At 51.9% G+C, this 60,948-nt stretch overlaps 5 protein-coding genes across 11 annotated transcripts in view; all 5 read left to right on the top strand.

Moving 5' to 3' along the window:
• Positions 1–9,245: 9,245 nt before the first annotated feature.
• Positions 9,246–22,442, top strand: CCDC9 (coiled-coil domain containing 9). 4 transcript variants are annotated; one of them, XM_081118100.1, is made up of 15 exons: positions 9,246–9,336; positions 10,964–11,037; positions 11,183–11,287; positions 12,877–12,978; positions 13,130–13,402; positions 14,819–14,902; positions 14,984–15,157; positions 15,730–15,911; positions 18,419–18,465; positions 18,570–18,702; positions 19,128–19,218; positions 19,306–19,717; positions 20,097–20,189; positions 20,957–21,006; positions 21,538–22,442. In XM_081118100.1, the coding sequence occupies exons 2-15, from the start codon at positions 11,035–11,037 to the stop codon at positions 21,553–21,555; spliced, it is 1,767 nt and encodes a 588-aa protein (XP_080974226.1). In that variant the 5' UTR covers positions 9,246–9,336; positions 10,964–11,034; the 3' UTR covers positions 21,556–22,442. The 4 variants fall into 4 exon arrangements, with proteins under 4 accessions (XP_080974226.1, XP_080974225.1, XP_080974227.1 ...); XM_081118101.1 differs by lacking the exon at positions 9,246–9,336 and adding an exon at positions 9,678–9,720; XM_081118099.1 differs by lacking the exon at positions 21,538–22,442 and having other exon boundaries at positions 9,265–9,336; positions 20,957–21,401.
• A 302-nt stretch (positions 22,443–22,744) lies between these two features.
• Positions 22,745–23,531, top strand: INAFM1 (InaF motif containing 1). The gene has a single exon (XM_081118103.1). It carries the CDS (start codon positions 22,786–22,788, stop codon positions 23,212–23,214), a length of 429 nt encoding a protein of 142 aa, XP_080974229.1. The 5' UTR covers positions 22,745–22,785; the 3' UTR covers positions 23,215–23,531.
• Positions 23,532–32,707: 9,176 nt separating this feature from the next.
• On the top strand, positions 32,708–38,835 carry C5AR1 (complement C5a receptor 1). Its single transcript, XM_081117532.1, has 2 exons — positions 32,708–32,781; positions 36,489–38,835. Exons 1-2 carry the CDS (start codon positions 32,779–32,781, stop codon positions 37,542–37,544), a joined length of 1,059 nt encoding a protein of 352 aa, XP_080973658.1. The 5' UTR covers positions 32,708–32,778; the 3' UTR covers positions 37,545–38,835.
• Positions 38,836–45,834: 6,999 nt separating this feature from the next.
• Positions 45,835–54,346, top strand: C5AR2 (complement C5a receptor 2). 3 transcript variants are annotated; one of them, XM_081117533.1, is made up of 2 exons: positions 45,835–46,287; positions 51,012–54,346. In XM_081117533.1, the coding sequence occupies exon 2, from the start codon at positions 51,027–51,029 to the stop codon at positions 52,038–52,040; it is 1,014 nt and encodes a 337-aa protein (XP_080973659.1). In that variant the 5' UTR covers positions 45,835–46,287; positions 51,012–51,026; the 3' UTR covers positions 52,041–54,346. The 3 variants fall into 3 exon arrangements, with proteins under 3 accessions (XP_080973659.1, XP_080973660.1, XP_080973661.1); XM_081117534.1 differs by lacking the exon at positions 45,835–46,287 and adding an exon at positions 48,520–48,649; XM_081117535.1 differs by lacking the exon at positions 45,835–46,287 and adding an exon at positions 48,703–48,867.
• A 1,620-nt stretch (positions 54,347–55,966) lies between these two features.
• The window catches only part of DHX34 (DExH-box helicase 34), a 21,419-nt gene continuing 16,437 nt past the window's right edge, over positions 55,967–60,948 (top strand). For both annotated transcript variants that reach the window (XM_081117530.1, XM_081117531.1), the window contains exons 1-3: positions 55,967–56,064; positions 58,504–59,492; positions 60,041–60,352. In XM_081117530.1, coding sequence (XP_080973656.1) covers positions 58,791–59,492; positions 60,041–60,352 — 1,014 coding nt within the window. In that variant the 5' untranslated portion in view covers positions 55,967–56,064; positions 58,504–58,790. The remainder of the gene's footprint in view (positions 56,065–58,503; positions 59,493–60,040; positions 60,353–60,948) is intronic.

Below are 60,948 nucleotides of genomic sequence, written 5' to 3'. Positions count from 1 at the left end.
ACCCCCCAGGCACCTGGCCGGGTGACCCAGCCTCTCACAGTGGTCCAGAGGGTGTCCGGGGGTTCCCAGGACCCTAGGTCTGGAAGATCCACTCCCCCAGAACCTTTACTTGGCCAACAGGGATCCCAGCTTCAGAGGACCCTGACGTGAGCCCCCAGCCACTCCAGAGAGGCTCAGATTCCTCAGTCTCCGTCCCAGAGAGACCCAAGGCAGCCAAGTTCCCCCAGCTCCAGACCCCAGCGAGCCCAGGTGCAGCCCGCCCCTTCCCTGGTACCTGGGGGGGGGCGGAGTCGAGGATTACTCAGCCTCCAGAATGAGGCGATGACATCATCCTGGGGGGGGTTGACTAATGGCCTCGCTGGGGGGGCGGGGGCGGGGAAGTTTACCCGGTAACAGCGGCTGCCGTTAGGCCCCGCCCCTGGGGAAGGGCCGAGAGGGGGAGGCATAAGCACACACACGCGCGCGCGCGCGCGCGCGCGCACACACACACACACACACACACACACACACACAAAGTCCACTCAGCATCCCCTCCCCCAGTATCCCACATCAAACACATCTTACTGGGACAAGGGCAGGGATGGGGGGTGTTTGTGTGACTGTTTGTGTGCTGGAGAGTCCTCTGTAAGTTTGTGGAGTCAGTGTGCTGTGTGTTAGGGTGTTGGCATATGAGGGTGGTGGTTGTGTCAGGGTTCTGTGTGTGTGACTGTGTCATTGTGCTATTGTGTATCGGTTGTGTGTGCCAGTGGGATGGTATTGTGTGTCATGGGGCAGCTGTGACTATGTGATTGTGTGTCAGTGTGCTATTGAATGATGTTCTAGTGTCTTATGTGTGAGTGTGATGGTGTATCGATGTGTTGTTTGTGTCAGCATGCTGTTTTGTGCAATGTGCCGGTGTGCATGGGTGAGACAGTGTGTCCATGTGATTGTGTTTGTGTGACATTGGGATTGTGTAAGTGTGGGAATGATGTGTTAGCAAGAAGGTCTGTGAACATGGCGTATCACTGTATTGTGTTAGTGTGGTTGTATCACTGTAATGCTACATTGATGTGGTTGGGTCACTATGATTGTGTCTGTGCAATGCTGTGTGTCAGTGGGACTGGGTGTGTATGCCATGGTGGATGTGCGTGTGTGTGTACAATGCTGCATGTCCATGGGATTGTATGTCCACTGTGTCAGTGGAATTGTGTTATGTTGTGTGTGGTGAGTATGTTGTGTGTCACTATGATAGTGTATGCTAATGTGCTTTGCCATGTATGGGGGAGTCATGCATGTGTGCCACTGCTGTTGTGTGTGTGTGTACAATACTCCGTATAGTGGGATTGTGTGTGTAACTGTCATTGTAGCTGAAATATTGTGTGTCCATGTGACTATGTGTTATAGACAGTATATGCACCTTGCAATGTTGTGTGTCATTGTGATTATGTGTGTCATTGTAAGTGTATCACTGTGTTTCTGTTTGTCAGGGTGATGTTGTGTGTCCACGGGACTGTATACACAGCTATATTAATGAGGTTGTGTGTCTGTGCAATGTTGTGAGTCACCGTGATTGTGTGTGTCACTATGGTAGTGTGTGTGTCGGGGCCAATTGGCTGTGGACTGTGAGGGTGTCACTGTGATCACGTTTGTCACTGATATTGTGTTCTAGGGACTAAAGTCATCAAGACTGCATGTGTCTGGGTGATGCTGGATGTCAGTGTGGTTGTGGGTCTGGGCAATGCTGTGTGTCCTGGGACTGTATTTGTGTCCCAGAGATTTTGGTTGTCAGTGTGATGCTGTGTGTTTCTGCGTTTCTGGGACCGTGTATTTGTCACTGTGTGTCACTGTGATTGCGTGGGGAGGCTCTGCTGCGTGTCTGGGACAGCGTGTGTGTGTGTGTGCGTGTGTGTGTGTGCGCGCACTGCGATTGTGTGTCGGCGTGCTGAGCCGGTGTCGGGGGAAGGTGCGCGCGTCTCCAGGCCTCCTGCCCGAGAACAGCGGCGCTGCGCTCTGATTGGCTGCGGCCTCGCCAGTGAGAAGCGAGCGAATCCTGCGGTAACTTGGTAACTCCGGACTCGGCGGCCGCGGGGCTGGGGCTGGGCTGGGCCGGGGCCGCGAGGGCGTGGGCGCGCCCCGCCCCATCTCCCGCAGGGCCCACCTCTGCGGGCGACCCCAACCCGGGCGCCCCTCCCTGGCTCACCCTCTTCCCACTGGCTCCCCAACCTACCGATCTGTCCCCTTGACTCCATCTCTGCCACTCGGCTAGGTCTCTCTGTCTCTCCATGTATGTCTCTCCCTATCTCTGTGTCCCTGTACCTCTAGCTTTGTTTCTGTCATCCACCGCTCATCTTTGTCTCTCCTTGGTCTCTGTCTCCACCATCTCTGTTTCTCCTTGTCTCCCCCAACTCTTCCTGTCTCCCTCTCTCCATTTCTGTCCCTCCATCTACTTTCCTGGGCTGTCTCTTCTCTGTGTCTGTCACTCCCTCCTCTGCCTCAGTCTCCCCATCTTTATCTCTCCTTTCCTTTGTCTCTCCCACTTCTTGTCTCTGTCTTTACACCCCTCTCTTCCCCCATCGCCTCTCGGCTTCACTCCCACAGCCATGCTTAGAATTCACTTTTCATTCTGCGGAGGCGGCCAGGAGACCCCTCTCTGCTTCATCCTCGCCCCTTCCCGCAGGCCCCGGCTTCTGGCAGCAGGCCACACGCAGGGCAGACTTCAGGAAGGACTTCCCGCCTTGGTTCAGCACCCGGGCTTTATCACTCGGGCCAGGCGGAGGCCGGGCGGCCCCGTGGCTTCCGGAGGCGCCCGGGCGGGATGAGCTCACTGCGAGTTGGCTAGGATTTCATCAGCTTCCTCTGCTGGAGTTACCCCCGCTCCTCAGCCCGCGCGGCTGCTGGGCGCATCCACCGGGCGCCTGCTTCCCTCTAGTGGCGGAAGGCGAGAGCGCAGGCGCCACGGAAAAAGCCCACTTTTGCTAGGGCGTCACAGGCTCAGGAATGCTGCAAATCTGAACCCACGTAATCCTCACAGCAATCCCATGAGATAGAGACTATTTTAAATCCTGTTTACAATGGGGCAACTGAGGTCAGAGAATTGAGGTCGGCCTCCTAAGGTCACACAGCAGGGGAATGGAGCCTCTGGGCTTCCGTAGGGAGAGAAGGGGCTGCTTGAAACCAACAAGACAGATGCCAGTGGTCATTCATTCAGCAAAGACTTACCAGGGCATCCTCTGTGCCAGGCACTGTTGTGGGCACTGGGGATACAGCAGTGAACAAAACAGACGAAATCCCTGCCCTCATGGGGCAGATACTCTGGACTGGGGGAGACAGACAATGGAAAACACAAGCAACAATACAAAGTGAGTCTTGAAGTAGAAACGGGGAGCAGGGAAGGGGCTGGAGAGTGTTGACGGGGGTCTTCTTCACTAGGATGTCCAGGGAAGGTCTTCCTGAGAAAGTGATAGTTGAGTAAGGGTCCAGAGGAGGTGAGGGAGCAGACAGTGCCCCAAGGGAAGGGCAGGTGCAAAGGTCGTGAGGCCAGAGCGGGCGTGTCCAGGAAGGTGCGGAGCTATTGGGCACCCAGAAGAGTTGGGAGTGAGTGAGGAAAGGGAGGAAGCGCGGGAGAGGAGGTCCTGGGGGGGTGGGGGGGTAGATCATGGCGAGGACTTTAACTTTCGCTCTGAGCGAGATGGGAGCCGCAGGGAGGTTCTGAGCAGAGAAGGGAGGGGATCTAATTTAGTTCTTACAGGCGCCCTCTGGCGGCCAAGTGGGAAACAGGCTGTGAGCAGAGAGCAGGGAGCCCAATTAGGGAGAAGAGCTCAGACTGGGGTGGTGGCCACTGCTCCAAAGTGAAAGCTGTGGGGTCAGACTGAAGGTGGAGTCCATGGGATTAGCTGAGGCACTGGGTGTGGATGTGGGGGGAAAGGAGATTGTGAGGAGCTCCAGAGTTTAGCCGGAGCAGCTGGAAGGATGACGGGGCCGAAGTAATAATAATAACGGCAGCTCTCACATTCTGCGCACCTGCTGTGTGCCTGACTTCGTTAAATCCTCTTGACTATCCTGAGAGGCAGGAGGTGGAGGTGGGAGATGTGGTATGGTTCTGGATTTATTTAGGTTTATGTATTTTGAAAGGAAAATCGACATGATTTAATCAGTAGCTATTTGTGGAGTTGATGGATAATAGCAAACCATCCATTGGGGTGTGTGTGTCTGGCACCGTGCTCAGCATCTTACCTACTTATCACTCAGCACTTTACTTGATGCTTGTGCTGCCTCCTCCAGGCAAGACCCCCTGATTGCCTCCCTGTCTCCCCCTGGGCTCACAGGAGGTTATCTTGTTTGTACCTCGGACTTTGCAGATTGTGTCAGAGAATGTGCTGCTCTTTGCCTCCTATCAGGCCTGGCTAGGCCTGCCTCAGTCTCCCTTTCCATCTTACAGCTGGTGAATGGAGCCACCATATTCCCCCCCCAGAACACCCCTATAATCACCTAGCTTGCCCCCGCATTTCACTCTGGTCTCTGCTCAAATGCACCTCCTCGGAGAAGCCTTCGTGGACCATCTCTGTCCTCTTACCCTGCCTTATTTTGCTCCACAGCACTCTTATTACACATTAACTTGTTTAGCTATTCATTGTTTGCCTCCTCTTGGAGATAGTGAGTTCCATGGTGGCAGGGACATGCCTCCAGCACAGCTGTATATGCGAATCCCCATTTTACAGATCTAAAAACTAGAACACGGCCAGGCCTAAGTAGGTTTTATGTTTCAAGAACCATAGGGTGTCCCAAAAAATGTATAAACACTTTGAATAATTATAAAGGCAGTGTTTATTAAAATACATTTTATTTTCAAAATTGAGCTATCAGCTGTTAAAGTGTGTATATATATTTTTGGGACACCCCGTGTTTATTAAATAAATGTCCGGCGGCTAAAGCGGCAGGAGGTGCGCCATGCCGCCCTCTGGTGGTGAATAGAAAACTTGCACCGTGGACGTCAGCCTGCTTGGCTATCAAATTTCTACCAGATCTTTATGTAGCCTGGTAATTCTGGAATAATGCTAGATTTTAACTCCGTTTCACATATACACACAAAAGTATTTTTAGATTTATTTTCTGAGCTTTCAAATTTCATTTTTGTCCCTGGCTGGGTAGCTCAGTTGGTTAGAACTTTGTCCCAATAGGCCAAGGCTGCGGGTTTGATCTCCTGTGAGGGCACATACAAGAAGCAACCAATGAATGCATGAATAAGTGGAACAACAAATCAATGTCTCTCTCTAAAATCAATTTAAAAAAGTTAAAATTGCCCAGCTGGCCGTGGCTCAGCTGTTGAGCATCCACCTAGGATCCAGGAGGTTGAGGTTCGATTCCCGGTCAGGGCACATGCCCGGGTCTCGGGCTCGATCCCCAGCAGGGGGCGTGCAGGAGGCAGCTGATCAATGACTCTCATCATTGATGTTTCTCTCTCTCTCTCCCTCTCCCTCCCTTTCCCTGAAATCAATAAAGATATATTAAAAAAATAAAAATAAAAAGTTAAAATTTTCAAAATTCTTGAAAACGTTGTTTGTAAAACTCGTAAATCCCAAGGGAAAAACTCCATGTACTCAGCACTCTGGGGAGGAAACGGAAGCTTACAAGCGCCAGGACCTCCCCTCGGGCCCCTTGGGCGCCGCCCCTGGACGCGGCCCTGCCCGCCGTGGACCTCCTGCTACCCGCAGCCACGCGGCGCGCCCCTCCGTCAGCGGCTCTGCCACTCGGCCGTCTGTGCGGTTTGTCCCCGCCGCGCAGGCAGGGTGGCTGTTTCTTGGCTGTATAGTGCTCCCTGGCCAGGGCGCCGCCCGGGGTGGGACTCTCTAGTCCACTGTCGGTGGCATTCCAGTTGCTTCCAACCTGGGGCTGTGTTGGTTTGGCTGGGCTGCCATCACAAAGCAGCCCAGAATGGGGGGTTCAACGACAGAAATTCCCTTTCTCCTAATTCCGGAGGCTAAGATGTCTGAAATCAATGTGTTGGCAGCAAGGCTTTCTCCTGAGGCTTCTCTCCTGGGCTTGTAGATGGCTGCCTTTTTCTTCCTGTGTCCTTACAGGGTCCCCGCTCTGTGTGGGTCTGTGTTCAGATCTCCTCTCAGAAGGACATCAGTCATGGTGGATTAGTGCCCACCCTAATAACCTCATTTTCACTTAATTTCTTCTGTAAAAAGGTTGTGTCCAAATAAGGCCGCATTCGGAGGTATGGGGCTTAGGACTTCAACATATAAATTGGTGGGGGGACACCAATCAGCTCATAAGAGGGGCTACTGTGTTCAAGATGCTATGGACATTCTGGCACATGACATGGCTTGCGGTGAACACGTGCGTGTGTTTCTGTTGGGCATAACCCACAACCTTGGTGTATTGGGACGATGCTCTAACCAACTAAGCTACCCAGCCAGGGCTGCAACTACTTCTTTCTAGGAAAAATTGCACTATGTTTTATCCAGAAATCAACGGTTTGTGATAATCGTGCCCCACTGCAACCCCACTTCTGGTATCAAAGTCACATCAGAGAGTTTCACTAGAGCACCTTGTGTTGATCTGCTGTCCCAGCTGCTGCGTTGGCGAGCATGTGCGTGCACGCACGCACGCACGCACGCACACACACCCCTTTCTCAAAATCTCAAAGATAACAGAAGGCATTGACAATATTCCATTGGTGACTTTTCAAATTGTTTTATACGCAAACATATTCATTATAAGTAGGTGAAAGCGTTTGACCATTTCTTTGTTTTCCAGTGTAGCTGCACGAATGCATTTTTACATGTTTTGCTTTATTACAAATTACTTTCATTTCTTCTTTATGTTAGTTTATTATATTGATTTTTTTAAATGTAGGCAGGCAGGATGTACTATCTATGCATCTCATTTCAAGATAGTAAAAGTGGTGTTATGAAAATAGTTTCTGTCATAAAGGGCGTTTGGGAAACTGTGGGGTTGGGACCTGCTGGTCTAATGGGTTAGGGAGACTGTGAAGGCTCCACGAGAACTGGGCTACTTTAGTTGTTCAATATGTATTGAGAGCTACTGTGTGCATGGCCCTGTGCTGGACAGTGCTAGGGACACAGTGGTGACAGAGACAACCCCAGCCCTTCCCCTACAGGGCTCAGAGTCTGGGGAGATACAGACCTGTTCCTGGACAGTGAGGACCCTTAGTGGGCTGGGCTGGGCTGCGCTGGGCTGAAAGAATCTAGGGGGAGTAGGACAGCCCAGAGGGTGACCTGCCCTAGCCTGGGTCAGGGAGGGCTTCCTGGAAGAGGTGATATCTGAGCTGAGCCTGGAGGATGGTGGGACTTAACTAGAGGAAAAGGCTGGGAAGGGTGTTCCGAGCAGGAGGAACGGTCTATATCAAGGCCCAGGCAAGAGGGGAAATGTGTTGTGTTCAAGGAACCAAATATTTGTTCAGTGTAGCTAGAGAAGAGTTTCTCACCTCAGCTCCATTGTGCCTGGGCAGCCTCTTTCTATCTGCAGTGATGACTTTACAGTGAAGGATAAGCTCCTGGCCCCTCACTTCCATGTTCCACAGCCTGGGAGGTGCCCTTGAAGTCTTGCATTTTTTTGTTTGTTTTCATCAAGAGGTCTTCCAACTTGTGTAAACTTCACGTCCTACACAACCTGGGTCCACCTCTGTTCATTTTTACTTTATAGTAAATTAACTTTGATCCAGCAATTTGTCTTTTTAGAAGTCATAAATAGTCTCCATTTATTGAGAACTTACACCATTTCAGGCCTTGTGCCAAGCACTTTATATGTATTAATTCATTGATCCATTGAATTCGATACAACAAACCTAAGAGGGAGGTGTCACAATCTCTATTTTACAGATGAAAAAGCTTAAATCCAGAGAAGTTTCCTACATTTCCCAAGGTGACACAGTCAGTAAATGACAGAGCCAGGATTCAAACCCATGCCTCTGGCTTCAGAGTTGAGTCTTAATCAAGTATGAATTCTTTTTGAGCAAAGTTATAGATCATGTGCCCATAAGACATGTGCTTCTAGAAGTTCAATGCAGCATTGGGGGCAATCTCCCCAAATTGGAAACTACTCAGACGTCCACGAGACCAAGTGGGGCAAATATGGACCATCTACAGGATGGAATATTACCCAGCAGTTTAAAAGGTTGTGAACCATCCCTTGTTAAGTTAAAGGTATAGAATTTTAGTGCAGTATATCTACTTTTTGTTTTATTAAAAAGGCAAGAAAATGCTAGTACTAAAGATTTACTCATTCAACAAATATTTTTTGTTGGAGGCACTGAGGACGCAGCATGGTATAAAACAGATGATGTAGTACGGAAGACAGACTGTTGACAAGATAAGTAAGAGATATGGTGGTTTAGAAGGTGAACAATAAATAGAGAAATAAAGTTGGAAAAGGAAAAGGGATGGGAGGTTTTGCAATTTTTAAATGTGCGGTTTCAGCGAACACCCCTCTGAGGAGGTGATATTTGGATAAAGAGCTGAAACAGTAGCTGTATAAAGGGCAAGGGACTACCAGGTACTTCCACTTTCCATGTTTTAAATCACAAAATAAAATTACTGGCAACTTCAGGGAATCTGGTCTGTGCACTTATAACTGTCATCACCTCCAGTAAGGGTATTACATAGCATTTATCATCGCTTAATATAATTGGTTTATTATGTCTAAGTTTTGGTTAATGCATAATGCCCTGGACTCAGCCAAATCCAGCTGATCCTTTTCTGAGCTTCTTCCAGTTTCTGGAATACACCAGGCTCACTCACCACAGGGCCTTTGCGCAGACTGTGTGTGCTCTGCCTGGACAGCTTCCCCCTCTCACCCTCAGGCCTCTCCTCCTGCCCCTCTTACAAGACCTCTGTCACATTTCTGTTTCTGTTTTCGGTTATTTCACATTTACTTGTGCCTTCGCTCTTGAGGGTCGGGACGGGATGTACCTCGTTCATCACTCTGACGCCTCCTCATTCCCTGAAGCACAAGCTTGGCAGGTCAGGCTTCCAGGAGTCACTGACCAGTGCCTGGCAAGCACCTATTTCTTGGAACCAGGAAATAAAAGGAGCATGCAGAGGCCAGAGACAGGGGATGGTGTCTCCTTTCCTTAGAAGAAGGTAATCCAGGCAGAAGGAAGTTGAAGAAACTTGCAGAACACCCTTGAGGACCAGCTCGACCCACTCGCGTCCATCCGTGGGGGCGCGGCGCCTTTAAGGATCCCGGAAATGGGCCGCAGGACCGGAAGTGACCCTCTTTATTTCCCCTTTTCACGTGGTGCTGGCGGGAAGTGACGCGCGCGGCCCGGGAGCTGCGGACGCGGAGGCCGACGGAGCGGGAGTCGTGGACGCCGCGGGGTCTCCGGGACAGGTGACCGGGAGAGGGGGCCAGGAGCGCGCCCGGAGAGGGCGGAGCCTGGCGCCCCACGTGGGTAGAGCGAGCGCGGGCAGGGGAGCGAGCAGCCCGCGGAGGCGGGGTCAGAGTACTCTGCGGGGGGCGGGGACAGGACGCCCACATGGGCAGCTGAGAGGGGCGCTGGCGGGGCGGGACGTTAGCGAGTGGGCAGGGCCCCAGCGGGCCCGGAGCATAGACGGGCACCTGGGGTTGAGGCCGAAAAGTTGTGCCCGCGCTAGGGGGCGGGGCCAAAATGTTGCTCCGAGAGTTAGGGGGCGGGGCCGGGACGTTGTCTGAAAACGCTGGGGGCGGGGCCAGAAAGTTTTGCCTGATCTGGAAGTGGGTCCTGAACGTTGGGGGGTAAGTCAGGGGCGGATCCAGAAGCTGACGTAAAGGAGGGGCGGGGTCAAAAAGTTGCGGGGGTGTGTTAAGGGGAGGGGCCAGGGCGGGGGAATACTGGGGTGGAGCCAGAAAGTTTTGCTGAAGCCCGGGGCAAGGTCAGAGCATTAGCCCGGAAGCGGGCTGCCCCTTAGCTGGGGGTGCCGGGGGCGGGGCCAGATCTTGACTCGACCAGGAGAGGGCGGGAGCCAGGGGGCGTGGCTAGAAGGTCGGTTGGGCAAATCGGAGGCGTGGCCAGTGATAGGTGGCGAGCCGGGGGCGGGGCCGGCGTAATAACGCGAGAAGGAGGGGCGGGTTCCAGCTGTTGCCCGGGGACCCGGGGGCGGGGCCAGAGGTTCGCTTGGGAAGTCGGAAGCGGAGCCAGATCACTGTCAATGACGAGAGAGTGTGGGCGGGGCCAGAAAGTTTGTCCGGGCGGCGGGGCGGGCCGTGGCCTTCCAGACCCGGTGGATGCTGGAGCTTTTCCCTGTTTAGTCACGGGCGGGTCGGGAATTTTGTGCGTGTCAGGGCAGGGAGAGTATTCACTGGGGAGGTCGGCCCAGGCTCAGGAAGCCTCTCCGGTGGGTACCGGGCCTGTTTTCAGAATCTTTGCAGGGAGGAAGCTGCATTTTTCTCGGGATGGTGGGGACTTGGCTGGGACAACCCCGAGGCAGGCGTGGGTTTAGAATGTTCTCTGAGAGTTGGGGCAGCCTCTAGGAGTGGGGTTCGAGCTTTTTTAGAGTGGAGCGGATATCTAGAATGTTCACAGGGATGTGAGCGGCACCACAGTGGGCACAGGGAAGTGGACCTGGAACTTCCTTGCACAGGTTGAGGGGAGAAGATGTAGCTAGAGCTCTCTTGAGATGGAGGCCCGGGTTAAAACTCTCAGCAAAGGGGTGTGGAGGCTGGACTAGGGAACTTCGTTTGGAAGGAAGCAGTGTTAGGTGGTTTCTTAAGCGGTGGAATGGGGCCAGAACTTTCCCAAGGTGGGTGTGACTCTCTCTGGTGTTTACAAGGAAATGGGTGGGTCCAAATGTTCACCCGGGACAGAGCCTAAAATTTTTCAGGTAAGGGGCAGGCTGGTATTTCAAGAAGAGCACTTGAGAGTGAGGGCTAGAATTCTCTTGGGGTGCAGGTGTGTGTGTGTGTGTGTAGGACCCAGGATGGGAGGAGAGGAAGCAGATTGGGGGAGCATTGGCCTTAGTTCTGCTCCTTCTGCCCTCAGGAACCCCCATTGCTGTGTCCAGATTCTGTGGGGAAGGTTTGCTGGCACGCTGGCCCCACCCAGCCAGTGGAATGGTGAGATGGCAAATTTGGAACCTGAGCTTTAGAGCAGGGGACTTGGGAGGAGGGGCCCCAGGTGCCAGACTCAGACCCTGGATTGAATGGCACTGGGGTAGGTATAGGTTTTTCTTACTGCCTCTCAGCTGTCTCTCTATCTCAGTCAGCCGCGCTGGATCTGAAATCGAAGGAGGAGAAGGATGCTGAACTGGACAAGAGGATCGAGGCTCTGAGGCGGAAGAATGAGGCCCTCATCCGGCGCTACCAGGTGCCCTAGCCCTGCCCTGGGAGACCCCACCCCCTCTCCTCCCCGCAGTGAGTTTCCCTCACCTCTCCCTTCCTTAAAACCTTTTCATGGTTCCCCTTCACTCTCAGGATAAAAGCCAAAGGCCTTAGCCTGGCAATCCTTCCTTCATGCCATTATTCCATCATCCATTCACAAATATTCACCAAGATCTTCACTGTACCAGGCCCTGTGCTGAGTGGTTTTGTGGAAACAGCTGTGACTGAGACAGCCAGGGACCTACCCTTCCAGGGTTAACAGTCCAATGGGGGCACAGAGCTGTGTTCAATCAGTGATGACCCAGGTGGGCAAGGCTGGGATCTTTAGGGGTCTTTGAGAGCCCAGAGAGGGCTCTTTCCCAGCCTGGAGGATATTAGGGATGGCTTCCTGGAGAAGGGGATTTTGAGACCCGAAGGGTGAGTAGACATTAGCCAGTTGAAAAGTAGAGCAGAGCATGTTTCAAGCAGAGGAAACAGTTTGTGTAAAAACTTGAAGCTTAAAGTTAGAGGGTCAGTTGGGGAATATTAACCTGTAGAGGTCAGCAGAGGCCAGGCTAAGAGTTTGGACTTTTTCTTGAGGGCACTGAGGAGCTATGGAGGGCTTTGAGAGGAGTGGAGCCAGGTCAGAATACCTTTTTAGGAAGACCCCTCTGGCTGCTGTGTGGTGGTGGATGAGAGGAAGCGATAGTCGAGACCAGAGGCCAAGGAGGAAGGTGCTTGGCTTGGGACAGGGCTCTTAGGAGGCACTCAGAGACTGATGGGCAGTGGTGGGAGTTAGGGAGGAGTGGGGAGAGTCCAGGTCAAGGCCCAGGTCCCTGCCAAAGGTGACAGAGTAGGTGGTGGAGCTGTCCCAGAGATGGGGCCTGGGAGGAGGATGCAGTTTCACTGACTCATTCTTCATTCACTCCTTCATTAAGAAAAAAAAGCATATTGAGTTTCTGTTGTGTGCCAGGCAGTGTTCTAGGCTCGGGATATACATCAGTGAACAAAACAGACAGATGTCCCAGTCCCCAGTCAGATTCTGTTGCAGGGGGAGGCAGACGATAGGCAAAATATACATAAGCCAGGTATGAACAGGGGAAGGGGTGGGAGATGGTGGGGAGCTGGTTTCTATAAGCAGGTCAGGGAAGGCCTCCTTAAGAAGGGGAACATTTGAGTGAAGACCTGAAGGAGGTGAGAGACTGAAGGATCTCTGGGGGAAGAGTGTTTCCAGCAGAGAAAACAGCAAGTGCAAAGGCCCTGAGGCAGTTCTGAGCCTTGTATGTTCTAGGAGCAGTGAGGAGGCTAGAGTGAGAGGGAAAGAGGGTGGGAGATGAGGTCAGGGTGGAAAGCAGGTCAGATCATAGGCCTGTGGCTCTTACACAGAGATGGCACCACAGGAGTGTCTGAGCAGGGGAGCAGTGTGCTGCAGTTTGGGGGAAGATGCTGAAGATTCTGAGGTCACCAGCTTTCTTGCCTAGTGCTCAGGAGAGAGGCCTGGGCTGGGGCCAGACTTGGGAGAAATTTAGGGGGCTGTGGGATTCCAGCCGTGCGCAGGACCCCTGACACTCACCTACCTCTGATGTTTGCTTCTAGGAGATTGAGGAGGATCGTAAAAAAGCTGAACTCGAGGGCGTAGCCGTGACAGCTCCCCGGAAGGGCCGCTCGCTGGAGAAGGAGAATGTGGCAGTTGACGTGGTGAGCCCCACACCAGGATGGGGAAACCAGAGGACAGGGAGCCCTTCTAGCTGCCCCAGACCTGTGGATAGCCTCCATCCTGGCAGCTCCCCTGGGCCATCCCAGTCTCCCTGCTACAGTGACTGGACTCTTCCTCTCTCCCCACTTCTAGGAGAAGAACCAGGGTCCTTCCCGGAGGTCTCCTGGGACCCCTCGGCCCCCAGGGACCAGCAGGGGAGGCCGGACTCCCCCCCAGCAGGGAGGCCGGACTCCCCCCCAGCAGGGAGGCAGGGCAAGCACGGGCCGGGCATCCCGCAACTGGGAGGACAGTCCTGGGGAGCAGCCTCGTGGAGGAGCTGGGGGCCGCGGCCGCAGGGGCCGGGGCAGAGGGTCCCCTCATCTCTCAGGAGCTGGAGATGCCTCAGCTGCCGACCGCAAATCCAAGGTAGGAGCCAGGAAGGAGCTCGGTGCCTCTGGCTGAGGCTCTCTGTTATCGTTTCTCTCTCTTCCTACCGTCAAATAGACTATTTGCCGGTTTGTCCATCTTTCTGTGTCTGGCTTTCAGCGTCTCCATCTGGCTCTTTCCGGCTCCGTCTCTCCTCTTCCTGACCAGAGGCTGTGTGTACTCGCCCTGTCCCTTTCTGTTTTCCCTTCTTTTGCCTTCTGGTGTTTGCTTGCCCACCTGCCTTCCCTCTCCCATTTCTTTCTTCTCTTACTGGCACTGTCTGGCTGGCTCTGATGGACTCTGTATCTGGCGAGCTCTGTCCAGTGCATGTGCTTTCTCTCTCTCCCTGTCTTTCTCATTCCCTGGCTTTGTTTGTGGGGAGCAGTGCTGTGACTACTGCCAGTGCCCTGACACGCAGGTTAGCGGGTGGGAGGCTGTCCATCATACTGGCTCAGAGCCTGCCATGGACTTGGGGGCACCATGGCTCTACCTGTTCCCTGTCCTGGGGCAGCTCACTTCCCTTCTGGAAGCTTCTGGGTTCTCACTCTTAAGCAGGAGGAATACCTGTTTTAAAGGTTATCATAAACATCCTGTGACACTGATACCCTCTGAGGAAGTGCTCAATGAGCGAGACTTATGGATGTTTATTATCTGTACATGCTAAGCTGCTATAACAAAAAGACCCCAGTTAAATCAAGTAGAAGTTTATTTCTCTCTTGTATGTTGAGCCCTGGGAATGAAAACATCATCTCTAGCAGTTTGGCCTCGTGCTTGCATGAAATTCTGTTGTTATGGAGGAAGGAGAGAACCGATTGTGGAGGTTCACCAAGCCAGGTGCCAAGTTATTACTGTTATTACTGTCAGTGTTACTGTGTGACCATCGTGTGTCCGGGTCTCCAACCCCTCTCCCAGGTTCAGTGTTTTGCTAGAATTCCCGGCTGAAATACATGACAATGGAAGGATTCAAAGCAAAATCAGCCAAGAGGAAAGGGTACCTGGGTTGAAGTCTGGAGGAGAGCAGCTCGCCCAGTGGGGCCACACAGGCTGCACGTAGTTCCTCGGGCATGGAGTTGTGACAACGTACAGGAAGGGTTGTCTACCAGGGACTCATTAGAGACCTACAGCCCAGGGTTTTTATTGGGGGCTGGCCATGTAGGTCTTCTCTGCTTGGTATATATCCAAATTCCTGACTCCAGTATAGCATTCAGCGTACACCAAACTGATAGCACAAATCCAGGCACAGCGAGCCCCCCTTATCAATTAACCGTTTAATGCTGGAGCCAAATTCCGAGACACCAGCCCGGGGCTTGCCTTTAAAGCAGGCCTGTCTGAGGAGCCACTCAGGCCTGTCATGTTAACTCCTTAGCACAGAAGGGTCGCGTGGTTCTTCCTGACACCTGGCGTCTGTCCCCGCAGGAGTGGGAGGAGCGGCGCAGGCAGAACATCGAGAAGATGAACGAAGAGATGGAGAAGATTGCGGAGTATGAGCGCAACCAGCGGGTCAGTGCCAGGGGGTCAGTGCTGGTGGGGCACAGCTGCCTGGGCTGGGCGAGCTGCCAACCCCGATCCCTGTGCCCGCAGGAAGGCGTCCTGGAGCCCAACCCTGTGCGGAACTTCCTGGACGACCCCCGGCGGCGCAGCGGGCCCCTGGAGGAGCCTGAGCGGGACCGTCGGGAAGGCAGCCGCCGGCACGGGCGCAACTGGGGGGGTCCCGACTTTGAGCGGGTGCGCTGTGGCCTTGAGCAGGAGCGGCAGGTGGGTGCCAACAGCTGGGCACGCTGGGCCACGGGCCATTCTGCAGCCGGAATCTCACTTCAGCAGCAAACGTTGCTGGCACACCCGTGCTGAGCGCTACACAGCAGCCAGCGACACAGAGCAGGGAGAGGCAACATCTCCCAGGTTTCACCCCAAGGCACTTGGTTCTGGTGCCAGGACCACACTGCTTTCTTTTGGCAATGTCCTCTCATTCCTAATATTACTAATGTTTACTGCCCAACTGGGTATGGGCACTGTCCTAAGGGTTTTAAACAAGGCAAAGCCCCTGCCCTAATGAAGTTTATTCTCGTGGGAGCTAAATGGATGGATATATAATGAGACGTCAGATAATTCCAAGTGTTGTGAAGAAGAAAATCCAGCAGGATGAGGGGATAGAGAGATCTGGGATGGCCTCTGAGGAGGTGGCACATGAGCAGACCTGGTTCTGATCTCTGTCGCCTCCTGTGTGACCTTGAGCAGGTGGCTGTACCTCTGAGTTTGGAGAACATGGGGTAGAGGTAGAGTGGGGTGGGTGGTGGAGTAGTGTCCTGACTGCCTGTGTTGTGGACCAGGGCCGCCGGGCCGGCCTGGGTGGTGCCAGTGACATGACGCTCTCCATGACGGGCCGGGAGCGGTCAGAGTACCTGCGCTGGAAGCAGGAGAGGGAGAAGATCGACCAGGAGCGGCTGCAGAGACACCGCAAGCCCACCGGCCAGTGGCGGCGGGAGTGGGATGCTGAGAAGACCGATGGGATGTGAGTGTCATTCCTGCTCACCCGTTTGGCTCCTTGACCTGGGCCCTGACTTCCAGCTCCTTTGACTGGCTCTGGTTTCTCATCCTGTGTATCAGTTAGCAATCGCTATGGCAGTGCTGTGTAACCACCAGATCTCAGTCGCGTATAAAAGCATTTCTTTCTCACGTGTTCACAGGTCAGCTGGGCTCAGCTGAACCAGGCTGGATGTTCAGCTGTGGGTCTGGTGGGGCTTGGCTTCTCGAAGCAGGCTGAACTCAGTTCCATTCCACACGTGTTCTTTCTGAGGTTCAGGCTGAGGGGAGCAGGTCATGACTTAGGCAGATGCGCCAGAGGGAGAGTGGGCACTTTCCCATTCTGTTAGCCAACAGACCCAGCATCTTGGGGCAGGAACTTAAACTGACCACTATAGCAGGTGGTACTGCTGCAACTCCACGGCTGAAGGCGTGGATGTAAACTCTCACGCGGGGAGGGCAGGAAGCATTGCTAACAGTGATTAGACCTTTGCACCCTCCCTTCATTCCTCTAATTTGCATCCGCCAACCCAAACTCCTTATCCCAGTGCCATTGTTACCCTCAGGTCTCACTTTGTCCCTTTTCGGGTCCAGGAAAAACCCAGTTAGTCACACTTAAAGCTAAGACATCTTTGCATCATTGACAGGAGGACCAGCTTCCGTATCAAAGATGGCAGAGTTTCTGAAGGAGCTGACAAACGACAGTCTTAAGATCAGCATCTGTAGTTTTTATGCCATTGTCTGTCCTTTGCTACACTGGAAGATTTCACACCTAGAAGTCTATTTTTTAAATTCTTACTCAAGGATATGCTTAGAGAGGAAGGGAGGGAGGGAGAGGGAGGGGAGAGAGAGAAACATTGATGTGAGAGAAACATTGATTGGTTGCCTCCTGTACTCACCTCGAGCAGGGATTGAACCCAAAACCTATGTGCTCTGACCAGTAATTGAACCCGCAGTCTTTTGGTGTATGGTATAACGCTCTAATCAACCAAGCCACCCAGCCAGGGCCACATCTAGAAGTTTTATTTTTGATGCTGGCTTGAGAAAAAAGGGGCTCTTGTCTGTGTACCTGGTGGTCAGAGCATTTATTTTTGGATTGTGAGCTAAGCTTGTGCAAGTGTGAGAAATACAGGGTGAGGCAAAAGTAGGTCTACAGTTGTGAGTATGAGAAGCAGAATTTATTCTTGTATTATTTATTAATTACTGTATTTTCTATACAAACAACTGTAAACCTACTTTTGCCTCACCCTCTATTTTGCACAGATATTGTCGCTGATCATTCTAAAGCGTAGGCAGCTGGGCTTTTGGGGAGATGTTCTCAGGGGTTAAGAATGAGAAAGTAATTATTTTTCTCTCGTGTCCCTAGAGCAGCCTGCAACCAATCTCGTATTAACACGTGTGTATTGACTTCATTAGCAGGTGTTTTTGAGTCCCTCGTATGTGTCATGGAAGGTTCTAGGTGGTGGGGATACAGCAGTGAATAAAACTCTTCTGGCTTCATGGAACTTAGAATCTAGTGGGAAAGATGGGTCATGGCTAGATCTAATGTCAGGTCGTGAAGAGTAATAAGCAGAGTACGCAGAGGGATGGAAGCTGTAGCTTCAGACTTAGATAATATATGTAATAAGATATGATTATTTTAGATGGAGATTTAGGAAGGCCCCTGAGCTGAGATCTGAAGGAGGTGAGGGAACAGGCCACTAAAAGATCTGGAGAAACCCTGGATGGGTAGCTCAGTTGGTTAGAGTGTCTTCCCAATACACCAAGGTTTCAGGTTCAATCCCCAGTTAGGGCACACATACAGTAATCAACCAGTGAATGGGTGGAACAGCAGATTGATGTTTCTCTCTCTCCCTTTCTCTCTTTCAAATAAATTTTTAAAAAAATATCTAGAGAGCCCAGCCAGCGTGGCTCAGTAGTTGAGCATTGACCTATGATCCAGAAGATCGTGGTTTGATTCCCTGTCAGGGCACATACCCAGGTTGCTGGGGGCTCTATCCCCAGCAGGGAGCGTGCAGGAGGCAGCCGATCAATGACTCTATCATTGTTGTTCCTGCCCCTCTCTCCTTCTCCCTTCTCTCTGAAATCAGTAAAAATATATTAAAAAGAAAAAGATCTGGAGAAGTGTCCCAGGAGCAGCAGGTGCAAAGGCCCTGAGGCAGGAGCTCCACATTGTAGGAGAACCTGTTTAGCAGGGAAGGTGAGAGGTAGTAATAGGCAATAGGGCCAGACAGGAAGTTAGGGATCATATACCTTCCAAATTTTTGTTGTGGGGGGTCAAATAATGAATTTTTTCTTTCTGTATTTGTTAGGATGTCAAAATTGCCTCTTGTCTATCCCCCTTCTAATCAGTAACCCCCCCTCTCATTGACCATGTCTTCTCCTATGATCTTGATTTCTGACCCTGGCCCCCAACTCTCCCTCTTAATCTCTCCCCAACCCTCTTGCTTCCATTGTTCCCCCAGCAGCCTACTCACTTCTTTTCTCTTTCCCCAGGTTCAAGGATGGCCCAGCCACTGCCCTTGAACCATCTCACCGCTATGGTGAGTGGGTGTCCCTGGGTGGGGTGAGGCAGCTGGCTGGGCCAAGTGTGGGGGTGGTTTGTGCCATGTCCCCCACCCCCAACTCCTCCTGGGTTCTGTTGCAGATGACCAGGCCTGGGCCCGGCCCCCCAAGCCCCCCACTTTCAGGGAGTTCCTGTCCCAGCACAAAGCTGAGGTCAGCCGCAGGAAGAGGAAGGGCAGCCGAGCCCAGGCTAAGGCAGTCCCCCGTGCCTACAGGTGGGGAGACCCCTTCCCTGGGCATGTGTGCACTCCCAGGGGGTTGTGTGGCCCTATACTGGGTTGTTCTCTGACTTGTGTATTTGTGGGTCTGTGTTCTTTTGGGCACTTGTCTTTCTGCGGGGTCAGGTGCTTGGTTTCAGGGGTTGGGGCCTGTCTCTCTCCTTTACGATCATCTGCCCCCTTCTCTTTTCCCACCCATTTCCTCTTCTGCCACCTGGTCCCTTCCTTCTGTCCCGACACCTGAAGACATGCACCTGCCATTTCTTCCTGAGTGCTCCAGCATGCCGAGTCTCATCTGGAAATCCTGCAACTACCCCCCCAATGTTGAACTTTGTATCTCTTCTCTGGGGAGGAGTGGGAGGTGGAAGCCCCTTCCTCCTGTCCCCCGCAGGTGTCATGACCCTTTCCTCTGACCTCTCCAGTGACCATGATGACCGCTGGGAGATGAAGGAGGCAGAGTCCCCAGCCCCCGAGGCCCCACAGCCCACTGCCCCCGAGGAGACGCCCACACAGGTCAGGAGGACTGTCATCCCTGGGCAGGAGGTGTGGGGGTGCTCAGAGCCCCCACCTTCTCTTCAGCCTGCCTTGTGTTGCCCACAGCTGCCTGAGACCCCAGCCCCTGTCCCACGGCCTCCTGAGGATCAGGGGGAGGAGGACATGGGGGAGGACGAGGAATGGGAAGATGTGAGTGAGGAAGAGGAGACTGAGGCAGAGGCCGAGGAGGAGGCCGAGGAGGAGGAGGAGGAGGAGGAAGAGGAGGAGGAAGCTGCGGTGGCGGAGGCGGAGTCGGAGACGCCAGCCCAAGACCACCATCCCCAAGGATCTGAGCCCACTGGGAGCCCCAGCAGTGAGCAGGCCAACAAAGAGCCCTCGGGCCCTGAGGAGCCCCTGCCACTTCCCCAGTCCCCTGCCACACCGTCCAGCCCCTTCTCACCCCCTGGGGGCCACCAGCCTGTGTCTGACTGGGGTGAAGAGATGGAGCTGAATTCTCCCCGGACCGCCCTCTCTCCGGGTGAGGCCTGGCCTTTTGAAAATGCATGAAGCTGGCTGCTTGTGTGTGCGTTCAAAGGGTGCATGGGTGGGGGGGATCCTCGAGCTGGGCCCTGGGATCCCGTGTGCCCCACTGCCCTGGCGGCAAGGGAGGACAGTCCATGCCCCTGTGTGCACTGTCCATACCCATCTCTGGAATGCCCAGCCCCAGATACTGCCCCTGCTCTGGACCATCCCAGAGCTCCCTCCCCAATAAAGAGTTCACATTCAATGACAGTCACGTTCAAATGACATTCCCCAGGTGTGTCCTTGAACTGCCTCTCACTCCCTTGGGTCCTTCTGTCTTGGGGTGGCGGCTACTTGGAGGGGGAGGGGCTTGACTGAGCCTCCTCCTTCCCCAGGAGGTGACCAGCCAGCCCCTGCCTCCCTGGAGAGTGAGCCCAGCCTCCCAGGAACCCAGAAAACTGAAGAGGAGGGGTCCGAGGCAGCTCCAGGTGGGGGCTGATGGGCCCTGGAGGTGGCTGCTTCCTTCCTTGTCCTCTGGGGCAGGGGAGGAGGGCTTGGTGGGGGGTTGAGGTTAGGATGCTGGGGTGGCTCTGGAAATGGAGCCAAGGTCAGGGGGTGGAGCTAAGGGAAGGATTAGAAATTTAAATAGACTTTTTTAAAAAGATGGGGAGGGGAAGTTTAATGGATTTAGCTGTGAGCCGGATTAGATTTTTGAGGTGTAACCAAGAGGGGTAAATTAGAATAGAAATGCGGGCCCGATTGGAACATTGGGTCCAACGGAGTAGGAGTGAGGCTGAACCCTACTTCTCCACCCCCACGCCGTGGAAGCCAGATTGTGAAGCAGGAGAGGGATTAGGATTTGGGAGCCCAGCCACAGCTGCCTGGGTCGACCTCAGGAGGCCCACAAGGGCACAGGAGGGCAGGTACAGTAGGGCGGTCACAGGGAAGTAGATTTAAACACATGAGGTGGGGATGGGCTGGGGTGTGAAAGGACAGTTTAGGGTGGTTGGTGAGGCCAGGCTGCCCTAGCGCTTTATGTGTTGGCCAAGTGACCGTGATCTCGCTATACCAGTTTATTTTCTCGATTGTAAACAGGGTTCTGCTGCTTTGTGGGTTCACTGCGAGGATTAGAGGCTGCGGCCCCTGAACTATTTAGTGCGGAGATGACTAGTCAAACTCAAACGAGATGAGGGGCGGGGCTAGACGGGTTTTCCTGGGACAGTTCCCCACCGTTGACCCCTCCTTTTCTCCCCAGAGACGGGCCCCGAGGGCCAGGAGACTGCGGAGATCACCGACTTCCAGAGGGTGCGTTTCTGCAAGGTGGTGGCGGCCGCCCCACCCCCCGGGGCCGCCCGCTGACCGCTCCTGCCGACTCTGCACTAACTTCCCGCATCCTCGCTCCTCTGTCCTTTGCTTCTGCCACACTCCAGCCAGGAGAGGGTTAAATGTAAGGGGGGAGGAGCCAGGAACAGCGAACGGGGTAGGGCCAGGGCAACAAATGGGGGGCGCCTTGGCACCTCAATGGCGGAGACGCCGCCGAGTTACCACCTAATAGAGGTCATGGCGGGTAGGTGCTAGTCTTCGGGATGAGTTTCCCGCCTCCAGGAGATTACATCTAAGACATGGCAACTAGCAGGTGACTCTTCGAAGGACTTGAATTACTTGGCCACCAGTTGTGTATTAAACGCAGCGCTTTCGCTAACCTTTGAACTGTATTTCTGGCGGGGGCCGCCTGGGTCGCTGTGCTTGGCAGGCTTTTCCGTGGCGGAAGAGGTGGGAGGAAAGGGTCTTCCTTCCTCCACTCCCCTGATACGTCTTCCCTCCCCCCTCCCACAGGCCTCCCCGAATTCCTGAAGACGCTGCTGGGAGGGCACTGAAGCTTCCCCGCCTTAATGGGGAGGGGGCGGCAGGAGGGGGTTAGTGTGGCCCTCCAGGCTGTGGTCTCATCCCTGAAGCCCACTCTGGACCCCACGGCTTAGGGAGAGGGAGAAATTGAAGGTGGTGGGGGAGGAGCTAAGGAAGGGGCATGGTTGGGGTGTGGGGTGGAGCTGCAACTTCGGGCCACCTCTGGAGGAGGAGGCTGGTCCTTGAGGGCGTGATTAGGGCTTTGGGGAGGGCCAGAATTCTGGTGGGCGGAGTTAGAAGGGGACCATATGAGGATGGGAGGTGGGGCCTGTAGAGCCCGTTTAGACTGGAGTTCCTAACGCTGGTGTGGGGCGCAGCCTCCCGCCGAGGTAGTGGTTGGAATTCGGCACTGGAACGGGTGGAGTGCGGAGGAGAAAAGGGATGGAGCCCGGTCTAGAGAGGTGAAGCCAGGGGCAGAAGACGGAATCCAATGCTGGAGTCTAGTCCGATTCAGAGGAAATTAAGCTGGAACTGGGGCGGGGCTTGCGAGGCCTTTGCCTGGTAAGGGGGCGGGGCTAGATGCCGGGAAGAAGTCTGACCCAAAAAGGCGATGGGGTTTGGGCGCCTGGAGGAGGCTTCGTATGAGAGGACGGAGGAGCTAAGCGCTGGGGCGGGCGCTCATTTAAGAGGCGTGGGTAGCCCTGGCCGGTGTGGCTCAGTTGGTTGGGCCTCGTGGGGTGCACTGTAAGGTTGCTGGTTCCATTCCTGGTTAGGGCGGATGCCGGGGTTGCCAGCTCTATATCCCCCAGTAGGGGGCGTGCAGGAGGCAGCCAATCATATTTTGTGCTCACATGATGTTTCCCTCTCTAAAAGTCAATTAAAAATATTATAAAGTAGGGGAGTTTTTCTAAAAACGCAAAAAGAGGCGTGGGTATAACCCCGAATCTCAGCTGGGCCGAGACCTGCTTTTGAGAAAAAACCAGGTATTGCAATCCTGGGGCGGGGCCAGGACGCAGTGGGCGTGGTTAAGCCTTAGCTTGGTACTGGTTGGTGGGGGCTGAGGAGGGGCGGGTCTGGAGGGCGGAGGAGGCCAGTCCGCGGGGGGCGTGACCACGTTGGCGGGGGCCCGGTTGGACCAGGGAGGTTTGGAGCTCGGAGGCGGTCCTTCGAAGGGGCGGGGCCTAGGTCGCGGGGTGGGGCCTGTGCGGGCAGCTGCGCGGGGCCGAGTGGGTTGCGGAGATGCGGGGCACGAGCTGCGTGGGTGGCGGCGGCGAGAGCCCGGGTGGCGCGGGGCTGAGCGAAGGCCCGCGGAGTCGGTGGCTGCGCCTGGCTCCCGTCTGCGCCTACTTCCTCTGCGTCTCGTTGGCCGCGGTGCTGCTCGCCGTCTACTACGGTCTCATCTGGGTTCCCACGCGGCCCCCCGCGGCCCCCGCCCGCCCGCCGCCGAGCGCGCCGTCCCCTCCCTGCGCTGCCCGCCCGGGCGCGCCGCCTGCCCCGGCGCCCGCCGCTGCCTCGGTCTCTTGCCTCCTGGGAGCCCCCGGCGGGCCGCGACCCCAGCTCGAGCTGCCGCGCAGCCGCCGCCGCCGCCACAGCGACCCCAGCCGCCGCCTGAGCCACCAGATGCCCGGAGAGACGCGGGAGGCCGCGGGGGGCGGAGGACCGGGATAACCATTCCTTCCACCCCGAGCCGGGCCGCCGGCCCTCGAGAGCCCGCGCCCACCGTGGATGCCCGTTCCCGGCTGGGCCAGGACTCTGTCTTCATGGACATCGCCTAGCGTCTCTGGAGCTGTCATCCTGAAGAATGGGGGTGAAGGGGAGCTGGCTCCGGGCCTCGCCCTTCGCAGCTCCTCCCCTGTCAGGCCGGGTCCTCCACTCCCTGACCTCCGTCTCCTGACTCCCTCCATAGGATTCTGAGCACACCCACAGCCCCCCTCCTCTCTGAATCTCGGTGTCCTTCGGTCCACCTGCAATAAACTCCAGACCCAACCGTCTGCTGCTGTTTGTCTTGTCTGCAGAGCTACCTCCCCTCTCAAGTGTGAGGGAAGTCTTTCCTGGCATCTGGTCTTTGTCCCTCTTGCCCTGGGGTGGGCTGGGTGTGTTCTTCCCTTCCCTAGGAGGTTCCTTTCCTTCCACCCTCATCATGTAGTTTTGGGGTTGGGATGGGGGAAAGAGGCTTATCTGCAACAGGGCAGTTGAAGGTCAGACAGTGTGAAGGACTTTGCAATTTTTTGTATGCTTGGGACAGAGGACAAGTGCCTTTGGCGGGAAGCAGAGGGTCCGGCCTCCTGTCACAGCACAGGAGACAAGCGGAGAGGTGGGATGATTTCAAGCAAGGACTGGGGTTCCAGGACTTGTGCTTAGTATAATTACAATGTCAGGGACAGAGGCTAAGTCACTCTGGGATGTGAGGAGGCTGCTGGGGGTTGAGAGATGAGGGTGGACAGTGATGGTGGTGGCGCTCCTCTGCCTCCCTGGAAATCTCAGAGGAAGTTCTCACATCACTAGCTGCCTTCGAAGATTAGTACCACCTCCCGGGCTGCAATGCTGCTGTAAACCAAGGCAGAGAAACTCATGTCTTGCTGAAAGAGTCAGATGTACTTGAACCCATTTTCCCACCTAGGGTCCTGGGCACGGCACTGGACCCTGCATGCAGGAAGTGGTTTCCCTGTCCAGCCTCCTCCTCTGAACTGGGGACTTGCGCGGGAGAGTGAGGCTGAGCCTCCTCCCTCAGACTGGGACATCTGTGGATACCAACTGTGCTAGGAATGTCAGTCATTCTCTTTTCCTCCCCCTTCCCTCTACTCCAGTACCATTTCCCAGAGGGTGTCTCCAGAAGGCAGGGGAGCTCAGGAAGCCAGCACCCCTTAGTGTTAGCATAGGTGGTGGTTAAGGGCGTTGACTTTGGGGCCAAGATGTCCAGATTCAAATCCCAGCTTTTCCTCTCACTAGCTGTGTGACTTCGGGCAGGCCTCTCAACCTCTTTGGTCTTGTAAAGTGAAGATGATAATAGTATTTATCTCATAGAGCCTCTCTGAGGATTAAATAAGCTAGTGGTCTTAAAGCAGCTTCACATTCATTCTCTGCGCTCACCTCTTTCCCTTGGGGCTTTAAAAACCAAAGCCTGGCCCAGCCGGCGTGGCTCAGCGGTTGAGCGTCGACCTAGGATCCAGGCGATCGGAGTTTGATTTCTGGTCAGCGCACATGCCCGGGTTGCAGGCTCGATCCCCAGTGGGGGCATGTAGGAGGTAGCCGATCAATGACTCTCTCATCATTGATGTTTCTATCTCTCTCTCCCTCTGAAATCAATAAAGATATATTAAAAGAGAGAGAGAGAAGTGAAGGCCAGACATACATGGGGAAGAGTGCTCCAGGAAGTGGGAACAGCAAATGCAAAGGCCCTGAGGCTGGAGGTGCTTGGCTTGTTTGAAGAACAGCAAAGAGGCCAGTGTGGCTGGAGCTGAGTGAGTGGGGGGAGAGCAGGAGGAGGTGTGGTGGGAGAGAATGGGGGGGATTGTGCAGAGCCTTATGGGCCATGGTGAGGACTTTGGCTTTTACTCTGAGTGAGGTGGAGCCATGGGAGGCTTCTGAGCTGAGGGGGAATGTGAGCCAATTTAGTTATTTTTTAATTTTTATTTTAAAATATATCTTTATTGATTTCAGAGAGAGGAAAGGAGAGGAAGAGAGAGAGATAGAAATGTCAATGATGAGAGTCATTGACTGGCTGCCTCCTGCATACCCCCAATTGGGGATTGAGCCCGCAACCTGGGCATGTGCGCTGGCTGGGAATCGAACCCCGATGCACCAATGCCATGGGGCTGTCAGACAGCTGTTTGCAGCAGCAGGATCTCTTAAAGAGGAATCTGAGCAGCGCCCTTCCATGGCCACAACAGGGACCTAAACTATTTCTAGTTTTTTCTGTGCACAGGACCAACCTCATCCCCAAGCAGCTTCACCAGGTGCCCACAGATCCAGCTGAACTGCAAGGGCTGGGAGTGCCAGGAGGGGGCGATGAAGAGTTCTCCTGGATCCTGCAGTTTCTCTCCCAGGCCCACCCCTGGAATAGATGATTTACAATTAGAGCAGAAATATATGTAGATGCACTTGTGAGGGCCCTGCTAATAGAATCCTGCATCCTTTATCCGCAATTCCAAATTCCAAAAGCTCTGGAAACCAAAAAATATTTTTTGGGGGAATAATTTTGGCCCAGTCTCATATGGTGGTAAAATCAACTAACACGAGTTATTTACACTCTTTATTTATCTTCTTTGGTGTGAATTTTCACACATTATATGAACATGTCTGATGGGGAGGGGGCTGCTTTAGGCCTTAGGGGTGTTACATAATCTATGGCATTCACTCAGAATTACCTTTCTAAAATTGGAACAATTCTGAGTTCTGAGATGCCTCCGTCTCCAAGGACTTCAGCTAAGGGATTATGGACCTCCAGCTGGGCATGCTGCCAAACCTAAATTCATCTTAATTATTTGTTCAACATTTATTTAATGGCTTTGGGCAGAAACTCATTTTCCGTTACAATATTTTAAAAATAGAAAATGGCGTTCATTTACAAAGTCCCCTTTGTTAATGCGATACTATTTTTAGTGCTGTGTGTCTGTGTAATTGAAAGTGTGTCTGTGTATATGGGACTGTATGAGTGTGTGTCCATGTGTGAGTCTGTGTCTCTTTGTGAGTGTGACAATATTTCTGTGTTTGTGTATATGCAGATCTGTGTGACCTATTGGGTGTGTGTGTGTTTGGTCGTGTCTGTGTGACTGTATGTTTCTGAGCATATAATTGTGTGTATGTGATGGTGGGGCTGTGTGCTTGTGTTTGTGTGTGAATGTGCATGAGAGGAGGCATGGCTAAGGGTTTAAATTTAATATGCTGAGCTCGGCAGGGTGTGGCTCAGCGGTTGAGCATCAACCTAGGAGCCAGGCGATTGCGGTTCGATTCCCGGTCAGGGCACAGGCCTGGGTTGTGGGCTTGACCCCCAGTGGGGGGCGAGCAGGAAGCAGATGATCAATGACTCTCTCTTATCATTGATGTTTCTCTCTCTCTCTTTTTCTCTCTCTCTCTCCTTCTCCCTTCCTCTCTCTGAAACCCATAAGGATATATTTTAAAAAGGAAGGCCTCCTTAAAAAAAAAGTTAATATGCTTAAATAAAGTTCTCATTTTGTACAATTATCTCTGGCTCCATTTTACTCAGTCGAGAAAATTTTCACTGTCAAACAATACCTTGTTTTTCCACTAGAGGTCGCCTGTCTACTTCATCTAGAAGGAATGTAAACTACAGTTTTTGGCCATTTAATTCCTGGGAGTTTGCAGATCCTTGCAGACAAATACCCGCGGCAGCTAGCTCAGGCTCACCTCAGCTGTACGTGGAGCAGTGGTTACCAAACTTGTTGGTCTCAGGATCCTTTTACACCCTTAAAAATTATTGAAGACCCTCAAAGAGTTTTTCTGTTGGTGAGTTATATCTATCAATACTTAAGTGTTAAATTAAAATTGAGAAGTTAAAATTTATATATTACTTTATTTAAAAATAACCATAAAAATCTATTGCATTTTGGGCAATTATTTTATTGTGGCAAAATATACATAACATAACATTTACCATTTTAACCATTTTTAAGTGTCCAGTTCAGTGGCATTAAATTCACATTGCTATACAAACATCACTACCATTTGACTCAAGAACTTTTTCATCTCCCCAAATTGAAACTCTGTGCCTACTACACAATAATTCCCCATTTCCCGGCTCCCAGTCCTTGGTGGCCTCTGTTCTGCTTCCTGTCACTATGAATTTGCCTCTTCTGTTTACTTCATGCTAATGAAATCATCCATATTTGCATCTGCTTCACTTTCCTTAGTTTAAAGTTTTCAAAGTTCACCCACGTTGTAACACTGCTGCAGGGAGCCCCACTGTCGCAGGCTCCCCGCTCCGAGGCTCTTGTTGCACTTGTAAGAAAGATTTCAGATGAGTGACAGACAGTGGTGTCAAAGCAAAGCAAGCGAATTTATTAAGACACGCTTGGGCCTGCAGGGGTGGCTCAGCGGTTGAGCAATGACCCGGGACCCAGGAGAACGCGGTTTGATTCCCGGTCAGGGCACAGGCCCGGGTTGCGGGCTCGATCCCCAGTGGGGGGTTTGCGGGAGGCAGCCGATCAATGACTCTCAGCATTGATGTTTCTATCTCTCTCCCTCTCCCTTACTCCCTCTGAAATCAATAAAGATGTATTTTAAAAAAAGAAAAAAAAAAGAATACACTTGGCATAAAGCAGAAACGGGCACCTCGGCTAGTCTGAGCGCCCTGCCTATTGGGGTTCTAAATCTTACTGTTGCAAACTTTAAGGTTTCCCTCCCTTGGTATGGGGTTAGCATACGGGGCTTCAAGCTCCCCCCTCCCTGTCACTGCAATTTAACGTTTTAGCAGGTCTCAGGCTTGCTTGGGTATTACAACAAGCCCCCTCTCCGGCCTTAGTATCTGTCTATCCTGCCTAACAGCATGTGTCGGAATTGCCTTCCTTTTCAAGACTGAGTAATATTCCATTGTGCAGCTGCTACATTTTGTTTATCCACTCATCTGTTGATGGACATTTGGAAACTCATTGCATTTGAACATAAATAACATTTAGAAATGTTATATTTTCCAAAATGAAAAAATCATGAGGAAAGTGGCATCCTGGCCCTGGCTGGGTAGCTGGTTGGTTAGAGCGATGTCCCAATGCACCAAAGCTGTGGGTTTGATCCCCAGTCAGGGCACATACAAGAATCAACCGATGAATGTGTGAATAAGTGGAACAGCACATCAATGTTTCTCTCTCTCTCAAATCAATAAAATTTCCTGTAAAAAGTGGTATTATTTTACATTTTTGAGAATACTTAACATCTACTCAATAGAAGACAACTGGCTTCTCAGAGCTGCTCTGTGTTTGCTCTGCTGCAATAGCACAAACTATTTAGCCTCCGAAAAAACCTGGGGAAGTCCAGCCAAGCCGTGGGAAGTCCTGAGCATGGACTTTCCAAGCCCGTTAATCCCCCAACCACATCACCCTGAAACTTGTATAGTTGCAAAACTGTCTTTCGCATTCCAGGTCATCTGCATTTAACACCTGCTTGTGTGTACAGTTTCTTACCATCTGCCAGCACCACCTTGCTGTGTGATCCCTGGATCATAAATAAAATGAAAACAATCTGGCGGTCGTACACTCGCATTGGAACTGTGCGATGATGATGGTCTGTGGCTATACCACTAGTAATGGATCAGTTAACCATCCTTGGGTGACAACCAACCAAAACCTGTTTGGTGTGTGCCTATGGAGGCGTATTTAGCACATGCACCTGGGGTTTGTTGGAGGGTCGGCTGATTGTGGCTGGGTGGCTCTGCTGATCTCGGCTGGGCTCCCCATGGGTCTGAGGTCATCAGAGGCCCGACTGGGGCTGGCCATGAGTGGGGGGCCCACTGATCTTGACTGGGCTCCCTCCAGTGTTGGTGGGTGGACTTGACAGGTGCATCCAACACCCGGGAGCCAGTGGGCTACCCCAGGAATATTCTCCTCATGGTGGTGGCAGAGGTGTGAGCCCAAAGGAACAGGTATGTGTCCCGTCGCTGTCTGTGTTCTAGGTGCCGTGAGCCTCTGGGCCGATCAAGTCACATGGCTCAGCCCAGGAGAAAGGGTCAGAAGTACACGCCTTCCGAGGAGGTGGGGTGGACGGGGCATGGAGCGAAGGCTTTTTGTAGTCGTTCATCCTCGCCTGAGGATATTTTTTCCATTGATTTTTAGAGAGAGTGGACGGGAGGAAGGGAGGAGGGGGGGGCGAAAGAGAGAGGGAAGGAGAGAGAGAGAAACATCGATGTGAGAGAGACGCATTGATCGGTTGCCTTCCACATGCACCCCGACTGGAGCTGGGGATCGGACCTGCAACCCAGGTACATGCCCTGGCCCGGGAATTGAACCCTCGGCCTCCTGGTGCATGGGCGGACGCTCCAGCCACCGAGCCACGCCAGCCAGGGCTGGGGGGAAGACTTTAGAAGTATTTTCAATCTACTTTTGAAGAGTAACCTAACCTGCCACAGGTGGGCGAGAAGATGGGCGAACCTGGGTGTTGTGCTCAAAGCTGAAACTGAGACTCAACCATGAGCACTGGAGAAGGGATGATATGGGGGCATTAATAGTAACACTGTGCCTCAGGGGGGTAAGGAGCAATTTGCAGAGCAATAGGTGTGTGTCGGGGTGGGCAGGAGGCTGGGAAGATGAAACCCAGGCAGCCTGATCCAGGCCGCGCCCATTCCACCCTCATTTTGCTTCTCTGTCCTTCCTCTCCCTCTCAAACCAGTACACCTCCCCTCTGGTGAGAATAAAACAACCTGTTTTTACCTTAAAAAGGTAAAAAGAAACAGATGAAACAATAACAGTAACATATTTAATAATATTGTTATATATTAGATTAATAGAAACAATATTGATGATATGTTAATATATTAGAGTGACAGTAAAGATTTTAATCTTATATATTTATATTATATTGTTGCATACAATGATCTTTAATAGGTGCTAATAATAATATAATTAATAATATGGTTTGCTTAACCCAGTTTATCCAAAATATTATTTTAACATGAAATACAATATCAAAGTTACTGATATATTTTTCAACCCTTTTTATTTTTTGCTGTAAGTCTTTGAAGTCGATGTGTGTGTTCTACTCATTGCAGATCGCAGCTTGGACTCGCCACGTTTCATCTCCTCAGAGCCACGTGTGGCTGGTGGCTGGTGGCTGGTGGCTGGTGGCTGCCACATTGGGCAGCGAGGGCCTGGGTCTTGAGGAAGAGCCTGAAGAACAACAGCATAAAGATTACAGTTCCGTTTCTAGAGCGTTACCTGCCACAAGCACTTGAACACGGGGACTGGGCCAAGTGTGCGAACAGAAATATGGGAAACCGCCTCAATTCCACCCGCAGGCGGAGAGTAAGTAAATAGGCTTCCAGTGAATGTTGGCCTGAGCATGCTGTAGCACGGAACAGCGTGTTTCTAAAGGTGTTTGCAAAAACGTTACTCTGGAAAAAAAAAAAGTGCTAGGATCACACCACTGGGACAACGGGTGAAGCCTGAGCCGATCGCCGATCCCAGGCAGCCGCCTTGGCGTCAGTTTCCTGATTTCAAAATCGCCGCGGTGATGACAGAGGCTGGCCTGTCCTTAAGACACACTGAAGAATTTAGGGCGAAGAGGGATGTTTGCTGTGCCCCCTCAAGTGATTCAGAGGAAAACGCCAACAGGCCTATAGATATAGAGCCCCTGGCTTCGTTTCCTAGGGGCTACCAGCCCCCACAATTTCGTGAGCGAATTCCTTACAACTCAAATCTCTCTCTCTCCCCTTCTCCTCCCGACCCCCATTAGTGAAGCTCCTCTGGCGAACCCGACGGACACCCCCTTCGTCCCCTCCCCACAAGTATGCCGTGGGGACACCCTAAAGCCCAGGGCCACAGGCAACAGGAGGCGCTCTAGGTGAAAGGTGTGCAGGAGTCGCTTTGACTCCACTTCCACTTCCCTTTAAGTCTGAAATTACATCAAAACAAAAAATTTGCCAAACAATTATTCTGTGAAGGGTTCTTAACTTCACCGAGGGTCCAGGGCAGAGAAAATGTTAAGAAACCGTGACTTAAGGCAATAGGCCACTTTGATCCCAAACCCTAAAATATCCAGGGGCCTGGCCTCCTGAGCCTCCTTCTACTCAAGCGCCCCCTTGAGGGCAGGGTCCGTGTAGCAACACTGCGTCCCCCGCACCAAATCCCTGCAAAGCCGCTTGCAAAATCCTCCCCGAGCCCTGCAGGCCACACACGCGGCTTCCTTTAGGGGAACTGAACCTTGCTGGACGTCCCGCGCCCGCATGTCCCTTTCCAAACACAAACACTGCGTTTGAAAAGGTCTGGGTGGATACACTCCAAACTGCTAATACGAAGAGTTTCAGGAGGTTTTGTTTTTGTTTTTGTTTTGGTGGGGAGATTGCATTTCTGGATTGTTGAAATGTTTGCAAGGTGCATGGGTTAAGCGTGCAATGGAAAGAAAGCTGTATCTTTGCAAGTTGGAGGCTGCGGCAGAAAAATACTATTTGTGGAGGAAAGATGGGGGTGACCGGTTTGAGTTGCAGAAGGATGTGGGAAAGATGAGCGGGCGCCTGTCCTCATCGTGACCGTGCTCACGTGGTGGGCTGAAGAGACTTTCTCGCTGGTGTCCACATCCTGCTTTCTGGAGCCTGTGGTGCGGACAAAGGGACTTTGCAGATAAGTTAAGGATCTTGAGATGGGAGATGACCCTGGATTATCCAGGGGGACCGTAAATGTAGTTACAAACTTTCTTATATGGGGGGGGCAGAGGGAGATTTGAGACACACAGAGGCAGAGATTGGAGGGACAGCCACCAGCCATGGAGCTGACAGTCCCCAGAAGCTGGAAGAGGCAGGAACAGACTCTGGAGCCTGCAGAGGGAGTGTGGTCCTGCTGACCGCTTGATTTGGGGCTGCTGTCTCCAGACTGTGAGTGGATACGTTTCTGTTATTTTAAGCCACTCTGTTCGTGGCAGTTTGTGCCAACAGCAACAGGACACTATTTTAGGTTCCTTCTTCAACCCAGGCTCCCGCACGTTTCCATGAGAACCCAGAATGAGGCTGGAAAGCATGGTTATGGTTTGGGGAGAGCGGTGCCAACTTCAAAGCCCCAGGGAGGAAGATCCAACGGTCCCCAAGCACTGGGCCACCTCCACACACCTGCTTTGCCTCTTTGGGCCTCCAAACAACCTGGTTGGAAGGCTGGGTCTTACCATTCCCACTTCCCAGGACCCCAGGGGAGTTGAAGCCAGTTGGACCCCTGAGTTTTTCTGTTCAGGGGCCTTAGAAGGAGAGAGAGAGATGGTCTCAAATGGGGAAACCAAGGCCCAGAGAGGGGCCAAACGTAGATTGGGGCAGGCATCTCTTTCACCTGGCTCCCTCCCTCCTGGGATGGGAGGGAACTTCCTCAGCATTCAGAGCCCTGACCTCCCTCCTCTGAGGCCCCTCGTGGCCCCACAGAAGGTGCCCCAGCCAGAGTGCCCAGTGTGCAGACCAATGAGGACCTTGGGGCACCAAGACTGGTCATTTCCTCCCTGGCTATCTGCACCCTCCCTTTGCGGGCTTTAAAAACCACAGCCCTCAGGCAGGAGGACCTCTGATCAGCGGAGAACTCCGGGGGACCAAAGATGGTGAGTTTAGGAGGGGGGTGGGGACCGGAACCTCTGCTCTCTCCCTTCTGGCGCCCCCCCCCCCAGCTCTCTCCTGTCTTCTATCTCCCCCCTTCGACCTCAGCTCTGACTCTCCCACTCCTGGGCTGGGATGAGATTAAGGAGTAAGATTGTCAAGGGCTTTTCAGAGAGCCACCTCGAGGCCACAGGGCTGGGACCCAAACATTCCCCAGGGTGGGAAATGACTTTCTTCCTCAAGTGGAAGATCCAGGAAAGGCCCCTGGGCAGCGGGAATGGCAGGGGCGAAGGTAGGGAGGCTGGGAAGAGCCAGTTTGGAAGAATTTGGTTAAGTGACTGATGTGGACATTCAGGTGTTCTGAATTGTAGAGACAGGGAAACTGAGGCAGGAGCCGAGATGGCCCTGTTGCTGAACTGAAGGGGGTAGTTCTGTGGGTTAGATGAGATAATACATGACAAGGGCTCAGAGCAGAGCCTGGTGATTACGAAGCCTATTCTCGTAGGTAGTCCCGAGTCTCCTCCTTCACCCAGGCCTCCAATCCATTCGTGTCCCTCACTGCCGCCACCCTGGTGCAGGCCACCACGTCCCTCACCTCGCTGGACAGTTCCAATCTCCTCTTCCCCCAGCTTCTGTTTTGGGGCCCTTTCTCCACACAATAGACAAGGGCTCTTAACAAGGGCTCTTAACCCTTAACAAGGGCTCTTAACAAGGGCCAATAAAAGTACCTTGCCCTTCTGGTCGCTGCGACCTAAATACTGTAATTAGCTAATGAATGAACTAGCCCCCGGAAGGGGCTCGGCACTTAGGATGCCCTAGTAGCCCCAGACCCGACCTGATCCATGCAGCAGCCACAAGCCCGTGGGCTTCTGAAATTTAATTAAAATGACAACATTACAAGTTCGGTGCTTCAGATACCTCAGCCCGCATTTCACACGCTCCACAGGGACATACCATCTTGGCCAGCGCCCGTCTAGAGCATTTCTACCTGCGCATTAAGCTCTATGGACGGTGCGGCCGTTTTATTTCTCCAGGGCCCGCGTGTCTGTGGAACACTCCAGGTTCCCACCCCCGGGGCCGCATTTCTTTCTCCCTCCTTGCAGACCGTAACCTCTTGCCAGGTATGTCAGGAAGCTGTCCCCCAGCCAGTTAATATTTGTGCGATGAAGAAATAGCCCTAGAATCTTTCGAAACACTGCAGCGCTGGCCTTGCGTAGATTCCCTTTGTGGCTCCTGCGTGGGGCCCACGCTCTGCAGCGGGCGGCGCGCCGTGCGGGCCACGGGCCAGAGCCGAGCCCCGTGGGGACAGGGGGCCGGTGGGCCCCGCCTTTCCTTGGCGGCTTGCAGGCTGGCCGCTGCTCTTGGCCTTCGCTCGCCCATGGTGACCTCGGAGCTCTTTCCCCACCAGGCCTCACTTCCCCACGCCTGCTGGGAGCCGCACAGCATCCCGCTGCGCTGCCCGGGTGGCCCGTCGCTGACCCGGCCGGTCCCCTGCTGCTGGACGCTTCGGTTGTGGCCGATCTCCAGCGCTGCTGCAAAGGCCAAACTTTGAGAGCCGTTTGCAAGGTCCCAGGTGGAAGGAGACGGCAGAGCGTTTGAATGGGCGTCTTTCCTCGGCATTGGGGGAGGAAAGAGCCCAGGGAGCTTTGTCAGCTGATGGGAGGAAGGATGAGGTGCGTGGGCCTGTGGCGAGGCTCCCTTTTCGGGGTCTGACTCATTCTGAAGCCAAGAACGGCAGATAGAACATTCCAGCAGCAGAAATGTTAGCCTTAGGGGGGAATGCAGAATATTTAACAACCTGCAGAGCCCCCCTCCCCCCACCCAAGCAGGGCCTGGGGCCTCCTGCTGTGCCTCCCTCCTTTCTCCCTCCCTCCCTCCCTCTAGCTTTTTCTTTGGCTGGAGGGTTTTAAAGCAAACCCAAGACATTCTATTTCACCTGCTATGTATCTCTATCCGAAATGACTTTCTCCCTCCTTTTAAAAAAATTTAAATTGATTTTTAGAGAGAGAGGGGAAGGGAGGGAGGGAGAGAGACAGACAGACAGACAGACAGACATCAGGTTGTTGCTCCCCACAAGAAGCAATGCATCATTGCTTGCTTCTTGTATGTGCCCTGACTGGGAATTGAACCCACAACCTTGGTGTCTCAGGACGATGCTCTCATCAACTGAGCTACCTGGCCAGGGCACATCCTGTCTTTATTTAAAACTTTTTCATCACGAATTTTAAAAAAAAAAAAAATAAATTTATTGGGGTCACATTGGTTAATAACCTCATGTGAAGTTCAGGGACACGACTTTATAACGTCACAGCTGCGTACTCCATTGTGTGCTCCCCACCAAAGTTTGGTCTCCCCGCCACCTTGTACTTGACCCCCTTCACCCTCTTTGTTCCCCACCACGGCCCTCCTTCCCCTCTGGTAACCACCATTCCGTTGCCTACAGCTATGGGTTTGGTTTTTGTTAGTTTTCTTTTACAGTCTCGTTTTTATATCTTTCTCAATTCCAGCTGACATTCAATATTATTTTATATTAGTTTCAGGTGTGCAGCATAGTGATCAGACATTTATATAATTTATGAAGTGATCGCCCCTGTTAAGTCTAGTCCCCACCTGGCACCGTGCACGGTTATCACAGTATTTTGGACTGTCCCCTGTGCTGTGCTGTTGCTTTGTTTTATGTCCCACACAGGAGTGAAATCATACAGTTCTTGTCCCTTTTCCATCTGACTTATTTCACTCAGCATGATACTCTCAAGATCTAAGCATGTCACAGCAAATGGCAATATATTTGCCTTTTTGATGACTGAGTAGTATTCCATCGTATAAGTACCACATCTTCTTTCTCTAGTCATCCTTTGAAAGACACTTGGGCTGTTTCCATGCCTTGGCTATTGTAAATGAACACAGGGGTACATACATCTTTGTGAATAAGGGTTTTTGATTCTTTAAAATATTGCATTCCCGTATTATTTGTCTCGATGACTCGATTTTTCCATGCCCTGTCTCTCCCCCTCCCTTAAACGTTGTGCCTGAGTTCATGGGGCCTTGACAAGCCACTGCCTTCTCTAGGGAGCCACTTCCAGACAGGACACAGAGCTGCCCCAGTGGGTGGAATACAGCAAAAGGGGGTGATGGCGGTGATGAGGGGTAACCCTAGCCGTATCACCTCAGTTTGTTGGTGATATTAAATTAAATACATCTAACAAGCAGCGCATCATGGGTGCTAAGCCATCAGAATGGACGGTGACCACAGGTCACAGCAAGCCTAGGCTTTAATCATCTGGTTGCTGAATTCTGTCCCATCGGCACGGAAGAATTTTCCATATTTTAATTAGTGGTACGACAGGCTGGTCAGTGGTGCTCAGTGGTTGAGCGTGGACCCATGAACCAAGAGGTCACCAGTTCGATTCCCAGTCAGGGCACACGCCCGTGTTTCTGGCTCGATCCCCAGTAGGGGGCGTGCAGGAGGCAGCCGATCGATGTTTCTCATCTATGTTTCTATCTTTCTCTCTCTCTCTCTCTCAAAAGAAAAGTCACTAAAAAGTGGTATGGCACCCCTGCTAACTCTCAGCCTCCAGCAGTCCCCCCATTTCCTGGGAGAAGCGTGAGGTTCAGAGAAGCGGGGTGACGGGCTCAAAGCCATGTGGCTCTGATGGCCCCCCGGTACCTGCCTGCAGACTCAACTTCTCCCTGCCTCTCTGATTCCACCCAGGACTCCGTGGAGAACAGCACTTTTGACTACGATTATTACTCCTCCTACACCTGGGACCCCAGTAGGTCCGTGGATAACTCTTCCTACACCCCCAAGCTGGACGGTCTGCACGTGCTCACCCTGCTGGTCTGCGGGCTTGTCTTCCTGGTGGGAGTGCCCGGCAACATCCTGGTGGTCTGGGTGACCGGCTCCGAGGTCAGACGAACCATCAATGCCATCTGGTTTCTCAACCTGGCAGTGGCGGACCTCCTCTCCTGCCTGGGCCTGCCCATCTTGTTTGTGACCATTCTCCAGCACAACCACTGGTATTTTGGGAACGCGGCCTGCCGCGTCTTCCCCTCCCTCATCCTGCTCAACATGTACGCCAGCATCTTGCTGCTGGCCTTCATCAGCGCCGACCGCTTCCTGCTGGTGTTTCACCCCGTCTGGTGCCAGAACTACAGGGGCGCCCTCCTGGCCTGGGTGGCCTGCGTGGTGGCCTGGACCTTGGCCCTGCTGCTGACCGTCCCCTCGTTCCTGTTCCGGAAGGTGAGCACGCAGTACTTTCCCACCAAGACCGAGTGCGGCGTCAACTACGGTAGCAACAATTTACAGAAGGAGAAGGTGGTGGCCTCCCTGCGGCTGTTCCTGGGCTTCCTGTGCCCGCTGGTGACGCTGGCCATCTGCTACAGCTTCCTGCTGATCCGGGCGTGGAGCCGCAGTGCCACGCGCTCCCTCAAGACGCTCAAGGTGGTGGTGGCGGTGGTGACCAGCTTCTTCATCTTCTGGCTGCCCTACCAGGTGTCGGGGATGCTGCTGGCCTTTTTCCACAAGGACCAGAGCATCTTCAAAACCGCGTCCCGCTTCGACGCGCTGTGCGTGGCCATCGCCTACATCAACAGCTGCATCAACCCCATCATCTACGTGGCGGCCGCGCAGGGCTTCCACTCACGCTTCCTCCGGGCCCTGCCCGCCCGGCTGCGGAACGTGCTCACGGAGGAGTCCACGGGCAGGGACTCCAAGTCCATCACGCTCTCCACGGCCGACACCCCGGCCCAGAAGAGCCAGGCGGTGTAGGGGCGCCTGCCCGCCGCTCTGCCCGCTCCGGCCTGTTCCCTGCTGCTCGTCTGAACTCAGCCCGGGCGAGCCGATGCTCCTTTCGTCAACCCCCCCCATCCTCCCCCCCTTCCAAGGCCAACAAACACCTCCTCTGGGGCCGCACAACCTTTCTGCCATCCAAGGACTTTGAAAACAAGCAGGCGCCAATATAGCAGGAAAATCCCCCCCACCCCCCCGACAGCAACGGGTTGGCACGGGCAGGCCCGGCGCAAGGAAGGTACAGTAAAGCCCTGGCCGGTGGCTCAGCTGGTTGGAGCGTTTGTCCCCTGCACCAAGAGGTGGCGGGTTCAATTCCTGGTCAGGGCACATGCCCAGGTTATGGGTTCGATCCCAGGTCTGGGCTGGTGTTTCTTGCTCACTTCGATGTTTCTCTCTCTTCCTTCCTCTCTACGGAATCAATTAAAAAACTATATTTATTTTAAAAAAGAAAGGAAAGAAAATACAGTAAAGACATAGAATACAGAGGCATGGAAATATTCCAACCCTTCAAAATGGTTATTTATTTTATGAGGAGTGGGAAAAAAATGTAACTGGAATCTGTAAAGTTATTCTTGTTTAGGACAAAAAAAAAAAAACATACATGGACCTACTAAGTTTCTGTAAGTGAATTGGTTTCAAGAAAAACAAGAAGTTAAAATGTTGCTTAAATGGGTTTTTAAAAAAGTTCTAAGTGAAAAGATGGTATGTGGTTATGCAGAGAAAGCGCGAGGAAGGCGAGTGGAAGGCTCAGGGGGCCTGCAGGCGAGGGGGGGTCACAGCGGAACTTGTCCTCTTGTTTTGTAAGTGACTGTTGCCGTCATCGTAGACTCCCGAGCAGTTGTACGTAGTAAGACAGAAGGGTCTTGTGTCCCTTGACCTACTTCGCTGGGTACAAACGCTTTGCAAAATGACCTTGCGAAATCACAGCCAAGATGTTGACACTGATACGGTCCAGGTAGAGGGCACTTTCGTCACCAGGACCCTTCGAGGCCCCATTTCTGGACACTCCCACTTCCTTCCACCCTCCTCAGCCTGGTCCCAAACCCCTGGCAACCACCAATCCGCCTCCGCCTCCAGCTCCACAGTTCTGCCCTTTCAGGGCCGGGCGGGGCGCAGCGGCTGAGCGGCGACCTGGGATCCAGGAGATCCGGGTTCGATTCCCGGTCGGGGCACAGGCCCGGGTTGTGGGCTCAATCCATGACTCTCATCATTGATGTTTCTCTCTCTCTCTCTCTCCCTCTCCTTTCCTCTCTCTGAAATCAATAAAGATATATTTAAAAAAAAAAAAAAAAGTGTGTTATGTCAATGGGTCATACAGTATGTAACCTTTGGACCGTAAAAGCTGGGATGCATCACCTGAGTGATAAGAATAAAATAAATATTGACTTGCTGTTACGTATAATTGACTTTAAACTATTCCTGCTCAGTGGTGTGTGTGCGTGTGTGTTGGCTGGAAATGTTGTACAGGCCAGCACTGGTCAACAGAAATACGTACGATGTGAGCCACGTAGGTGGTTTTAAATTTTCTAGTAGCCACATTAAAAAATTAAAAAGATACAGATGAAATAATAGTAATATACTTAACACTGTAATATAATTATATGTTATAGTAACAATGACAAATGTTATATTAATTGTATTATATGACTATTATATAGTATATGATTAATATTAAGTGAACAGAAATATATCACATAATTATACTTATTAAACATTGAATATATCAATTAAATTATTAATTTAATTAAATATATTTATAATTATATAATGTAAAATATATATGATATAGAAAACATATAACATTAATACTATATTCATAGATAGGGTGTCCCCAAAAATGTATACACCCTTTAACAGCTGATAGCTCAGTTTTCAAAATGAAATGTATTTTAATGAACACTGCCTTTATAATTATTCAAAGTGTGTATACATTTTGGGGGGACACCCTATATATAATGTATGTGTATTAATATAGTAGAGTAATATTAATGCTATTAATATGATATATTTATATTATATTGCTATATATAATAATATTTAATACATAAAGCAATAATAATATAGTCAATAATATATTTTGCTTAACTCAATATATCCAAAATATTTTTATTTCAACATGTGATGAGTGTGAAAAATTACTAACGAGATCTTTTACTTTCTTTTTGTATCAAGTCTTCAAAATCCTGTGCGTGTGCATGCTACACACAGCAGATCTCAGTTCTTACTGGCCTGTCTCGCGCGCTCAGGACCCTCAGGGCCGGTGGCCACTGGTTGGCCAGGGTGACGCGCCCGGGAGCGCGCGGAATCAGGGGAAGCCTTCGCCCCGAGGCACCGGCTGGGGACCTTGCCGATCCCTTAGCCGTGTCCGCCTTAGGTGCGACCTTTATGTGAAGGTGCTGTCGGGGCACCGGGACCAGGGCTCCGCTGGGCTCCCGGAGGCCGGCGTGGTTTCTGACAGTAAGTGCTGGTTGCCGAGGGAAGACCTGAGCCCAGCTCCCCGGGCGGGGCCCCCTGGGCACCCCAGGAAGATCCTGGGTGTCCCTTCTGCCTCGCCGGCCTGCCCTCCGCCCAGGCTGGCCCCAGGCCTGGCTAGTTCTCTGTCTGTCTGTCTGTCTGTCTGGCTGGCTGGCTGGCTCTCTGCGCGGCCCCTCCCTGCTTCCTCTGCAGCGTCTCCCTCTGCCCTTACACGTCAGCTTCTGGAGCTGGCCCTCGACATGCAGCCCATGTGCCATTTCACTGAGACCGCCACAGCTCTCTTCAGGGCGTGGCCTCCCCACCCATTCGCCTCGCCCAAACCCACCTGGCGTCCTCCCCAAAGCCTCCCCTCCCCTTGCATTCCCGCCTAGACGCCACCCTCTTCCCACCCCACGCCCTGTCTGGTCCAGGGTCTCCATCTTCTCCCACTTGAGCCCCTGCCTCTCCTCCTGCCTGGTCTTCCAGCTGCCGGGACTGTGTATAAAAGGCCAGCCCTGTCTCTATTCTACCTTCCTTCAGGGGACAGCCTCCTCCAGGAAGTCCTCCCTGACTTCTTCCTCTGCCTCCCCACCCTCATGCCCATCTCTGTTCCTGGCCATCCTCTACGTTTCCCCGTTTGGGCAATGAAATCTTTCGGGAACGAGATGCTATCCCAAGAGCTGGGCCCTACAACAGCCTTCTAGAAACACTTGGAGGCCAGTGACTGGGACTTGGGTGGCTTCTCTTCGGTCCCTGCCTGGTGCTAACCAGCGCTACCCAGGAGGGAAGTGGACTGAAGGGCCAGAAAATTACCAAATTTGGGGTTAGGAATCTGCTGGTTCAGCAATGGGAAGAGGAAGTGGTGGGGAAGGGAAGCGGATGACGTGTTTGACTGAATCAGCTGTATCCTCTCACTCGCCAAGTCCCCTGCCACCCACCCACTTGTCCCAAGGCCTGGGAAGGGCCTTCTCTCCTGCATCTGTGCCACGCGACCTTCTGACCCTTTTAGGGACTACATCTAGAGCCACCAGGAGGGTGTCACTCCAGATTAGCGCCATCTGATAGGAATGTAATGAGGGCCACACACACAAGTTCACATTTTCCAGCTGCCAGGCAAGAGACAAGCGAAGAGAAACAGAAAAAACGAAGTAAAATTAATTTGGGTGATATATTTTGTTGACTCATACGTCAAGCCCTAGCCAGTTTGGCTCAGTGGTTAGAGCATTGGCCCTTGACTGATGGGTCCCGGGTTCGATTCCGGCCATGGGCATGTGCCTCGGCTGCAGGCTAAATCCCTGGCCCCGGTCGGGGTGCGTGAGGAAGGCAACCAGTCGATGTGTCTCTCTCACATCCATGTTTCTCTCTCCCTCTCTCTCCCTTCCACTCTCTCTGAAAAGCAATGGAAAAATATCCTCGTGTGAGGATTAATATATATATAAAATATTATCATTTTAATATGGGATCAATCTAAAATAACTTCATGAGAGATGTCACATTCTTTTGTTTGTTTTTTGTACCAAGTCTTGGAAATCTGCTGTGTACTTTACATTCACAGCAGCCCTCGCTGAGATCTGCCACATTGCGAATGCTCAGTAGCCTCATGTGGCCCGTGGCCACCATACCGGACAACTCAGAGCTAGAATTCCTAAACTAATGTTTAGGGCATCTACAAAATTCTGACATCGAACCACTGGAGCCCTACACATCTCACACCCTGAGGTTCTGGGGGTACATTCTAGAATCTTGTGATTCGAATAGCCTATGACTAACATTGTAGGATCCCTTGGGTCAAATAATCTATAATTCCGACGTTCTGAGAGTCTGTGATTCCGACACTCTAGCCTTCAGGGACAGAGTCTTTGACCTAGATCAGGGGTCAGCAAATCCAGCCTGTGAGCCAACTCCGGCCCACTGCTTCTTTTTGTAAATAAAGTTTTCTTTACAAAATAAATAGACTGCCCATTCAGTCTATGGCTGCTTTATTCTACCAGGAAGATTGAATAGTTGTGACCCAGCCATGAGTGGCCTCCTGACCAGCAAAAAACTAAAATATTTACTCTGTTCCTTTACGGAAAAAGTTTACTGACCCCGGATGTGGATAGTAAAAGATTCTAAAATGGGTAGTGGTTTTACAGATGTTTACTTAATTGTTGTACTTTATAACTTACACATACATTCCATACATTCCTTTCCATGCATCAAACATTGCATAATAATATATATTGTCCACAGGAGACTGATTTCCCCATCTTAGCTACTCATCCTTTCAGGCTTCTAGAATTCCACTAAATTGCCTAACTTCATCCTATTTTGGTGAGGGGGTATAAAGCTTCATTTATTTATTACTTTAAAAATTGTAAAATAGCCCTGGTTGGGTGGCTTAGTTGGTTGAAGAATCGTCCTTTACGCCAAAAGTGTGCAGGTTCGATTCCCGGTCAGGGCACATGCCTAGGTTTCCAGTTCAATCCCAGGTTGGGGTGTTTATGGGGGGCAACGGTCAATATTTCTCTCTCACATCAATGTTTCTCTCTCTGCTCCCCTTCCTCTCTCTCTAAAGCAATAAAAACATATCCTTGGGAGAGAATTTAAAAAGTAAAAATAAAAAACTAAAATGTGCATAACATAAAACTCACCATTAGTGGCATTGAGTACATTCACAATGTTGTGCAACTGTCACCGAGATCTAGTTCCGGAACATATTCGTCACCCCCAAAGCCACCCCCCCCCATACCTATCAAGCAGTCACTCCCTGGCAACCATCAATCTGTTTTCTGTTGCTAATTTGCTGTTGGAATTCAACCTGTTTGACTGACAGACATATCGATTTCATATGGGCCAATTTAATAACTTCCTGGGCTGTTCTCATTTTAAGTGTCTCCCTGTCTTGATGTGTAGAGACCCTGCCCTCGGCCCACAGCATCCCCCAGGCCCTAGGTAAGGCCCAGCTTCAGGGATCCCAGGATCTGAGAAACTGATGCCCTGAGACTTAATGGCGAGGGGTTTATTAAGATCAAGTGATCCGAGAAACTTACCAGATCAAACAAAATCTGAGCTGATGAAGTCCCCACAATCCTCACCCTCAGTTTCTTTCATCCTAATCTAGTCTGACCAGAGAGGGTTCCCACGGAGGTGGCCTTCCCGACTGTGGTGGGAGGGGGCAGAGGGAATGTTTGCCTTCACGGGGGGGTCTGGGGCCAGGTTCAGCCAAGACAGGGTCCCCCGAGAGAGGCCTGGAGACGCCCCAGCTCACGTGCCAACTTCCAGACTCTTGTATCAGAAACAACTTCCTCTAACAACAGGATCTTGTTCTCTAAACAACCACAAAGGAAATGTATAAACAGATACCATCAACAGCTGTGGGTGGAAAAGGGGCCACATACTCAACCTGACAAGCTCAGGGGAGGCCGGCGAGGAGGTCTTACAAACTCAGAGACCTAAGGAAATCACACAGGTGGTCTGAACATAAACATTCCCAACCAAATGTGCGTCACGGCGGGTAGTCACATCCTGGGCCCATAGAGTTCTTGACAAAGATTAGGTCTTTACCTTAAGTGAGCCTGTCTATTGTCTTTTTGCATCTAAGATAAGATACCTTTGATATATCAGAGTGATCTCCTTTTCCAGGCCTCTCAGGGCGCCCCCACCCACCGTGGCCGAGACCACAGAGCCCTCATTAACTTGTTTCCTGAAAACATCTCCCTGCGCTGCAGCTGTTGATTATGAGCCACCTTGGACCCACCGATGTGAAAGAAGTGTGTGTCTCTCCGGTTTCCTTTCTGTCCAATCCCAGAGATTTCTCCTTGGCTTTCTCCCACCTACTTAATCTACCCCCCATGGATTTCATGAAACCCTTCTTATGTCTCCTTCTTTGACTATAATGTATAAAATAGGCTGCAAAGCTGCCACTCTCCAGAGCATTTTCTCAATCCTTTGAGATTTTGCTTCCAGGCCACTGTCATCAGTTTGGTTCAAATAAACTCATACAAATTCCCTACAGGTTTGGATGCTTCTTACATTGACACACCACACAGGGAGAGACACGCAAACACCAAAAAATTGCTGAACAGCCCTGGCCTGGTGGCTCAGTTGGTTGGAGAATCATCCTTGCACCAAAAGGCTGCAGGTTTGATTCCTGGTCAGGGCACATGCCTAGGTTGCCGGTTCAATGCCCTGTCCAGGCCCATATGGGAGGCAACCAGTCAATGTTTTTCTCTCTCTCCCCCTTCCTCTCTCTCTAAAATTTAAAAAAAATTGCTGAACAAACAGTTCCAAAGTTGGAGGGAGAGCCTCTTCTTGCTAAGCCTAATTCTTAAAATTTTAAGAATTTATATTATGTTCTTTTTGTTGTTGTTAATTTAACAAATATGTACGTGGTATATTCTGTGAACCAGGCACCATTGTGTGTTTAAATCTCTTTACCCATTTCATGCTCGGAGCAAAACATCCAGTTCACAGGTGAGGAAGTTGAGACTCAGGGGGCTGAAACCCCCAAAGTCATCCCCGGTGGACCTGGAATGAGAATCTTGTCGTTCTGGCTCTCGAGCCCATGTTCTCAGCCTGAGAACCACTACGGTCAACATCTTCCCATTCTGAAGTTGGAAAACTGAGGCCCACAGAGGAGATAGTGTCACCCGGCAGGAACTGGCCTGGAGCGAGTCTGCCTCAGGCCGGCCTGTAGTGTGTGGGTTCTCCCCTTCACGCAGGAAAGATTTCACAGCATGCGTCCAGGTGATTCTGAGAGCACGTTTATTAAAGTTGGGGACAGTGAAACAAGCAAGGGCTTAGGACAGAAGCAGCAACAGGAAAGAGCCCAGGCGGGGTGCTTGGACTCCCTAGAAGCATAGGAAAGAAGGGCCCCAAGGCAGCGCCGCCCTGGCTCACTGGGAAGTAAAAGTCACAGTGACAGAAATGAGCCAAGGCCGGGCTGCTGTCAGCTCCCTGGGAGCTCAGAGAAAAAGGGGGCCTTGGAGACAGGATGGGGGGGCGTAAGCCCGGGCGAGCCGCAGAGGCCCACTGCTCCCTTGGCTGCAAGTCTAGTGGTGTCCCTTAGGGTTCAGGAGGAAGTAAAAGTTCATGCCCGAGAGGGGACAGGGGTGTGCTCTAGAGCCAGCCAGCGCCGGTACCTTTTGTCCCCAGGGTTTTATCTCCCTTCCGCAGGCCAGAATCTTAGGGGCTGGGTTTTGGCAGAATAGCCATCAGCTTTCCGCATGTGTTTTTAATATGCTGATGCGTCAAAATGAGGCTATAGTGGAGTCTGGGATTATTCTCTGGTTCGCTTTACTGTTTTCGTTTTATCTTGGGTCTGTCTGGCTCTGATGGGGTTTTTGTTATTTGTTCCCCTGACTTCATCTGTCCTTGGGTTTGGCCGGCACAAATGGCATTAATTGGGTCTGTGTTCTTCCCCACCGAGTCGATTTACGCTATATATTCTCTGGTTAGGGGGGAGAGAGATAAACAGTTTGCTCTCCAGTGTCCTTGGCTCGGGAAGATAAGGTCTTGCAATTCACTAGCTGGCTCTAAGTTGTTCAAATTGCTTGGCCTTGTTTAATGATCTTGTCTCAGTTTCCCCGTTCCACTCGCCAGGAATTTTCCTAGCTTCTTACTATCCTGCTTCGATAGGACTTGTTTGTGTTCTGTCTGCCTCTGAGGCCTCAGGCTCTGTGGTCACTGGCCTTGGTCTTTTTGTGGACGACGTGACCCTGAGCTGTCTCCCTCAGAACATGAGAGGCAGGAGAAATATTTATCTGTCCTCAGGGCTCTGCAGACGGCAGACTGGAAGGGCGAGGCACAGACTTGGAGGCTGGGAGGGGGTGGCAGGCAGTGGGTGCTTGGAGACGAAGACCTCAGAGGGCCCTGTGCGGACAGCCAAGACCCCCAGGCCTCATAGGTCAAACCACATGCAAGTCTGGCTTCCAGGAAGCTGGTGACACTGAGACTGGGCTTGGGGACCACGGAGCCCTCTCTGACCTCATCTGTTGCCCAGTAATTTTGGGATGTGTGAGTCATGGGACAAATACAGGACAAACACACCTCGGGAGTAGGAAAAGGCCACTCCTGCTTTTCCCGGTTGTGAAGATTTGCTGGGGCCCGTGAGGTGGCAGTGCCCAGCGGTGTCCCCTAGGAGTCCTGGCAAACTGACGAACCTCCAGGAATCCACCAGGTGCCAGACGTTCCCGAGAGACCCCAGACCTCCGGGGTCCCGGCTGTGGGCCCAGGTCGTGCTCCGAGGCGGCATTTGGCTAAATCGGGGGCCCTCTTGCAGGAGACGGTAAGGATGGAGGGAGGGAGGGAGGGAGGAAGGGAGGGAGGGAAGGAGGGAGGGAGGAAGGGGGCGAGTTTCACAATCTTGGCCCTTGAGACTCATTTTTTTCAGAGTCTGGGCATCAGGACTCGAGTTTGAGGAGTGGAATCCTAATCACTGTCATGTGGAAACCAGATTAGAACCCAGACTCCAAAGAATCTGAATATATCACCCCCCTCAGGTGTCCAGGAAACCCTCTGGGCACCTTCTGGGCAACCCACCAGCTGGTCACACGGCCCAGGAACAAGCGCTTGGGCTCAGCGAGTCCACTTCTTAGGGAAGGTCCTTCGATTTCCTTTCCTGTGTGACATTCACACCGACAGGCGCGCCCCGGGCCGGGCAGTAAATTCTCCTGTGTCCGGCTCTCTCTTCTCCACGCGAAACCCATCCACGTTCATTCTCGAGGTCCTAGAATATTCCACTGCGCGAGCCGCCCGTGGGATGTGTACTCTCCTGTGGGTGGCTGTTTGGCTGCTGTCCCGCCCCGGGCTGCTGTGGGCATCCCAGTGTCTCTTGGCCTCGTACGTTCAGCTTTGGTAGGTTGGGCCCACGGTTTCCCAGAGCAGCAGTTCCAGCCAGACTGGCTGATAGACAACACAAGCGTGGTCCCTTAGCTTCTCCGTGCCTCAGTTTCCCTCTTTATTTTTTTTATTAGCCAAATATTAACTAAGCACCCGCTGTGTGCCCGATGCCATTCTAGATGCCGGACGCAGCAGGGAAGAGCTGACACTCCAGAAAATGGGCATCGTAATAACAACTTAGTTCATGGGGTTACTCCTGGAACGTAATAGGTGGCTGGTAAATGTCATCTATTATTTGAATTATTATAAAATAATAATCGTGGTAATGATGGGGTTTTGTTTGTTTTTTAAAGAAAGAGTGTTTTTAAAAACATATTTTTATTGATTTTAGAGAGAGAGGAAAGGAGAGGGAGAGAGGAACATCAGTGTGAGAGAGAAACCTCGATGGGCTGCCTCCTGCACGCCCCCTGCTGAGGGTCGAGCCGGAAACCTGGGCCTGTGCCCTGACCGGGAACGGAACCAGTGCATGGGGTGACACTCAACCACTGAGCCACACTGGCCAGGGCGGTAATTATGTTTTATATGTAGATATAAACATGCAAATAGAATTTGTTGTATAAAATAATAATGCTATTCATGAATTATCATTAAATGCCCTTTAGTCCGAGGCTGGTTAACAGGCATGAGATGCGCAGACAGCGGACTGATTTAGAAGCTGCTGTGAAGATAGGAGGCGATGTGTGCGCAGATAGGGAAACTGGCCAAAAATGGGTGAAGTGGACAAGATTAAGTGAGGACACAGTGGGTGTCGAATGTTCCCATTTCTGTTTAATTTATTAAAAGGGGAATAACATACACAGACTGACTGAATTGCTTACACTCAGAGGATTTCCTGGGTTTTAATCAGTAAGAGCTGGGAAGGGTGGAGGCACCTTAGGGTGGGGAGAGAGGGTGCACCTAGATAGCAGAAAGCGGTGACAGCCACTGACATGTGTCTAAGTCTCACTGTGGACCAGGTGCTGCACTCAGTTCTTCACTCCTATTAACTTGGTGAATTCTCACAACACCCTCTAATGTAGGTATATTATTATTCCCATTTTATAGACGAGGCAAGTGAGGCACAGACAGGTTAAGTTGCTCAAGGCTACGCAGCTGGTGAGAGTTTGAGTTTTTATTTTATTTTTTTAGATATTCACCTAAGGATATGTTTTTAGTGATTTTTAGAGAGAGAGAAGGGGAGGGAGAGAGAGAGAGAGAGAAGCATCAATGTGAGAGAGAAGCATTGATCGGTTACCTCCTGTATGCATCCTGGTGGGGGATTGAACCCAAAACCTAGGTATGTGCCCTGACACAGGAATCAAACCCGTGACCTTTTGGTGCACAGGACAACACTCCAACCGAGCCACCCAGCCGGCGCTCCAAGGGTTTGAGTTTTTAAAGCCCGCCCATGTTTGCTCTAGTGATGAAAATAATATGAAAACAGAGTGCCAAGTTTCACACACACACACACACACACACACACACACACACACACACACGCACACACGCACACGGAGTGGCTTGGCCTCTCTGCAGCTACTTTGCTTCCACTTGACTGTAGGCCGGGTGGAGCGCCAGAGGGGAGCGCCCCAACTTCCCCTCTGCCCTTCCTGTTGTGTCAGCCCAGCTGGAGCCCGCAGGGCAGTGCTGGCCAGGCCTGGAGGCGGCCCAGAGCCTGGGGACAGGCGCTCTGACAGGTCTACCAGCCCTCGCTCTGTTTCACGTGCTTTACACACATTAACTCCTCGAGGCCTCCCCAAACCGGTGAGGTAGGTTCCCTGGGGTGACTCCCACTTCTCAGGCAAACTGAAACCGAGTCCCAGAGCCTGGGTCTGCTTGGCGCCGCGGGCTGTACGGCCTTCTCGCTCTCCCGAATTTTTGGATGATAATATTTTTGGATGATAATATTCTAGGGCCCGGAGTACCGGAGTGGGGCTAACACAGTTCAAAACTCAGTTCTGTTATTTGCTTAGCTGAGCGATCTTAGGTAAGTTACTTAACTTCTCTATGCCTCAGTTTCCTCATCTTCGGAGTGAGTATAACAATGGTATTAAAGTCAGAGGGTTGTTCTAAGGATTAAACAGTATGATATTTAACGGTGCTTGGAACAATACCCAGCACATAACACAAGGTGTTCAGTAGACGATGACTTCTAATAATAATATTAATAATTATACCAACAAAGATAGTTATTATTGCTACGAAAGATCATGTCACTTCACTGCTCAGTACCCTCCCCTACCTCCCATCTCGCAAAGTCCTAAATGCCCCCTGTGGCCCCTGATAGCTCTCTGTTCTTCCCTCCCCCAACCCCCTCATTTACTCCACTTTGGCCAAACTGCTGTTCTCGATGTTCCTTGAATGTTGCCATCACATTTCTACCTTAGGGCCTTTGCACTGGCTGTTCCCTCTGCCTGGAACCTTTCCCCGAAACCCCCATACAGCTCCCTCCCTCACCTCCTTTATGGCTTTGCTCAAACATCACCTTCTCAGAGAAGCCCTCCCTGGCCACTCATTTAAAATTCCAACACGGGGAATTAAAAATTCCAATTGTGATTTTTTTTTCTTTTGCCATAGCCTTTATCACCTTCGGAAATACTGAGTATTTTGCTTATTTATTCTTTCACTGTCTGACTACTTCCACTAGAGTGGCAGCTCCAAGGGCAAAGGGGTTTCTGTCACCTTGTCGCCTGCTGTGCATCCAGGGACTGCACTGGAGAAGGGACACAGGAGTTGTGTTGAATGAGTGAATGAAGAGAATTCAACATTTTATTTTTCCTGTCTACCTAATACTATTATTACTTTTAAAAATTCCATTTCTCGACCTGGTTGCCAGTTACCCAGTTGTTGTGTTCAGCTTGTGAAACCCAGACAGTGCGCTTTGCAGTCTGCATGTTTTACTATGATCCCATTTACATAAGAAAGGGATGAGTCCTGGCTGGGGTGCTCAGTGGGTTGGAGTGCCGTCCTGTACGCCGACAGGTTGTGGTTCCATCCCAGTTGGGGCACTTGCAGCAGGCAACCGATCGATGTTTCTCCCTCTCTCCCCCTTCCCCCCTAAACTCAATGGAAATATCCTTGGGCGAGGATTTAAAAAAAAAGATGAGAAAATTGCCCCAGAGGTACATTTCCATTGCACCAAGATTCGAAAATATAGATAAGGGGAACTAGGTCAAAGACTTTTGCTGTGACTAGTTATTAACCCTTCCCTCTGCTGGATATTTGGATTCCAGTATTTTCAGTTCTAGAATTCCATGCTGCTAAGAGGCGAGTGTTCCAACATATCAATGCTCTAGAACGTCATTGTCCAATAAGGTAACCACTAGCCACATGTGGCTATTTAAATGAATTAAAATTAAGTAAAATTGAAAATTTAGTTTCTCAGTCGCCATGGCCCCATTTCTTTAAAAAAAAAAAAGTTCTTATTGATTTTAGAGCGAGAGGAAGGAAGAGGGAGAGAGAGAGAAACATTGATCAGCTGCCTCCTGCACACCCCCTACTGGGGATCGAGCCCCAAACCCAGGCATGTGCCCTGACCAGGAATCGAACTGGCAACCTTTTGGTGCATGGATCGATGCTCCAACCAACTGAGCCACACCGGCCAGGGCCCTAAGGTCCCATTTCAAATACTCAGTAGCCACCTGTGGCTGGCAGCTACCACAGTGGGCAGCCCATCATCATTGAGAGTTGCATAGGGCAGCGCTGCTCCAGAATTCCAAGTAACAGTTGGCTTGGGTTCTAATAGTTTAATATTTCAAAATCTCAAGATTTTTGACCATGATCGTGTTCTAATGCAATATTCTGGAATTCCAAGATACTCATAAGCTGGGTTCTAATACTGTCATGTTTTAGAATTCCGGAATGTTCACCAGCCAGTGCTCCGACACTCGCATTCCAGAATCCCAATATTCTAATAGGCTGGGGTTCTAGGCTGGAACGCTCTAGAATTCCAAGGTGTCAACAAGCTAGTTCCAACGGTATTGCTAGAATTCCAGCATTCGGACCCACCGTGGTTCTAATGTCATGTCTTAGCTCCTAAGACCCTGACGGGCTGGGGTCCCCCCACCCGAGGACCCCAAGGGCCTGAGAGTTTTTGTTACCGAGGTCTCATGACTTTTGTCTCCTGCCCAGGCGCCTGGGGCCTGGATGGAGAACACCTCCGCCACCCACGACTATGGGCACTATGAGGAGATTCCCGACTTCCCCGTGGACTGCGCCGACGGCACCTGTGCCGCCATCGGGCCCCTCCGTGCGGCGCCCCTCCTGCTGTACGCTGCGGTCTTCCTGGTGGGCGTGCCGGGCAACGCCATGGTGGCCTGGGCGAGCAGCAGAGAGGCCCGCCGCAGGGCGGGTGCCACCTGGTTCCTCCACCTGGCCGTGGCCGACCTGCTCTGCTGCCTGTCCCTCCCGGTCCTGTCGGTGCCCCTGGCCCGCGGGGGCGAGTGGCCATACGGGGCAGTGGGCTGCCGGGCCCTGCCGTCGGCCATCCTGCTGTCCATGTACGCGGGCGTCCTGCTCCTGGCTGCTCTCAGCGCCGACCTCTGCCTGCTGGCCCTCGGGCCCGCCTGCTGGGCTGTGGACCGGAGGGCCCGCCGGGTGCGGGTGGCCTGCGGGGCGGCCTGGACCTTGGCCTTGCTGCTGACTGTGCCCTCGGCCTTCTACCACCGCCTGCACCAGGAGCACTACCCCCATCGGCTGGAGTGCGTGGTGGACTACGGCGGCTCGGCCGTGGCCGAGAACACGGTGACCGCCACTCGGTTTATTTTTGGCTTCCTGGGGCCGCTGGCGGTCGTGGCCACCTGCCACGGTGCCCTCCTGTGCCTTGCGACCCGACGCCGCTGGCCCCTGGGCACAGCGGTTGTGGTGGGCTTTTTTGTCTGCTGGGCCCCCTACCACATCCTGGGGCTGGTGCTCACAGTGGCCGCCCCACACTCCAAGCTCCTGGCCCGGGCCCTGAAGGCTGAGCCCCTGATTGTGGGCCTTGCCCTTGCTCACAGCTGCCTCAATCCTGTGCTCTTTCTGTATTTCGGACGGGCTCGGCTTTGCCAGTCACTGCCAGCCACATGTCGCTGGGCCCTGCAGGAGTCACAGAGCAAGGATGTAAGCATGGTCAGCAAGAAATCCACCAGTCACGACCTGGTCTCGGAGATGGAGGTGTAGGCTAGATGGAAACCGGTTTATATTTTCCTATCCCATTTCACAAATCTGGCTTCAGGCATAGGTAGATCCAGGGGCTCAATGCTATTGCCACTTATTCCTTTATTCACTCAACAAACATTTATCATGCACCTGCTAGGTTGCAAGGCCCTATTGTAGGCACTGGGATGTAGTAGTGACCAAAACATGCTGAGATCAGATGCTGCTTGTTTGAGAGATTTTAGGAAAGTCTGAAGCATGAGACAAGACAGGCCATTCCTACAGAAAAGCCACTGGAAACAGCTTGGCAGGGCCCATGGGTTGGGTGGGGCAGGGTCTCAGGAAATCACTAGGGCAGGGCAAACAGCATTAGCCAGGCTGGTGGAGACTCAGATATGGTGCCTGCCTGCCAGCTTTGCGGAGAAAGGGCTCAGCAAAGGAACAGTAGCCTCTGCCAGCACTTCTGTCTGGAGAAAGCTACTCCTCCAACCCTTGCCCTGATGCCTTCCCATGTGTCCCTGGTGCCCTTTGAGCTGCTGCTCCAGTGTTGGCACTCAGAGGGAGTGAGTCCAAGTAAGTCCAAATGTGCGCATTTTAAGAGGAACTGCCCAGGACTCTGGCAGCCCTGTCTCATTCAGGTTTTTACAGCCAGAAATTATGGGACTTTTCTTCCTGGCACTGGAACCCTGGCCTGGGGGGCCTGCTGTGGGGCCAGGATCCCTCGCTCCTCAGGGGGAACCTCATAGCCAGATATACCTCCTGCTTTTTATCCGACACACGTGGGTGTGGGACCAGCCCCTTCTGCAACCCTGTCCCTCCTACCAGTCTTGACGTGGCTTCTCCTCTGTATCCTTAGTTGTAGGACTTCCATTCAGCTAGATTTCAGGTGATTCTGAATGATGATTGTTCCGTAGCTTAGTTGTAATTTAGAAAGTTACAGAGGAGGTAGAAGGAGGCTGTGTAGGCTCAGGAAACAAGTTACAGAAGCAAAAGAAGGGCCCTTGGAGCTCAGGAGAGGGAAAGAGAAATGTAACGCAGCTGAGGGGAGGAAAAAGCACGGACATGCTCCCATGCTCCGAGAGGGAGCGAGCCAAAAAAATCTTTTTCTTTTTTTGTAACTTCCCCTTTTTTGTTCTTAAGTTTGCTTGTTCTCTTGTTTATGTTTTTGTTTACCATGAATATATGACTTCCTTAAGTTTCTGAAGAACTAGGTCTTGAAGGTTTTTCCAAGAATTAGTTTCAAGTTTGCTACTCAATTATATTCTTGGTCATTTGTGACTTTTTTCTTGATTTCATGTTTGTTCTTTACTTCCTCCAAAAACATTTGTAGTTCTCTTTTGCAGATTTTAGAGTGTTTAGTCAATTAGTCAATTCCTTCCTTCCTTCCTTCCTTTTTTGTGTGTGTAAGAGAACATCTATTTGATTTGGTAAAGCCCAGAGGTAGAAAAAGTAGTTCCTAGAAGAACAGGGCTTAGGAAACAAGATATGGAGGTAAAGGAATTTCTTTTCCTTCTTTGGATAATAATGTGTGAATTGACCTATCTGTATTCAAATTATTTCCCAAAAGTTTAGACAATTCAGTCTTTGATAGTTTGATAATTACATCTGTCCAGAGTTCAGAAAAAAAACAGAAGTGAAACCAATGAACCACTGAAGTAGTAATTAATAAAAGCTTATTGTACACACATCAAAAGACAGCGTGCAAGGGAGCACACACACCAACACATGGAATGAGGCTCAGGTGAATATTGTTATAAAGCAGCCTACACAGTGAAAACAGTGACTTTACTTTTCACAGTGATTGGTTATAGTATTAAAATTTTCTTAAATAATAGGGAATTGGTCAGTGGTTACCTCACAGTTCAAATTTTGGGAAATAGTTCAAATTTTGCACACGATTTCCGGATGCATAACAAGAAATGATTCAGGTCAGGCTAGTCTTGCAAAAGAAGCTCAATTCATCTTTGTTTGCTTGACTAAACTATTTCTGTTCAGGGAATTTTCAAGCTTGGTCTCTGTTTTGATAGTCACCAGAGGATATGTATGTGTTTTTAAATTGATTTTTAGAGAGACGAAGGGAGAGAGAGAGACATCGATGTGAGAGGGAAACATCCACCAGTTGCCTCCTGCATGAGCCCTGACCAATCAAGGATCGAACCCACAACCTAGGTATGTGCCGGGACTGGGAATCGAACCTGAGACCTTTTGGTGTCCAGAACGACGCTCCAACCAACTAAACCACCCACCCATGGCTGTTTGTGTTTTATTTGAACATATCCAGCCTCTCACTTGAAATCTCAAATCGATGTCCAATATATAACTTGAACTTAATATGATAAAAATGGAGTTCTATATTTTTCTTTCTCAGACCCCCCGCCCGCACCTTCCCGGTCTCTTTCCCGGCAACTCCACATTTCCAGGTGCTCAGGCCAAGACCTTTGGGGTCATCCTCGATGCCTCTCTTTTCTTTCCCGTTGCATGGCCAACCTGTCAGCCAATCCCTCCGGCCTCTACCTTAAAATGCCTCCAGAATCCGCCCGCGTCTCACCATCTCCTCTGCCGTCGGCCTTGTCCAGCCGCCACAATCTCTCACCTAGTGCAGAGCCGCCTCCCTGGGCCCCTTTCTGCACCTCGATTCCCTATAGTCTGCTCCCAGGACCCAGAGGATTCTGATAAAACCTCAGTCAGATCGCGTCTCATGTTGCTCCTCTGCTCGAATTCCTCCCGGAGCTTTCACCTGGCCATGGGTATGGTCTAGCCCCCCCCCCCCCGGCCCCCTCTCCCCCCCCGCGGCCGCACAAGCCTGCTCGCTGGCCCTCGGACCCGGGGCCTGCTGCCGCTGCGGGTGCTGACTGTCATTCCCTCACCCAGAACGCGCTCCCGCGGGCCCGGGGCCCCGCCACACCCTCCCAGCTCTGCCCCGAGGCTGCCGTCCAGATCTCCCTGGCCACGACCTGGCGGCAGCCCGGCGCCTCCCCTGGCTGCTTTGTTTTGCTCCGTAGAGCGGTTCGAGCTGAGCGACAGTCTGTTTTCTTTGATCCCCGCGTCTGTCTCCCCCCCTGCAGGGAGCAAGGGGGCTCCAGGGAGCCAGGGCTTCTGTCCCCTTCACTGGGGCAGCCGCAGCGCAGACCTGACTCCAGAACCCAAGGCGGTACCTTCCCAACGGCAACATTAACCTGCAGCAAAAATCGAACCCCGCCCCGCCGGGCGTGGCTCAGGGGTTGAGCATCGACCCAGGATCCAGGCGATCGGGGTTCGATTCCCGGTCAGGGCACATGCCCGGGTTGTGGGCTCGGTCAATGGCTCTCTCATCATTGATGTTTCTCTCTCTCCCTCTCCTTTCCTCTGCCCGAAATCAATAAAGATATATTAAAAAAAAAAAAAAAATCTAACCTCTATGGAGCGCCTGTATGTGCGGTAGTGAAAAAGCAGCTCCTGTACCTCGTGGTTACTTTTCCATCTATTTTCCTCAACAATCTATTATGCTCGTGTTATACGTAGGGAAACGGAGGCTCAGTCTGGCACGTGTAGGATGAAAGGGGACTCGCTTTTCTCATTCATTTAGTTATTCATTCAACAAACACCAACTGTCGACCCCCCGTGGAGGACGCCGGAGAACATTGGAGCGCCAAGGCAGACAGGGCCCCTGCCTTCAGGGAGCTGGGGAGTTGAGCTGGGTTCTTAGTGAACTGATAGGGTGGATTATACATAATAGGATTATGCATTAATAATTATTGATTATAATAAGTAAACCTCGGGGTGTTTTACTAGTGACTGGGCTCCGGCCACCTCCCTCATTGGGTTGAAACCCCAGCGTCCGGGTGATCCCAGCGGGCGGGTCTCAGAGCGAGTCTCCACTGCAGCGCTTCCACTGGTCTCTAGAGGGCGCCGCGCCGCCCGAGGCTCCGCCCGAAGCGAAGCGAGGCAGGAGCGTGCGCAGGCGCAGGCGCAGGCGCAGAGTGGGACGGCTTGCGCAGGCGCAGGACCGGTATCGGGCGCGTGAGGAACGCTGATACCGGAAGTTCAAGTTTTCGCGGCGGTTATTGAGGTGAGGGGGGCGGGGCGGCTGCGCGGGGCGGCGGTGGCGGCGCCGGTCGCCGGTAGTTTGGGAGCGAGCTGAGGGGTCGGGGGCGATTCCGAGACGAGGAAACGTATTGGAGGAGGCCGAGGGTCCGGGGCAAGAGGATGGAGATGGAGCCTGAGCGTCCCTGAGAGAACCTGGGGCACGGGGAGACCCTAGACGGAAAGGCATGGAGGCACGAGAAGCCGCGAGAAACTGAGCGACCGAGAAACGGGGAGGTGGAGAGAGGAGGGAAGCTGAGAACTAGAGAGATCGAGGGCGAGAAGCTGATGGGTTCCACCGATAGGCCCGCAGAGACTCCGAGAGAAATGCGATCGCACCGGAACTTGGGAGATGGAAGATCATAGAGGGAACTAGCAAACGGTAGAGAAATAGAGGTTGTAAAATGGAGAAAGACAGTTGGACTTACAGAAAAAAAATCAGACTCAAAAATGGAAACAGTGGGAGCGAATTAGATAAATGAAGCGAGATATAGGACCAGAGACTAAGAAAAGGAAGAGAGATTCGGGTGGTGAGCCAGATGGACTGAGAGACAAGACTGAGACCCGAAGATAGGGCATCAGAGAGGAGAGAAATAGGGAAGCAAAGAAAACCTCTAAAAGCCACGGACCTAGGAAAGAAACCAAGAGATGGTCAGAGACACAGTGAAAGAGAATCTAGTAGACCCGGAAAATCTAAAACGTAGCTTAAAGGTGTAGACTTCTTGAGAGCCATGGGGATGCTCTGTTGCGCCCACATGCACACATAGGCAGTTTAAAGTCGGAGAGGAATGTTCTCCATTTCATTCTGAGAACCACTGGTTAAAGGATCACAGTAGCCCTTCAAGGCCATTTCCTCCCCCTTCCTTCCTAGAATAGGAATTGCTTCGAAACTGCTCTTGCACTACCTAGTCCAGGTGTTTAAGAAGAAGTGATATGCACTCCCCACGGGCTACTGCTTCTCTGGGAAACAACTCAGCCATTCACAAGTTCCTCAGCAGAAACCCGTATCTGGCTCTAACAACTCCCGGGGTTGGCCTGAGTTCTGCCTGAGACCACAGAGATTGAATCTCTGCGCTCTGTTCCATGATGGCCCTTGAGAGACTGAGGCAGAGAAGGTGAAAGCATCGCTAATACCATTATGAAGGCGAATTATCCCCTTTTGAGTGTAATTTTCTCCAGGTTATATGCCCCTGGTTCTTCTTGCTGTTTTCTCTGTGTTAGTCATTATTGGGAGAAAGCATTGGACTTGAATACTAGTTACTATTTAGCTTCTCTGTACCAGGCTAGGTGATAAACATTGCCATGTTTTGAGATGGGTATGGTCCCCATTTTTATAGATGAAAACATCCTCAGAGGAGTTAATTTGTTGATAGTCACACATCTTTGTAAATGATGAAGCTGAGATTCAAACCTGGATCTGACCGACTCCAAAGCCTTTACCATCAAAGGCTCTGAACCCTTTTTAAGGTCATAAACCCCTTTAGGAGTCCAAGAGATAGATTTCCCTCCAGTAAATTGCACATACTAGGGTGTGCTCTTTATTAGTTAGGACTTACGCACTGAGAGTCAGAAACCTGACTGTTAGCAAAAAGACATTTTTTGTGTGTAGCAGGGAAGTGAGGGTTGGAGGAAACTAAGCCTCAAGCACTAAATGATGTTGCCAGGCTTCTCCCCAGCTCCTTTCACTTTTCTCGTAGTAGCTCAGTGGGTGCCTCATTCTGCCCACAAGCAGGCTTTTCTAGGATAAATATCTAGGAAAGGCTCATGTTCAAGAGCTATTACAAACAGCTCCCGGTTTATATCACCCTTGCTTACACACGGTAGATAAAATGAGAGCTTTTCTTTCCTAGTAACCCAGTATAAATTCCAGAAAAAGGCCCTGATTGGCCCTTCTTGGGTCATGTGTCCACTTCTCAAACCAGTCACTGGTTAAAGATCTGATTGCCAGGTCTTTGTGACTTGCCCAACCAATACGAGTTCTCTAACTTAAAGGCCATCAGAACCAGGTAGAATGCAGGAAGGGCAGCTCTCCAAAGGAAGGTATGTACTGCTATTCAGAAAAAGAAGGAAGGGCTGTGCCAGGCAGGCACAAACAATACATAACGGTGAAATTGTGCACTTAATTTCAAAGGGCTCCCGGGTGTCCTGCAGCTCAGTAGGCCCCAGGTTAGACCCGCTGCCTTATTCTTCGCTCTACCACACCTCTCACGTGGTTTTGGTCAGGGAAGGGCCCCATACCCCCAACCGCTGGGTGGACAGAGTTTGGAGCATATCTGTCTCTTTCATGTGACCATGACCACCCGTGGGGCTCAGGGTGGTCCTGCTTCTTACTATCCCTTCTCCTAGCCCAGTGCTTACACCCCGCAGGCTTTCAGTAAATGTTTCTAAAATGAATGTCTTCTGATCTCTTCCCCCAAACATTCAGGGCCTGGAAACTCAGGATGAACTTGTGTCCATCCCAGAGATTGCAGCAGGAGCCATGAGGTGCCCTGTGTGTCACCAGCTTGACCCAGGTCCCTGGTCACTTATTCTGCCATTGCCTGCAGTGGGCCTGTCCCACGTGTGAGGAGGAAAATTAGCTCTTTGAAGAAAAAGTGGCTCCTTTTTGTAGGCGCCGACCTCATTGCAGGAGGTGGGGAATGGATGAGAATGTTTGGTCCGGGTCGTGAGAACTGAGGCCAATTTTGTGACAGTGTTGCGAGTAGGCCCAACATGCCTCCTCCCAGAACAAGGGAGGGCAGGGATCACCAGGACCGACACCGGGCTCCCAGGGAGGAGACCCCAGAGAAATGGGACTGGAATTGTGCAGACACCCGGCGTCTGTTCGAGGATGCCTTCTTCCAGGACGAGGATTACATCCGCCAGGGTTCTGAGGAGTGCCAGAAGTTCTGGGCCTTCTTCGAACGCTTACAGAGGTTCCAGCATCTCCAGACCTCCAGGAAGGAGGAGAGAGACCCTGGGCACCCCAAGCACAGCATCCCAGCACTGGCCGACCTACCTGGAGCTTACGACCCCCGTTACCGCATCAACCTGTCCGTCCTCAGCCCAGACACTCAGGGCTCTCGGGGGCTGGGCAGGCGCCTGCCCCCAGAGAGAGTGGCCGAGTTCCGCCGAGCCCTGTTGCACTACCTGGACTTTGGCCAAAAGCAGGCCTTTGGGCGGCTGGCCAAATTGCAGCGTGAGCGGGCGGCGCTTCCCATCGCCCAGTACGGGCACCGCATCCTGAAGACACTGAAGGAGCATCAGGTGGTGGTGGTGGCAGGTGACACGGGCTGTGGCAAGTCCACTCAGGTGCCCCAGTACCTGCTGGCTGCTGGCTTCAGTCACGTGGCATGCACGCAGCCCCGGCGAATCGCCTGCATCTCCCTGGCCAAGCGCGTTGGCTTTGAGAGCCTCAGTCAGTTTGGCTCACAGGTGAGTTGGAGCTAATAGGATTCCACTTTCTCCCTTGTGACCGTGGGGAATAAATTGCTTGCCCTTGGCAGTGTTGCTAAAGGTTACAGAAGTACTTACCCTTTGATCCAGCAGTGATTTTTCTAGACATTTATATACAGATTGGCCCGGATATGGTGCAGATGATGAAGACACTAACAGTACCTAGACCAGGCAGACCCCACTTTATTGCAGTTCGCCTTGTAGTGCATCACAGATGTTGTTGTTTTTTCAAATTGAAAGCAAGTCCCACCACCAGCAAAAAACTTAAAATTTGCTTTATTGCAATACTTACTTTATTGTGGTGGACTGGAACTGAACCGGCAGTATTTCTGAGGTATGCCTCTATAGCACTGTAACAGTGAAAAACATTTGGAAGTGTCCTAAAGATTCATCAGCCTTTTTTCTAGACAGCCATAAAAAATAAAAATAAAAAAATGAGGCCCTGGCCGGTTTGGCTCAGTGGTTAGAACATCAGCTAGTGCCAGGCTCAGGGTCGTCTCCTGACCACCACCCTCCACTCACCCCAGGTCGGCTACCAGATTCGCTTTGAGAGCACACGTTCAGCGGCCACCAAGATTGTGTTCCTGACAGTGGGGCTGCTCCTGAGGCAAATCCAGCGGGAGCCCAGCCTGCCCCAGTACCAGGTCCTGATCGTGGATGAAGTCCATGAGCGACACCTCCACAATGACTTCCTCCTGGGCGTCCTCCGGTGCCTGCTGCCCAAGCGGCCTGACCTCAAGGTCATCCTCATGTCGGCCACCATCAACATCTCACTCTTCTCCAGCTACTTCGGCAATGCCCCTGTGGTGCAGGTGCCCGGGAGGCTCTTCCCCATCACGGTCAGTGCTTTCCCCCTCCTCCCCATCCCCAGTCCTCCCACCTGGTCTCCGTCCCTTCTCTGTCTGCTGCTCTGCTTCCCATCCCTTCAATTAAGGATATTCTCTCTCTGTCTTTTTTAAAGCTGCTATTTCTGAGCATTTACACATGCCAGGCAGAGTGCTAAGTGCTTATTAGAGGAGACCCAAAAATGTAAAGGCTCAAATAACATTGAAGTTTATTTTTCTTATACAGCAGTCTGGCTGGTCCAGGCTGATGGGCACTCAGTTCTATGTGGTTATTCAGGGACCCAGGCTCGCTCTTTCTCATTGCTGTGCCTTCTCATAGGGCAGGGTTTCCTTAGACTCAGCATTGTTGACATTTTGTGCTGGATAATTATTAGTTGTGGGGCTGCTCTGTGTGTTGTGGCATCATTAGCAGTATTCCTTGCTTCTACCCACTAGATGCCAATAGCATCTTCCTCCCCCAGTTGTGATAACCAAATGTGTTTCCAGATGTTGCCAAATGTCCCCTGGGGGTCAACACCACAGCTGGTAAGAGTCCTAGGGAGTTGTCCTGGTCTGGATAGTAAGAGTTTATGGGAAAAGGGAAAGAGCTA

The sequence above is a fragment of the Miniopterus schreibersii genome, assembly GCF_964146895.1.
Source record: "Miniopterus schreibersii genome assembly, chromosome: 18".
In the NCBI taxonomy this organism is placed as follows: domain Eukaryota; kingdom Metazoa; phylum Chordata; class Mammalia; order Chiroptera; family Miniopteridae; genus Miniopterus; species Miniopterus schreibersii.
Note: the sequence above shows the minus strand (reverse complement) of the source record. Positions and strands in the feature narration are given on the sequence as shown.

Bases quoted from the DNA above. Each gene is read 5' to 3' on its own strand.
- C5AR2 (XM_081117533.1), top strand. From the start codon at position 51,027: ATGGAGAACACCTCCGCCACCCACGACTATGGGCACTATGAGGAGATT.
- CCDC9 (XM_081118099.1), top strand. The intron at 11,288-12,876 runs GTGCCCTAGCCC...GTTTGCTTCTAG, and splicing joins CCCTCATCCGGCGCTACCAG to GAGATTGAGGAGGATCGTAA. The intron at 19,718-20,096 runs GTGAGGCCTGGC...CTCCTTCCCCAG, and splicing joins CCGGACCGCCCTCTCTCCGG to GAGGTGACCAGCCAGCCCCT.
- INAFM1 (XM_081118103.1), top strand. From the start codon at position 22,786: ATGCGGGGCACGAGCTGCGTGGGTGGCGGCGGCGAGAGCCCGGGTGGC.